Here is a 68,238-nt window from a genome sequence, read left to right as displayed (position 1 = left end):
CTGGGAGCAGCTGTGGCACTTCCAGGGCGGGTTCCTACTCGGAATTCTGTTCAGGACAGGCAGGGAGGAGGGAAGGGGCACTGTGGCTTCCCTGGCAGCGCCAGGCTGGGCTGGAGCCGTGTGGGAAGGTGAGTGCTCCTCTGGCTCCTGGTGCTGTTCCAGTCACTGCCTGCTCGCCTCAGCGTTGTTGATTAGCCACTTCTCCTTATTTATCCTGGCCATTACCCGGAGCCAGGATCATGTTCCAGTCTGAACAATGGATTTATCCTTTGCCAACCACTCCAAGAGTGAAAACAGCCTTTTGCTGTCAGTGCTCGTGTTCGCAGAGCTGGGTTTGTACCAAGGCCTGTTGGGATCTTCTGGTCATTCTGTTTTATGTGGGAAGGTCCCTGGGCTCCTGCTGGCCAGCCAAGGTTCCCAGGGAGAGGACACCTGGTGCTTTGTTGCCCCTCCGAGCTGGGAGCCTCTGCTCCTTCCAGCTCTTCCTGGGAAGGGTGAGCTCTTCCAGGCTGGCCTGAGGCAGGAATTGTTTGCTTCCTTGGTGCCCTTGGCCCCCATGGAGGCTGGGTGTGCAGGTGGTTGTGGTTCCTCAGGCAGGACTGTACCCCCTGGAGAAGCTGAGGAGTGGCTGAGCTCCCTCCTGGAAAAGGTGCTTTTACACATGGGAAATGATTGTTTGAGGAAGTTGTGGGGAGCAGTGATGAACTGGCCCTGTCAGGGTGACCCCGGTGGGAGGGAGTGCTGTGCCATTCCCGATGTTCCAGCTGTGCCGTTCCCAGTGTTCCAGCTGTGCCGTTCCCAGTGTTCCAGCTGTGCCATTCCCGATGTTCCAGCTGTGCCATTCCCAGTGTTCCAGCTGTGCCATTCCTAGTGTTCCAGCTGTGCCATTCCCAGTGTTCCAGCTGTGCCGTTCCCAGTGTTCCAGCTGTGCCGTTCCCGATGTTCCAGCTGTGCCGTTCCCGGTGTTCCAGCTGTGCTGTTCCCAGTGTTCCAGCTGTGCCATTCCCAGTGTCCCAGCTGTGCATCCTGCCCCACGTGCTGTGTTGCCTTTTTCCTTCCTTTGCCCCGCTGTCAGGGTGGTTTCCTGTGCCGCGGCTGCGGAGGGCTGGGTCCCTCCTCTCCCTGTTTTCCTGCTGCCCTTTCGAGCCTGGCCTGTGCCAGATGCGATCCCAGCGCTGCTCCATCCCGGGGCTGCTCCCTGCCCTGCTGCCTCGGGACAGAGAGGAGAGAGCAGAGTGATCCCTGTGGCGCTGCCCCAGCTCGGCCATGGCATCCGCACAGGTGAGTGCCCCCGTAAGTCCCGGTGTCCTCCTGGCTGTGTCCTGCACGCGCCGTGTCCGTGTGCCTCGGGGCGTGCTGGGAGCTGTGCCCTGCCCAGGGTCTGTGCTGGGGGGGCACACGGGTGACCGTGGGGCTGGCTCAGGGTGAGGGGGTTTGGCTGTCAGAGCTGCCGGCGGTTCTGGAGCTCTCTGCGAGGGACAAGGAGCTTATTGCAGGGGATAAGGAGCTAACGGCTCCCAAAGCCCATTAAGGCTCCATGGGGCTCCCTGTTACCTGCAATAGGCACGTGCTCACCGGGCTTTCCACACGCTCTAATGCCACACTGGGATTATGACAAAGCTTTGCCTTACTCCCTCCTGTTAATTATTAACTGGAATTAATGACATGAAGGGCGGAGAGATGCAGCGAGCACTGCAGAGGATGTTCCTCTGCCCCATCACCCCAAGGACCTGCTGGTGCCCCTGGAGCAAAGGCATCACCAGAGGCTGCAGCCCCAGCGTGGGTTCTGCTGCCTGTGTGGCCTTCCTGGGTGTCAGGGAGCTGTAATCGGCTTCTCTGGAGTAAAGCAGCTTTCTGCAGCTGCCCTGGGCCGTGAGCAGGGGCTGCCAGGAGCCATGTGTCCCCTTGAGGACGCTGCTGCTGGGTGGCACTATTCGGTTTCCATTCCTATGGCTTCACCAGCTGCTGGAGGTTCTGGGAGGCCTTGGCCGGGCAGCACCCACTGGCAATATGAGTGGGTGGGAGTCCCATGGGATCCAGTCCCTGTCCTTGGCAGGAGCAGCCAGGGCAGCAGGGCCAGGGAGCAGCTCTGGCTCAGCCGCTGCTCTCACCTGTAATTGGCACTGAGAGGTTGCTAAATGCAGCAGTGAAGGCTGCTGGCTAATTAGTTTATTCTCTAAAACAGCCTTTCAGGAGCAGCTCGGTGATCTGGGAAAGGCCAGGGCTGGACAGGGGTGTTATTACCTCGTTAGGCCAGCTAATGGAGCTGGGAAACACAAACCTGTGCACGCTCCGCTGTGGCACAGCAGCTGTGGCTCCGTGAGTCCCTGGTGTGGTACAGGCACCCCTAAACCTGGGAAACCTTCCCGGGAAACAGCGCCGAGCAGCTGCCCGGCGGGCACACCCGAGGACCGAGGGAAGTGGCTTTTCCAGAGGCCATGCGGGTGTGGGCTGGCTCGGGACACCCTCCCTGCGGAGCTGCGGGCGCGCTATCAGCCGGACGCTCCCGCTGCCACAATCGCTGCTTTTGTTTCTGAACTGGGTGGGGAGTGGAAACCCGGCGTCCCTTCCCGTATAAAACAACAGGGATTCGTTATCCAGGGCCCCAGTGCTCGGAATGGCACCGATGGAGCCCCACCCCTCTCCATCTCCTCTGATCTCTATGGAGCTCTCCGTGGAAACGGGATCGGCATCGTCCCCGCGGGTCCCACAGCCATGCTGGCCTTATCAGGGCTGGGGCTCCGAGCTGGCGCCAGAACAGCTGTGCCTCCCCGGCCCGAGAGGATGCCCCGATCCCTGTGCCCTCCCCGGCCCGAGAGGATGCCCCGATCCCTGTGCCCTCCCCGGCCCGAGAGGATGTCCCGATCCCTGTGCTCCCCCCCAAACTGAGAGGATGCCCCGATCTCTGTGCCCTCCCCGGCCCGAGAGGATGCCCCGATCCCTGTGCTCCCCGCAAACTGAGAGGATGTCCCGATCCCTGTGCCCTCCCCGGCCCGAGAGGATGCCCCGATCCCTGTGCTCCCCGCAAACTGAGAGGATGTCCCGATCCCTGTGCTTCCCCCAGACTGCGAGGATGTCCCGATCCCTGTGCTTCCCCCAGATTGAGAGGATGCCCCGATCCCTGTGCTCCCCCCAAACTGAGAGGATGTCCCGATCCCTGTGCTTCCCCCAGACTGCGAGGATGTCCCGATCCCTGTGCTTCCCCCAGATTGAGAGGATGTCCCGATCCCTGTGCTCCCCCCAAACTGAGAGGATGTCCCGATCCCTGTGCTCCCCCCAGACAGAAAGGATGCTCCGTGCTTTAGGGACGGGTTGGCCCTTCCCTTCCCAGGACCTGCGGTTCCGTACAGCAGCAGAGCAGGTTCCTGTGCCCGCTGACATCCGAGGGACAGCGGGACAGAGCAGGAGAGCTGCGCGGCAGCGACTGGGCTGTGCCGATGTTCCCCGTTCCTCCCCGGGTTGCTCAGTGCATGAGTGATGCCGGGAGCGAGGAATGCAGGGCTGGCCGAGCTCCTCCTGTCTCTGGCAGCCCCGACACGCCGGTCCTGCTGCCAGCCCAGCCCAGGGCAGGTATCGCCACCACACCCAGACCTGTGCGGGGAGCCCTGACCCCGACACCCCCAAGCCTGCGCTTGAACCCGGCCGCAGGTGGAGGTGATACTCCGAGGAGGAGGAGGAGGGATAATTACTGGCCCGGGCCATCCTTGCGTGCTTCGTGGTCCAGCGGCTCAGCAATTAGCGCCAGGGAGCGGCCGGGGAGGAGCTCCTTGTGATCCTTTGTCTCTCGGAGTTTCCCAGCAGAAGCTGTTCCCCGTGATTTGCTCTGAAGTGTCGCTGCCCCAGCTGAACCTGTGCGGCAGCTGCTGCCTCACCTGCCCGCAGGTCTGGGCAAAGAGAACGCTGGTCCCTCCATAAAGTCATCATCACAGCAGGCTCTGATTGTATCTTGCAAACAGATGCAGTCACACAGATCGATGATATATTTTTTCACCCATGGAGAATTAATGATAGAGAAAAATTAATTTTGATTAACAACTGGTGTGTCACCAAAAGGGATTTTTTTTTTTTTAATGAGGGGAAAAACAGTTATGCCAGAATAATCCCAAACTGGTGCCTCAGGCCGTCCTCTGAGGCGAGGGGATCAGTACTCCAGGAGCAGGGCAAACCGAGGCAGATGGAGGTGAGGGTTGGTGGAGCGGGCTGGTGCTGGAAGGAGAAGGTGCAGCAGGACAGAGAGCTGTCAGTGGTTGGCTTGTCACCTGTCACCTCTGCTCCACGCTCAGCTCCTGCATCCCCGAGCCCGGGGCGGTGCCAGAGGCTGCAGGAGTGCCGGGGGGCTGGATCTGGGGCGGGAGCACGGCAGGTCTGCCCGGCACAGCCGGCGGTGACACCGGTGACTGGAGTTTCGGTGGGTGACTGCAGAGTGTGGGCACCTTGTGTGCCACCCCAGCACCTCCTGCCCTGGTGTGTGGCAGCCGGGAGCTGTCCCCAGCAGAGCCTGTAACCAAAGCTGGGAGGTGCCCCGAGTGCTGTCTGGTATGTTCCTGTGGCCCGAGCGGGGAGCGGTGGGATGAGAGCCCTGCATCCATTGGCATGTTTCTACTTTTAACACGTTAAGGATCGTGTCTGTAACCTGCCCTAATTTTAGGCATTGGTCTCTGGCGCTGAATCCCGCAGGGAAAAATGAGTGCAGGTGTAAAATTAGCCGGATTATTCTGGGCTGGCAGTTACCAGTGCTCCAGCAGGGAAACATCCAGCTCAGCCGTGTGTGTGCTGCCTCCCAAGCAGCCCTGTTCCCACCTCAGGATCGGCCTGCAATCTTAATCTTGTTATCCACCTGGAGGTTTAGAGGGAAAGGACACCATTCCTGCATTTAGGAATTGATCTGTGTCAGGGGCAACCAACCCTTTCAGTCCCAGTGGTTTGGCTGGGAAGAGTCTGGGCAGCAGAGACTGAACAAGGAAAAATGGTGCATTTCTAGGCTCTGCCACAGCTGGAGAAGAGATTATGTGAAATAACTAACATGGAAATGTTAATCAGCATTAGCTGTAGCCCAAATTCCATCAGAGGAATGCTAAACAAAGAGAAGGAAAAGGCTGGGATTAGGGTGGCGTGGCAACAGGCTGTCCTCCCCAAAGTTTGGGTCTCATGCCCCAGGATTTGAGCTGTTATTTAAAATACAAGTCATCTTCTTCCCCTCCTCGGTGCACACACCAGAATGTCCAAGTGCAGAGCAGCTGGAACTGGCACATGGAGTGTGCAGCAGCCTGGAACGCTCCGCTGAGGACACAGCAAAGCAGCAGCTCCTTAGTGTGAGCACAAACGTCCCTGCCCAGGCTGCTCCTGGCACTGCACTGCCAGGGACCGGGGTCACGGAGAGGCGGTGACCGAGGGGGCTGCAGGGGACACGGCCAGCCTGGGCAGCTGAGGGGACTCTGGAAGGACATTCCTTGGGGTTTTGGTTTCTCATGCCTGGACATGATCTCTTGAGATTTTGGGGTTTTAACACTTCATGTTGCCTTGTGTTTGACTGTTCACTCCCTGGTTTCAGTACTTTTCCCTGCTTGCTTTGTCCTGGCCCTTTTTTACCAAGTTTTCAGACTTAATATTTCTGAAGTAACTCAGGTTCCTCCTGTTCTCCTCCTAAGGAACCAGGCTGGGAGAGCTTGGGGGGTTCAGCCTGGAGAAGAGAAGGCTCCAGGAAGAATTTAGAGCCCCTTCCAGTGCCTAAAGGGGCTCCAAGAGATCTGAGAGGGACTTTGAACAAAGGCCTGGAGGTACAGGACAAGGGGGAATGACTTCACACAGCTTTAAGATCCCTTCCAATCCAAACCAGTCGGGGATTCTGTGATCCTGTGTTCTCTCATTCAAGCTGGAAACACAGGAAGACGTGGAGCTGTGGAGTCTGACACAGGGGAAAGCCCTAGGGCAGAGTTCACCCCAGTCCAGCAGAACTGGAAAGGGTTTGGATTTAGCTGTGCCTCTTCCCCCACTTGCACGCTCCTGGAGGGCTGCCGGGCCCCGCAGGGGATGGAGAGGGAGTGAAGCTGTGCAGTCACACACGCTGTGATCTCTGCGCGCAGCTGATTGTTCAAGAGGCTCTTGTGACAGAGGCCACTCTGGAATGCATCCCAGGCTGGATGTGAGGTGGAATTTGAGCGTGGAAGCTGCCCTGTAGCAGGACAGAAGTTATTTTCTCCATGGAGCTTGCAGATTGCTCACTGCACTTGAGAGACTGAGCACACAAGTGTGTTCAAACAACAGAACCCAAGAGCGATGGGCACTGGCACTGCTTAGCAGGGCTGAGTCTCACCAGCTAAAAGAAGCCCTGAACTGAGGAGCAGGAGCTGCCCCCGCAGCCAGGGAAGCATTCCCAGGTGGGATGCCCCGCGGCAGGCGCCATCCCGGCGCGCTGGAGGGGCTGATGTCGGGGACAGCGTCTGGTGTCTGCTCCGGGCACTCGCCACACCAAAAGGGCACGGCACAGCACTCCCGGACAGGTTCCCAGGCTGTTTGGGTGCTCTGCCCACGGGTATTTTTTCCCTTCTCTTGAAATGACAAGACTTTGAGAAAAGCCATCCTTGAATAGCTCGGCAGGGAGCCGGCTCAGGTTTCCCAGCTGCCGAACCCACCCAGCAGGTATTTCGGGCAGCCTCGCGCCTTTGTCCAGCAAGCTGTGGGGTGCCGCTGGAATTAGGACACAGCGTGCCTGCCCCTTCTTCCAGGACTGCTCCAAGGGCTGAGGGCTCTGCTCCACCGCGAGATCAGCTCCCGGATTTGCACGCAGATTGCTGCCTAGCAGGAGCCGGAGCTCCTTTCCAGAATGAGCCCTATTCACAGGAAATTCAGCCCCCGTTTGCCAGCATCCAAGAGAGAGCAATACCAGCAGACACAGGATTTAATTCGAGTACCATGAACTCGGGGGTGCAGTAACTGCTGTGAGTGACAGTCGTGTGCCAGCCTCAGGTCACCCTGCTCTCCTGTGCCACCCCGGGGATTGTTCATGCCCCAGCCTCTCTCTGTTCTGTGAGCCCAGGCTGCTTTGGCTGCTGCAGGTTCAGCTGCTCCCTCGAGCAGGCAGGAGTTCAAACCCCGCTGGTTTCCCAGTGCTCAGAGCAGATGGAGAGCAGGGAAGGCACGGCCAAGATAATGGAGCTAATTTGCGAGGCTCGGGGAGCTGTGTGGGGTTTCTCTGGCTTCAGGAGACGCTGCTGGTTGGGATTACTGTGGGAGACGCTGGGGTTGCTATTATTGCACTGCAAATCCTGCGTGCCTGGATGGTTGCTAACCTGGGACGCTGCTTGCTTTGCTCCTCATCACCCTAAAAATGAATCCAGGATCGCTCCGGTGCTGACAGGAGTTCCCAAGAAGAGACAGAGGGTGAGGGAGCTACTGAAGGTCACGAGGCTCCAGTTTCACTGTTGATCCATTTGAGCTTAAACAAGGCTCCGAGCTGCTGATGGTCCAACCCCAGGCATCACACACACACAAGGATAAGAAGCTTAGGAAGAGCTTTGCCTTTGCTACTGACTCTAAAGCTTTGGAAAGTGCGCCGTGGTTGCCTGGGAGCGCAGCCGGCCAGCCCATCCGCGAGGATGGAGGATGTGCTGATGACAGCAGCTATTTGAGATGTTTTTCCCTGAGCTGGGCTGGCTCCCCACAGATAGAGCATTGTCTCCCTGAAGACCTGTCTGCAGCTCTGCCAGTGCTCTGATGGATTTGCACACTCTGTTGCCACAGAGGCCCGTTTTTCTCTCTCTTTTGCTGCAAATGAAACAGTAAAACTGCAGCATGGTCACTCCCTGGCCAGACTGCTCTGTGCAGGAAAGCATTCGGCTCTGGTTAGGTTCCTTTTGATCTTTACATTCCTTTGGCTTCTTATCACTTCTCTTTATGCCTGCTGTTTGTCTGTCCTCCCATTTACCACAGTCCGTGCTAAGGTTTATCTCCAGGATCAAACGAGTCCAGGGGAGATCAGGGTTTCTCCTGACATTGCTCTGTCCCCTGATGCAGCCCCAGGAGCCCTGGTCTGAGGTCCCTTTTGCCTCTGCTCCCCTTGCATAATCCCATGTGCTGATAAATCAGGGCAGCAGCAAACCCCACTTCTGTTTGAGGTGAGGGGAACCAGAACCTATTGGCAACAATATCCTGATGAGAACCTGAGAAGCTTTTGCTACGTCCCTTGCACCCACTTCTGTTTCTAATTCTACTTCCCACCCTCGGGCGTGACCAGAGCACCGTGACACAGTTCAGGCTGTGTGGGACACGCTGCCCTTGGTTCACTTGGGAACTCAGCTCCCTTACACTTGCTGGAATGTGCTGCTTAATGAACGCCATTTGTCACACAGATACTGCCACCGCAGTGAACACGGGCTTGCTGGCTGTCTCTCCGTGCCTCAGCACAACGATTCCACTTCTCTGAGAGTGAATTTGCTTTCTCTCAGCAGCTGAGGTGCTCAGCAAGGCTTGGAGCCCCAAGAAAAGACACCTTCACTGCACACCTTCCCCAGTGACATTCCGAAACTTTCTCCTGGCATCTGGAACAAGAGTTTACTGCGGTCCAGAAAATTAAATTCACCACTCCCCTGAAAGCACGTGTGAGTGGGAAAAAACTGAGGAGCTGTTTTCAGTCTTCATCCACAACCTGAACTTTACCCTCTTCTGCTGCCAAAACAGATTCCCTTCCTTTGGGGCGTTTTCTTCTTTCGGGATGTGTTATAATCCGTCACGAATCCGCAGGACAGTCTGTTCTGCTGGCTCTCTCGGCAGCAGGCAGCAGCCCTGGTTTCTACACCCACTTGTGACCTGACGTACAGCTTTGGAAAGGCGCTCCCCACCTGTTCCCGTTCCCAGCGCTGCCCTGTTGGCCGCGCACCGCGCTTCTCCAGGAGCTCCTGCCAGGCACGGCTTGTACACACGCTGGCTCTGGGCACGGCTCCGTGCGCAGGGCGAGCGCTCCCTGTGCCTGTCGGGCACTGCTCTGGAGCAGCTGCGAGGAGCGAGGGAGAGCAGCCAAGTTGGCACCGGGCACTCGCTCCTCGCACTCGGCTCCCGAGAGGTTGGCACACGCTTTGTTTTTCCCGAGCTCGGCCTCGGGCCAGGCGGGCTCAGAGCTCAGTGTGCAAACACTGCTGAGCGCAGGTTGCCGTCTAAACATGTGTCTAAACGCGTTTCCTTCCTCCTCCCTTTCTGGGAACCCAGGACAAGATGGGGGTGAAAGGAGTAAGAGGAAAGGAGGTTGTGGTGGTGTGGCGTCGGGCTCTTCTCCCAGGGAACAGCCCACAGGATAAGAGCAAACAGCCTCAGGTTGTGCCACCAGAGGTTTAGGTTGGATATTAAGAAAAATGTCTTCACTGAAAGGGTTATCAAGCTTTGGAAGAGGCTGCCCAGGGAAGTGGTGAGGTCCTTATCCCTGGAAGTGTTCAAAAAAACACTTGGATATGACCTTCAAGGACAAGTTTAGTGCTGAGCATGGTGGTGTTCCATGGCTGACAACTGGACTTGATGAACTTAGAGATCTTTTCCAGCCTTAACAATTCTAGAACTCCACGATTCTCTAGAGCTTGGACACTGGTTTTCTTTAGCAGTGCAGCTTTGTGCACACCTGGCTGGCACTCCTGGGGGTGGGCAGGAGCTGCCCTGGGGAAGGTGGGAGCCAGCCAGGCTCCAGAGGCCTGCCAGTGGCCGTGTGTGTGCTCCTGCCCACGTGGTCATTGCTGCTGCCAGGACATCCCTGGTGTGACCCTGGGACCCGTGTCCGAGGGACACTGTCGCCCTGCTCTTTTGAGTTTTAAAGTTCTTCTAAAAGTTTTCCATGCCTTCTGATGTTTACATATTTCTACTGAATTTTCTCACACTGTTCATGTAAATAATGATTGTTTTGCGTTCTTCTTTATGGGTGGAGAGGATTGATGGGCTGTTGGTTTGACCAGTGTGGTTGGAGAGGTGGCAATTTTATCCTCCAATCCACTGTCACTTTTGATATTCTATATATAGTGGAGTCAGAAAATAAAATCTCTTTAAGTTCTTTTCTTTCCCTTTTCACATCTAGCATCCGTGTGTGAGTTATTTCGTGTTGTAATGTGACAGGACACCAGTCAGACGTGTGTCCTGCTGGGGACACTACACCCAGAGGGGTGCAGACACCCCACAGCAACAAAGCCCTGCTCTATCCTTGCAGTGGAGACTGGGACTCTTCCCGGGCTCAAGAGCAAATGGTGATAAAATTATATTCTCCTCTCTGTGTGTGCCTGGCACGGGGATTCATTTATCCGCATGATTAAGGCAGCAAGTGATGCAGGGGGTGGCTGGGTAATTTAATGACCCAGGTGGAAATAGAAAGCCAGGAGCGTGTTTCCCTTTCAGTCGTGCTGGGGTTTGATTTTTATGTCCTGTTACAAATGGATTGATAAATGAACCCCCTGGAGAAGTGGAATATATTCACACTGATCTGCTTCTCTGTCGCACGAAACTGCTGAGAACCAGAGCTCGCTGAGCCTCTTTCTGGGGACAGATGTTGCCATGGCTTGTGCAGAGGGGGCTCCCCAGCTCCTGTGTGGCTGCAGGAAGGTGTCACTGGGCACAGATGGAGTCCTGGAGTCACGTCCCTATGGATATGGGCCTCACCCACTCTGACAGTCGGTACCACCTCATTTTGTGCAGTGTGTCACCACCTAGCTCTGTGCTTTTGTGACCGATTCCAAAGCTCTCTGGGTTCTGGCTGGGGTAAGACACTGGCACAAATGCTTTTCCACTGGAGCAGAAACACAGGCTCTGGCACTGCAACTCCGGAAATCCCACCGTGCTGCAGCAATTCCTTCCTCCAGTTTGGCTCCAATTAGCTGGTCTCGACTGCTGCATGTGCAGGCCAGCACCGCTTCTAAATTTCAGGGGGACTTGCCAGAGATTAATTAGATCCCAGGCCTGCAGAGGACCAGCCAGCACATTTCGTGTGCCATTAACTCGGCACTTATCAGGCAAACGTTGTCGGGATAAATCTCCCCTTTGTTGTGCTGCTGTAAGCGAAGGTTGTCACAAAGATGAGGCGTCTGAGCAGACGCAGGGTGATGGTTTGGGAGCTGCGTAAGCTGCTCGCCGAGCTCAGGTGCCAGCCCCGGTGACTGGGATGGCACTAAGTGTGTGCCAGCGCAGGCAGCCGTGCTCCAGGAGCCCTGTGGACACGGCTCCCCTGCTCATGGGCCTGCTGAGGCCCTGAGTCAGTGCACGGAGATGTGCAGCGTCAGCCACCGCTCCAAGGAAACCTGCGCTCTGCAGGGAGAAATCACAGACGGAGAAGTCATGGCGCTGGGGAGAGTGGGGAACACATCTCCAGCAGGAGCTGCAGATTTCTGTTTGGAAAGCGTGAGGTGACCTTATCTCACCAGCCTCAGGTTGTGCTCTGCTCTTGGTGCCCACGCACTGGGAACACAAACCACAGCGGGCTGGCTTGTCCTGGCTCGTCTCACTTCCAAGAGAGCTGGCAGAACGTCTGGCCAGACAATGAGGGACAGGAGCCAAGAACCAGGAATGGAGTGACGGCGAGAGCGAGACAAAATCAGGGACCAGAAACAAAAAAGAGGCTTGGAGCAACCTGGTCTGTAGAAGCTGTCCCTGCCCATGGCAGGGGCTGGAACTGGATGGCCTTTAAGGTCCCTTCCAACCCAAAGCACTCCAGAATTTTATGATTCCATGATAAATCATCTAGCTAATCATCTAGAGGGGATGGGACGTGCAGAGGGGTGATGTAGTGGGAGCTACATGCCAGGGATCTTAACAGCAGCAGCCTGAATTAATTTGAAGAGCAAAGTGACAAGTCTGGAGAAAAAGCCTGCAGAAGTGTCCAGAATGAGGGAATAGTCCTGGCAGTGTGGTCAGGGAAGGGCCAGACGTGGAATCTGCCCAGACTGCACTGGAACAGCCCGGCCTGGCCTGGGGACGGAGAGGTGAGGCTGGTTAGCTGGGCTCCCGGGGCTGCCACTCACACCGACAAGTCAGGCTCCAGAAATCCAACGTGAAACGTCTTGTTCTGGCGCTGACACATGGGGCTGGGAGATGGTGCTCAGATAGGGAACTTCCTGCTTTGACAGCAGGGGAAAACCGGGGAGTTCTGCCTCAGCTGCTCTGGCTGAAGGCTCTACCCTGCACAGAGCTGGCCAGCGAGACCCGCCGTGTGCCCGGGACACGCTTCCCTGGGATGGGCTCCAGCGGGACGCAGCTGGATCCCAAGGCTGGTGCCATCCTCTCAGTGCCAGCCTCTCAGTGCCAGCCTCTCAGTGCCATCACTGGCTGAGCCCAAGGCTGGTGCCATTCTCTCAGTGCCATTCTCTCAGTGCCATCCTCTCAGTGCCATTTTCTCAATGCCATCCTCTCAGTGCCATCCTCTCAGTGCCAGCCTCTCAGTGCCATCCTCTCAGTGTCATCCTCTCAGTGCCATCACTGGCTGAGCTCAAGGCTGGGTGCCATCCTCTCGGTGCCATCTTCTCAATGCCATCCTCTCAGTGCCATCCTCTCGGTGCCAGCCTCTCAATGCCATCACTGGCTGAGCCCAAGGCTGGTGCTATTCTCTCAGTGACATCTTCTCAGTGCCATACTCTCAGTGCAGCACTGGCTGAGCCCAAGGCTGGTGCCATCCTGTCAGTGCCAGCCTCTCAATGCCATCACTGGCTGAGCCCAAGGCTAGGTGCCATCCTCTCAGTGCCATCCTCTCAGTGCCGTCCTCTCAGTGCCATCCTCTCAGTGCCATGTTCTCAGTGCCATCTCTCAGTGCCATTCTCTCAGTGCCATCCTCTCAGTGCCATGCTCTCAGTGCCGTCCTCTCAATGCCATCCTCTCAGTGCCATCTCTCAGTGCCATCCTCTCAGTGCCATCCTCTCAGTGCCAGCCTCTCAATGCCAGCCTCTCAATACCTTGCTCTCACTGCCATCACTGGCTGAGCCCAAGGCTGGGTGCCATCCTCTCAGTGCCATCTCTCAGTGCCATCTCTCAGTGCCATGCTCTCACTGCCATCACTGGCTGAGCCCAAGGCTGGGTGCCATCCTCTCAGTGCCATCTCTCAGTGCCATCCTCTCAGTGCCATCTCTCAGTGCCATGCTCTCAGTGCCAGCCTCTCAGTGCTGAGCCCTCAGCAGAGCCACGGCTCCGCTGGCCGGGGCAGCGCGTGGATGTGTGTGATTGTCAGGGACAGGGAACGGCGCCGGAATCGGCCGAGCACTTGGAACTGCTCCGGGCAGCTTCTCGGCACTGACTCGAGAGCAAGGAGTTATTTTTAAGATTCTGCTCTCCCTCGTACTGGAATGACTCAGGAGGAGCTTCCTTTAAACAGCACAGATTTGGTGGGAAAGGGGAAAGCTGCTGGTGTTAGCTTGGCCCTGAGAATGTGACAGTATTTTTGTAAAGCTGAAACTTTTGGTGAGAGGCGTCCGGAGCTGTGGCTTCTGCTCCAGGACATGCTGGAGTTGTGCTGGTGAAAGGAGGGATGCTGCCTGAAACACGGCTCTTCAGGGAGAAAAACAGCACGAACCTTAAACGGCGTTGGGGCATACACAGTGCGTCTCCAGAGAGCCCAAATCTGGGATTAATCCGTGCTGGACGAGGGGGCAGCGTGCCCAGGGGAAGGTTTCCATTCCGGAGCTCGCTGGACTCCACTGTGCCCGCTGTGCACAAAATGAGTTCATATTTAACTGCACTGTCCTCTTTCCTTCTGAACAGGCCACCTATGGAGTAACCCAAGTGTTTGAGCAGGGTTTGGCCAGATTGATTAAAAGGCAGTGACATTTACCTCCAGCCTTGCTTACATTAGAGATCCATTGATCAAACCGCCCCCTTCCAGCTCTAATAAGCAAGGTCTTAAACCCAACCCATGGGCCGTAATTAAATAAATCTCAAATAAGACCTTCTGTCATCAGTGCAGTGCAATGGGGCTGCGAGGAAAATGGGCTGAGAAGGGGACAGAAAGCAAGACTTGGGACGAGCAGAACTGAACTCAAGCTCGGACATGCTCACGCCGAGGCTGGAGTTAATTGTGCTGTTTAAACCGCTGCCTATGCCCAGCTCGGGCCTCTGCTGCGTGACCTCCTCATTCCTTTGCGCTCACATGTCGCGTTCATTACTGCGGCCGTTTGCACGGCGGCCGTTGGCTCCTACCGCCCGCCGCAGGTGAGCGGGAGGGCTCCGAGCTCCCTTCTCGGCCACCGGCAGCTCTGTACTTGGAGGGACGGAGGCGGTGTCCCCCCGGCAGCACGTACACCCGTCCCGGCGCTTCTCCAGCCGCTTTTCCCGGTGCTTTTCCCGGCGTTTCTCCCGGGAGCCCCAGGAGCCGCGGCCGCGCCCTCTCTGTGGTGCCCCTGAGGGGCCGCCCCGGGCCAGAGCGCCGCCCCGCCCGCCGCGCGCCTGCCCCGCCCGCAGCGCGCCCCCTGCCGGCCGGGCGGCTCCCCTCCAACGCGAGGAAGTCCCTCCCCTCCGCGCCGCCCGCTGATTGGCCGCAGCGCCCGCGAGGGCGGGCGGCCATTGGCTGCGGCGCGGGTGGGCGGGGCAGGGCCGGCGCGTCCCGGCCGTGGCGGCGGCGGCGGGAGCGCGGCGGGGCCGGTGCGCGCCCCCCGCCCGCGGCCGCGCCATGAAGAGCCTCAAGTCCCGGCTGAAGAAGCACGAAGCGGTCATCGGGGGCAGCGCGGTGGGTGCCGGGGCACGGCCCGCCCGCCTGGCTGGGTGGGGGTGCGGCGGAGCACGGGGGATCCCGGCTCCCGGCGGGGCGAGGTCCCGTTTCCTGGGGTGGGGCAGAGCACGGCGGTCCCGGCGTTTGGAGGGGCGGAGAAGGGAGGGTCCGGCTCTGGGGGGGCGCAGAGCTGGGGGGTCCCGGAGCGCGGAGGGGCAGAGCGCGGAGGATTCCGGCTCCCCGGGGAACGGGGGCTTGGCTGGGAGCAGAGGGCGAGGGGAGCCCCGGTACCGCGGGGCACGGAGAGCCCGGGCTCCGCGGGAAGGCTCCGCGCTCGGGGGCTGGGCTGGAGGAGCGGGGCTGAGCGCTCCCCGAGCCGCCCCTGGCCTCTCGCTCCGGCTGTGCCCCGGCAGGTTCCCTGTGCCCGCCTGCCGGTTCCTGCCTCCAGCACGGATGAAACCCCCTTTTTTTTTTTTTTTTTTTTTTTTCCCCTCCCCGAGAAAATTCCCCTTTTTTTCCCCGGGAGCCGGTGCGGGGCTCGCTCGGTCGGTGCGCGGGGCACGGGCAGGAGCGGGTGCTGCGCTCGGAAGCGATGGGGAGAAATCGGAGCGCTCCCGGTGCAGGATTCGCTTGGAAAGTGGGCAGAGAGCTCCCCGAGGCTGCTGAGCACGCGGCTGTGATTGCTGGTCATCCCGTCTGGAATGCGGAGCTGGGGGAGGCAGGAGCTCTGCAAACGCACCTCTGTGACGGCGCAGTTGTCTGCGCCTTCTTGTCCGGCTCCCAAAATTTTAGGCTGGTTCTATCTGGCTTTAACTGGCTTTCCCGGTATTTATTTTCGCCTCATCCATCCCTGCGGATGACTTTTGTTGGAGGGAGGAGGTCTCTGTAACTGGAGAAAGCTGCGTTTGGAACTTTATCGTCTAAATAAATCATCTTTAATGGTGATGGTAAATGGTAAAAGCCGCCCCGGCAGCCCGTCCTGAGCGTGTCCCTGCGCTCCTCTGCTGAGCTCGCCGCTGGCTACGAGGAATAGCGGGGCAGGGAGGTGAAGGTGAGACGCCGGCTTTTATCAGCCCTCCTTTGAGATTCCCGGCTGTCTCTAAAATCCCGCTGCGCCTTTGCCTCGGCTCTGGAGGCGCTACCTGACAGCAGCAGCTCGCCGGGAGGAGCTGGAGCTGCTCTGAAGCGCTGCCGGAGCCCTGGCAGATGCCAGCTCCCATCCCCGGGATCCCCGGGGCTCAGCAGTGATTCACGAGGCTGTTATGAGGATTTGTCATGCGTGGGCTGGCACTGCTCTGTGCTCCTTAGCCGTCCTGTACTTTAGAGCTGTTTGTTATTCTCAAATTAGCCCAGTAATTGCGTTCAAACAGAGACTGGCAGCACCTGTGTTCGGCTTTGAATAGAGATTTTTCACTTCCAACAAACCTTCTCTTCAGAGGGGGCTTGAGCAGTCTTAATACCTTTGAGAGCTGAAGTTACTCTGAAATACACGAAGGGAAGTTGCTTTCAGCAAGATCCTGTGGAAACAGGGACTTTTGTCCGTAGTAAACTTATTTCCCCTGTCTGTTACATAGTTTGGTTGTGCGATCACTCCACCATCTCATCAAATAGCAACTTTTAATCCTCTCCGTGTGGGACAGGCCCGTCCCGGCGGGTGATGGGATGAAGCTGGTCTCTGTTCTGCTGGGAGGGAGGGGAAGTGGGTGGGAACCCTGCCAGCGGCAGCTTTGCAGATCCTGCCTGAAAGGAGCCTACAAGAGCTGCCTGTTCGGGAAACCTCATCCCGCTCCCCTCTCCCCACCCAGTGCTGGTTCCTGGGGGCTGGAGAGAAACCTAATCCAGCCTGCTTCTGGAAGTTTTCCTCCAGGTGAAGGTGGTAGTTACGTGCCTTCTGTTGGGGATGGCTTCGTTAGTGGTTTGTGATGGAGGGAAGCCACGAAAAGCAGCAGAAAGTAAAAGCCATGTCAGTTATTACCCATTCCACGGTTATCCAGGACCTGAAAGGGGAATCACCTGGTTTTGCCAACTCCAGCTGGCTGATGGCACTTGGAAAATCATCTGAGCAGCCTGCTCAGTGCTCTGCATAGCGAGACAAATGCCTGTCATTAGCAGGAGGGCAGGCTGGAAAGTTGGATGTGAGCTTCCGTGGGGCACGAAGGTCAGAGGAGCTGCCTCATCCACCAGCATTTACAGGAAAGGTCTTAATTCATGTTCCCAATCCCACTGGGACTGCAGCAGCTCCCACTGCCCGTGCCTTTGAGATTCCAGAATACATCCTGACGCTGCAAAAGTGTGTTTGGGACCTGGACTGGGATAAGGAAGTGTGTTCTTCCAGCAGAGCTGGAGGTTGTGTCTGTACCCGTGAGATGCTCACTGGTTGCTCTCTCTTGAGAAGCCTCCTGGGGAAGGGTTGGTTTGTTGTTCTGCAGAGCAAACCTCTTCTCTCTGCTCAGACCTTTGCAAATGGACTTTGAGTGGCGAGTCCTGACCGTGGTCTGCAGGGGAAAAGGCACCTGCTCATTGCTGTAACTCTGGGGGAGCAGCTGGGGAGGGCTCTGCTCCGGCTCAGCTGGGGTAAAACCTTGCTGTCCCTTGTGATGAGGCCTGGAATTTAGGGAAGGGGCACCTGGAGTTCCTGGGAAACACGGGGTTTCTGGCGGTGCTTAGAGCTGGAGCTGCAGCCCGAGGAGTGGGATCCCCACAGTTCAGGAGATGGGGATGGGCAGATACAAAAACATGTGAGAACTCCTACCAATCCTTTCTCCTCTGGGAAAAGTGGTGCTGGGTTTTGTTTAATTAAGAGAAACCAAACCTGCCATATAATTAGCGGAAACCATTGTGCAAGGAACAAAGGGCCACCTGAGCACTTGCCCTGGTATAATAAGCTGTGATTATTAAATGAATATCTGAACAAGCTCTGGAGTTGGTGACAGCTGAGCTTGTTCAAGGTTGTGTCAACACTTCTTTCCCTGTGGATGCTGCCCAGCTCTGTTAAAGCGGATGAGTTTTCCTCTGGGGAGGGAGGAGTGGAGCTTTGTGGGGTGACCCAATGCACCATTCACCATCTGCTTCTGCCCTGTCAGCAGCAGAGAGAGAGCAGGTACCACCTCCTGCTCTGGGCTGACCCCTTTTGTCGTGGGAATGGGGGATGCTGCTTGAATTTGCTAATTCATCAGCAGCACCTTCTTGTAGGGTGTGCAGCAGCCCAAATGTCGGCGGTGGATTTGTAGCCCCAGTGGGCTGTCAAATGCACATTGGTAACTGAAGGGGTGAAGTGAAAACCAGGCGTTTGATGACCTAATTTTAACCCTTTAAAGGTTCGAGGTCACTTACGGAAGAAGAACCTGGTGCTGCTGGGGGCACACGAGGGTTTGTACACGAACAAGACTTTTGTGGCACCGTGTCCTGACTGTGCCCTGTGCGAGGACACAGACCAGTCTGTCAGCCCGATCCCAGTGCTCTGACCCATCAGCTGAGTTTTTCCAGTGTTGCTGCTGCTGGCTGGAGCAGTTCTGTGCTGTCCCCCCTCCCTGGGGTGACTTTGCCATGGCATCCTCAGGCCCTGCAGCCAAGCACCCACAGCACTGTAATATTCCAATGCCATTCCTGGCCTGGTTGGGCTTGTTCCTTGGAGCAAGTTTGGTTCCAGGAAGCTTTATTCAGGCTCGTGCTAATGTATTTGTTCTTGGAAAAAAAAACCTCTGTGTGATTCATTTGCATTTAGTTAACTGGAATTAGAGCTTGTTTGTGTGATGTTTGGGGTGAAGCTGGAGAAACACAACGGGCAATTTGTGGTGCAGCCTGTTTACAGGTGCATTGTCATTTTCAGGCTCCGTAGAAAGGAGAGTTAATGTTTTATCACTCTGGAATGTAGCAATTAAATATATTTAAAAGAGTGGAGGTTCAGTGCAGGCCTGGGAGTTCAATATCCCGAGCTGATGTGCAGACATAATTACACAGATAAACTCTGTGCTTATCTATTTGGAATCCTTATGACCTTTTGTGTAGAAGCAACTTCTGGAGCACTTTGTCAGTATTTAAATATTAATATTAGCAAGCACATGCTTGAACATCTGAGGCTGATCCTGTTTGCATCACGACCACGGCTGGGATTTGTTGCTCCCTTCCCCGTGTGCTCGGGGCTGGTCCCTGTGTGCTGGATGCACCAGTCACGTCAGGTTTCATCACCCCTGATATTTCCTGATGCCTTAATGCATGGAAGTGCACAAATCAATGGGGCCTTGCCTGAGAGCTCAGAAATTCCAGCTAATGCTGTGCCTGGAGTCCTGGGAAGGCAGGAGCTGTGCTGCTCCCTCTGGCAGCTGGACTCTGACCCTGCTCCTGTCTCTCCCTGGTTAAAGGGGAAATGTTTCTCCTGGGCACCTGTGTGTGAAGCCAGGCTGCAGCAGGAGCTGGGCTTGCAGGGCTCCCCTTTCTCCAGGTGCTGCTGGCTGCAGGGGGGTGTGATGCTCTTGGTGTGTGTGAGTCTGGCCCCAGGTACCACGGAGTGTCCTCAGCAGAGTTTGGAATTGCACCTGCAGAGCCCCAGCAGCTCTGGTCACTTCTGCTGCTGTCCAGCCAGGCTGTGCCTCAAGGCTGGCAGGCTGTTTTACCCATAAAGCGCTCTGCAGTTTTGTGTTGGCCGTGTGATGTGAGAAAGTTGTTTCAGAGCAAAACTGGGACTGTTTGTAGTTCTTTGAGCCGGCTGTGCCTCCTGCAGGATCCTTTGGCACTCCCAGTGTAGCCTCTGAGCTCTCGGGGCTGGTGCTGGTGGATTTTCCCCGGGCACAGCCTGGAAGAGAGAAACTGGCACTGCTGCGAGGGACCTCTCGCTCCTCACAGTGGGAAATGTTGATTTTGAGAGGGTTTTTTTGACACGTAACAGAGCTAGAAGTCAGTTTGAATTTTCTTGATTCTTAATAAATTGATCTTGACGGGCTATGCTGGCTTGGGAGGGAACTACCTTCAGAACAGGGTAAAATCAGGAATGTTTGAGGAGATGTAGTTGCTGGCTTTAAGCTGTTTGCTAGGACACTGTTACCTGCATTAATGACAGGCTGCAGCTGCATTTAAACCCAGCAGGCACAGCACAGCTCTTCAGGTGAGGTTTTGACAGGAGTGTTTTCAGCACGATACCAAACCAGAGCAGGCCTAAGGGAGCTGCTGGTTTTTATCCCGTTTTGGGCTAGGCCTTGCCCACTTTGTGGCATTCAATGGCTTTTTTATTCTGGGGGATTTTTGGTGAATGAGGTGGTAACACAAAGTGCTGCCTGTGGGAAGGTGCTGGGTGAAACAAGAACGCTGTGTTCAGGCTGTGTCTGCTTTTCCCTTGCACAGACTAAACCCCACATGACACTCCAAAGCATTTACACGTGGAGGCAGACGTGTCCTGGGAAGTAAGATATGCTTGTAAAATACAGAATGCTCGCCCCAGTGGGGTTTAACCCAGTATGTGCAGTATTTTTTCAGACAGGTAAGCCAAATTCTTCAGGAGAGATGGGTTTAGTGAAGTGCCCTTGCACTGCAGGGGAAGCTGCACCTGGGGAACGTTTTCAAAACCCGGTTTTCTAATCGAACTTGCCCTTTCATTCTGTCTGTGCAGTTTTGAAAGGAATCGAAGCACTTCATTAGCGTTTGTGGCTTTGTGCCATTGAAAGGGCAGGGTGTGTCTGTCCACGCGTTGCTTCTGATGACAAATGTACTCTGCCCTCCGGAGAAAGAGCAGGGACTCCCAGCGTGAGCCTGGCCCTGGCTCTGAAAGAGGTGCTTTGGATTGGATTGTGGGAGGAAATTCCTCCCTGTGAGGGGGTGAGGCCCTGGCACAGGGAGCCCAGAGCAGCTGGGGCTGTCCCTGGATCCCTGGCAGTGCCCAAGGCCAGGCTGGGCAGGGCTTGGAGCCACCTGGGACAGTGGGAGGTGTCCCTGCCATGGCAGGGGTGGCACTGGCTGGGGTTTAAATCCCTTCCAAGTGCCCCTGGGGTTCTGTGAAGGGCCACTGAGAGTGTTTGAGCTGTGCTGTGCTGGTGCTGGCAGTGTCACCAGAGCTCTCTGCTCTCCTGTGTGCTTATGTCACCCGCTAATGGCATTACAGGGGCTGTGCCCCTGCTGGGCTTTGCTGGGGACAGGATCAGCCTGGCCCTGTGGTGGCAGGAGCTGGGCTCACTTTCACAGCTTTATCCCAGCTCGCTGTGAAGGGCTTAGGAGCTGCTTTGAGTTACAGCTGGTATTTCTGAGCTGGGTTAGGTGACCTTAGAGCCCGTCCAGTGCCACCCCTGCTATGGGCAGGGACACTTTCCACTGTCCCAGGTGCTCCCAGCCCTGTCCAGCCTGGCCTGGGATATTCCAGGGATCCAGGGGCATCCACAGCTGCTCTGGGCACCCTGTGCCAGGGCCTGCCCACCCTCAAAGGGAGGAATTTCCTCCAAACCAACCTAAAGCTCCTCTCTTCCTGTGGGAGGCCATTGCCCCTTGTCCTGTCCCTCCATGCTCTGAAGTTGTACAGTTTCTTAGCAGAGGGTGTGGAGGATTTTCCTGGGGAAATCAATCCTTTCAGCACAGGTTTGTCACTGGCTGAGGGCCGGGAGGGCACGTGGAGCAGGGGGTCTGTGTCCTGTCTGCAGGAACCAGGCTGCTGGCAACCAGGCTGCTTCTGATCCTAGCCCAGCACGGGGGTGGGCTGCTCCCTGTCCTTGGAGACACGGAGCCGGGCAGGAGTCCTGGCAGGCTGAGTTTGAACAGCTCTGTGTTAACACAGGACGGGCAATATCAGCCTTGCCCAGGTGTCTGTGGTGTGGAGGGTGATGCAGCACCTCCAGAGATCTGCACTGCTGGGGTCTGATGACGTTCCTGGTCTTAATTCTGGGGGGAAAAAAGTCTGAATTAGGCTGTGCACTTCGGGCACTCTGAAGAGCATGTTTGAGTCGGTGCTTTTGAGCTGCCTTGGAGGAGGTTTAATCCGTGGGGTTCGTAGCTGGGCCGTGTTTCCTGGAGCTCCTCGGTGCTGATGGAGCCGTGGGAGCTGCTCTGTGCCTGGCTGGGGCTGGGGAATGTGGTTCAGCAATCCTAAATCCTGTGCCAGGAGGATCTGCAGCACAGAGGGGCTGCAGGATGGGTGCAGCTCGGGAGACACGAGGAGTGTCTGCAGGCAGGTGAGGTGGAGACAAGGAAAACCTTCGGGGTGGATTCTCTGGAGAACACCTGGAAGCCACAGTCTTACCTACATTTCTCACCAGACTGATTTTGGTGGAGTGGGGCTTTTCTGCCACTGCCACTTGGGAGGTGTATTTATTCTCCCCCCACAAAAAAAAATATCCATTTTTAGCTTGAGGAGACAGACTTGGTTGTGGCCAGAAGACAGCACAGTCGCTGTGCTTTTTTGGAGTGGCTTTGGATGCTAATTGCAGAGAGGTCTTGGAACACTCTTTGGGGGATGTTGGTGCTGTGGGGCAAAGGCTGGTGCTCACACGGGGGACGAGGGGATAGTTCAGAACTTACTGGGGAGGAGAGAATTTACCCAAATCTGAGCGACTGATTTTAAAATTCTCTGCTGAGGAGATCCATTTATTAGGTTATCTGCAGCCTCTGCTGCGTGTCCTCCAGGGTGAGCGTAAGTGTTTTCCTGGCTCCAGACCAGGTTTCTCTCCTGCAGACAAAACAGTGCATTGCTTGTCCTGTTGACCTACTCCTCTAAATATGGCACTTGGGAGATCTCCACTTAAATTTAAAACTTGTGAAAGGGGATTCTCCATCTCCCTCCTGTTAATCATTGTGCTGTCTGTTTAATGTTTTCACAGCCTCTGTGACTCCTCTCGTTTCACATGTTGGGAGACAGACTGGCAGCAGCAGTAAGCTGAAACCAGGTTTTATTCAGAAAGGGTTTCAGTGCTGTAAAAGGAGAATTTTTTTTTTTTTTTTAAAGCGGAGGCACGTGTGTTTTCTAATTTAAAATGGGTTACATTTCTGTCAAAATAGGATCGTGCATTCCATCTGCTCGGCAGTTGTGGCTGTCTGAAGCCTGAGCCCGAGTCTGGTTACGGCTTTGTGGCGCGGCGGAGCGGGGAAGGAATTGCTGCCGGGAGTATTTCAGTCCTCGCGTGCTACGAGCGGTGCCGAGCCCTCCGTGTGGGTGCCCGGGGACCGTCAGGGGCGTGTTTGTCATTTTAAAGGAGTGAGTGTGCCTGTCTGCGGGGCTGGCGACGTGCCTGTCCCCTGAGCTCACTCGCACACCGTGACTCAGGGCACGGGCACGCCGGGAATGTATTAATGCCCATTGCTTTCTATCGCCTGCCTATCGAGCAGTGCCTTATCAGAAAATAGATCGGGCTGATGAGGCTGGCTGCGGGTTGTTTACCCCGGAGCATCATTCCCTGGGAGCGCTGTCCGGCGCTGACCGCTCCGGCCGGGCTCCGGCCAGAGTTATGAAGGATGAAGATGATGCTGAGGATGGGGAAAGCACCCTCGGGGAGCCGAGCTAAGTGAAGGATGGAGCAGGAGGAGCAGAGCAGCAGTTCCTCGCCGATGTGACGGAGCTGGTGGCTCCTGGCAGCCGAGCTCAGCATGATTTGTTGGTTCTCTTGTGCAGCCAAGGACGCAGTAGGTATCTCGGAGCTCTGGCTGGGCTTTCGTGTCCTGGCAGGAGTTTGCAGCTGCAAAAATGTGAAAGCTTGGATTGTGCAGGTGGGGTGTAGTACTTCTGTTTAATTAATGAGCGTTGGATCTCCTTAGCAACTCCTCCTGCGAGGAATCTCCCTTAAATGTGAAGTGCGTTTGTTAAATGTGTAATGATTTAATCCTGGAATGGTTTGGGTTGGAAGGGATCTTAAAGCTCGTCCCATTCCACAACCTGCCATGGGCAGGGACACCTGCCACTGTCCCAGGCTGCTCCAAGCCCTGTCCAGCCTGGCCTTGGGCACTGCCAGGGATCCAGGGGCAGCCACAGCTGTGCCAGGGCCTGCCCACCCTGGCAGGCAGAATTCCTTCCCAATCTCCCATCCATCCCTGCCCCCTGGCAGTGGGGATCATTCCCTGTGTCCTGTCCCTCCATCCCCTTTTAAACTTGGTACACCATGGGCCGTGGATACGAGTGACTGAAGTGTTGGTTTTTTTAAAGTAATGCTTCTGTTAATCAGAACTTTTATGAAGTGGGAGCGGGGAGTGGCTGGGGAGGATTTGGGAGGATTTTCTGTCCCTTTGGGTGAGTTGTGCTGGCTGCAGAGGTACAACCCAGCAATCCCACCCCAGTGTGAGCACCCAAGGCGAGATCTCTGTCCTGTAGGGATGGGAAGGCACCAGGAGAATTTAGGGGGCACAGAGCTTGATGCTGTGTGTGCACGGTCTCTAAGGTATTTCCATGAAAAGCTAAGCCTTGCACGAGGAGGTGGCTTTGCAGGGAGCCTGTCCAAGCTGGGGAGGGACGTGGCACTGGTGATGACTTCTCAGCCGGGCTGCCTTGGCTTTCAGGCTAATGGATGTGTTAATTGATTGATGAGTCAGTGCTGCACCTCAGCCCTGGTGCTAATTTCATTAGTGCTCTATTTTTATTGCTCCTGTCACTTCTGGCAGGGCTGGACTGGGTTAGCTGCTGCTAAGCCTTCATGATTACTCTAATCTTGTTTATTGTGGGAAAGCAGAGTAAAGATTATCACCCGGGCTGGAAGGGCCCTCTGGAGATCCTCCAGGCCAGCCCCTGCACAGGCAGGCTCACCTGGGGCAGGTGACACGGAGCGTGTCCGGGTGGGGTGGGGATGTCTCCAGAGAGGGAGAATCCAGCCCTCCCTGGGCAGCTGCTCCAGGGCTCTGCCCCTTCCGTGGAAAGAAGTTCTTCCTCGTGTTGAGGTGGAAATTCTTGTGTTTTAGTTTCTGGCCATTGCTTCTTGTCCTGGGTACCACTGAACAGTGTGGAATTGTCCTCTGACACCCCTTGGAGACATTTGTATGGATTGATGGGATCCCCTCTGTCTCCTCTGATCATGAGGGCAGCTCCCTTTTCCAAATCACTGCAGCTGCAGGTGGTGCCAGTGGATTTTTGGGGTTGTTCTTTTTTGTGTACCCTCTTTTACTTAAACAAACCCTGGGCTGGGGTTACCTGGTTTAATGTTCTTCATGTTGTGAGGAATTTCTGACCCACACTGAAAAGTAACTTCTTGCACCCACAGGCTGCTTGGGTCTCACTCTTACCAGCAAATTCTTCTGCTGTGCAGAGTTAGATTTGAATGTCATACTCCTGTTTTGATTAAAATACTCCTTTGGAAGCCTTGTTCTTCCCTTAAAAGCTCCTTGAATGAATATCCAGTCATCAGTGTCCAGCTTGGATGTGAGGTTTCTGTCACAGAGCAGTTTCCTGAAAAACCCCGAGCCATTCACAGGGATGGTTTTGGCAGGGAAGAGAACAAGCTCTGCATTTTGGGATGGGAGGCTTGGCCTGGGGCCTGAAAGTCTAAGTTTGAAGTAAACAAGAGAGGAGTGGGGGGTGAGGGCTGTCTGGGCTGAATGGTGGGGGTCTATTTATAACTGACTGGGGCTTTCTCTGCCCTCCGCAGTGCTTTGGGAACTGCAGGCAGTTCAAAACTGTCAGCTTTGAATTTCTTTCTTCTGCAGCTCAGTAGCTGTCCTTCCCTTGAATATCACACTTAACTGATTTATGACCCACTGAACAGCCTGGCACAGCCAGGAAAGGCCATGTCCTGGAGTGTATTTTTAATGCACGATTGTTTAAAATCGTTTGTTGTCGGAATATGAAATTGAGCGAAGGCAAACTGAGACAGAGTGAGGAAAACCAAAGAAATTTGATCCTGAAGGTCTCCTTTAGGACCAAAGTGGCCTAACCAGGCTGTGCCAGAGCTGTGCACGTTCAGTGCCAGCAGCAGTGTGACGGGGATGTTGCACAGGGGACTCCAGGCATCCTGGTGGTGCAGCACCGTTCGCAAAGCCAGGCGGGTTTTGTCGTGGCTCAGCCCCTGGTGCTCCATGAACTCACATCTCTGCTTCTGTCTCCCAGCTGAACCCAGACTGGAGCAAGTATGATGACAGGTTGATGAAGGCAGCTGAGAGGGGCGACGTGGACAAGGTTTCATCCATCCTGGCCAAGAAGGGGGTCAGTCCCACAAAGCTGGACGTGGAAGGGAGATCCGCGTAAGTGACTCCCCGAGCTCGGGCGTGGTGCTGGGAGGCTGCTGGAAATCATGCCCCTGCTGCTCCAGAAGCCTTTTTGAGTACAGAAATCCGTGTGATACCTCATCTAAACCTAGCTCCACTGAGCTGGAGCCCAGCTGGCTGGAAAGGGAAACTCCCAAACAGTCTTCACTTCCAAGTGATCAGTGTTCAAAGACTTGCTCTTGCCAGGTTTGAGTGTTAAAGAGAAACTGAAACCCCACTGGTATTTCACCTGGTTCACTCATCCAGGTAAACAATGATTGTTTCTCAGGAAATTTGCCTTGTTCCTTGAAGCAGTGTTTGCAGAACCCTTAACTCTGGATGCTGTCCAGAGCTGGCCCCGGTAACACTTCCCTTACACAGCTGCTGGCTTTGTCTTTCCTGGCCAATATTGCCATTTTTGTGTACATACCAGCTGTGCCTGAGCAAGGTCTTTTCTCTCTTTTTTCTTTTTTTTTTTGTTTTTTTTTAGATTCCATGTTGTAGCATCAAAGGGAAACCTGGATTGCTTGAACACCATCCTGGTGCACGGAGTTGATATCACAGCCACTGATGCTGCAGGTGGGTTTGCTCACCCTGAGCAGCCTGGCAATGCTCTCAGCTGGGTTTCATTCTGCAGTAAAGTTAAGCTGGACCACAGGATAGCTCTTCCTTCTTTCTGTAGCTGGCAAAAAGCAAATTATTTGTGTGACTTGTTGCTGGTCCTGAGGAAACTGGCCTGCCATGGAACTGATGAATGCAGCAGAACTTAAGGAATGTGGGTTTGTGCTGCTCTCCCTGTGTTTATAATGTGCTCCAGACTCCCTGGTGAGATCAGCATTTCTGAGTGAGAGCAGGATAAGTTTTAAATGAACTCGAGGTGAGGATTCAAATGGAACGTTGTGGGAGGCGTTTGTGTGCCCAGCTGAGCCTCAGGAGCTCAGAGTTCATCTGAACCTTCCAGATTTCCTTGCGTGGTAGCAGAGTTTGTGGAAGGCCTCGTGGAGGAGACAGTTAAAAACAGGTGCTAATTTTCAGGTTGTTACCTCAGAATTTAATAGGTTTAATACGAAGCTGAGAACGAGAAAATTTACAGAGATCACTTGGCCTCCTCCTCTTATGGGAGAGTTGATTGTTTTAAGTCCTTGTGTGGAGTCAGATGCAGTATTTTGAGATTAATTTCACAAATGAACTCTCATCCTTGATGGAAGATTCCCTGGAGCAGGAAAAGGCTGTGGCAGAGTGAGGTGTAGAGAGGAGATGTCAGCACAGATCTGCAGGGACTGGCACACAGGAGCTGTTGGATCTCAAATGCTGGGGATGTTCATCAGAAATTCACTGAGCCAAAAACCCCTGAGCTGCTCTTCTCTGTTTTCAGGCAGGAACGCCCTGCACCTGGCTGCAAAGTATGGCCATGCTTTGTGCTTGCAGAAGCTCTTGCAGGTACTGAAAACACAGCTTGTCTCCTACAGCTCTTACACTGAGGGGGAAAAGGTGGCTTTCCATACGCTGCTTCAGAAGTGGGATGTGTCATTTCTTTCTTAACTGATCAGATTGTTTTTTAAGAGTCATGGGGAAAAGAGCTTTTCATGTTAAATACCAGGCTGGGGCTGAAAGAGGGCTAAAATAAAGAAAATAAACTTCTTTTTTTTTTTTTTAATCTTTTCGTAGACTGGCAAGTCAAGTTGTAGTTTGTGGTTCTTGAAGAAAATGGGGCTGAGTGTCTTTTAAAGGCTGCTGTTCCCTGTCTGAATGCAGTTTGGGAACAGCAACACTGGCTGCTCCAGGGTGGTGTTTGCTTCAAAAGCTGGGCATTTATAGCCACAAACTCTCATTAGTGAAACAGTGTTGGAGGGTTGTCTTTGGTTTGTGTGATGTTTATTTTTTCTTCATTTATTCCTGGTCAGTGTATGCTCATTTGATTTTTTTTTTTTTTTTTTTGGGGTTTTTTTTTGGTGTTTTTTTTGGTTTTTTTTTTTTTTTTTTTTTTGTTTTTTTTTTTTTTTTTGTTTTTTTTTGTTTTTTTTTGTTATTTTGAATGGGTTCTTTTAAACTTTTAATTGATGCATGTCTCCATGCAGGTATAAAGGCTCATTATCTGTGAAAAGTCTAATGAATTGTGCAATTCCTGTGCATATTTTTTTTACTTAAATCACGTTTTATTGCTTTAATTTAAAGCTCAAACACCTGATGTTGTAAATGCAGTCTGGATTCTGGTTGATAACTGGAATTATTTATTTTAACAGTACAATTGTCCAACAGAGAACGTGGATCTCCAGGGAAGAACTGCTCTTCATGATGCAGGTGAGGGGGTTTGCTTTGCTGGTAACTGTTTGGAAATGAAGATTTAATTAATGGATTTACTTCCAGATGGGCTGAATTCTTCTCCTTTAATTTTGGTGGCTGTAGTAGGGAGTATTTTATATTGTCACGACATTTGTCCTCAATAATGAACTTTACAGTCTTGGGGAGCTTGGAGGTCTGAGGTGAAGCTGAGTAAAATCTGCAAGTATCAGTGTGGGAATCCAGGGCAGGGGGAAGATCCCCCTGTGTGCCCTGGGCTGCTCTGAGTGCCAGCAAAACACTGACTCTGACCCTCCTTCATGGAGAAGGTTCCAAAGCTTCAAAGTAAACCAGAGACCACAGAAGTGTGAGATAGATTGTAGGGATTGTAGAGAGCAGTGTAGTGTGTCACAGGGGTGAGGAATTTAGGTTTTGGGATTTTTAGTATGTTATAGATGGGTACAAGATGGAGGGTGCAGGGTGTTGTCTGGAGCTCCTTTCTTCTTTCTTCTTCCTCTTTCTTCTTGGGTTTGGGTGGTGTCTTGTAACTGGGCAGAAAAATCCACATTGAGGGTCTTAGGGGTCAGTTATTGGGTTAGAAAGGGAAATAATCCAGGTGTTACTTCTTAACTGGGTAGTTTAGTTTTTTATTAGACTTAAAGGCCTTGTCACACGAGGTTTTTGGCCACTTTTGGGCTGTTTTTCCTGCATGCAAGGCCTGGGTGCAGACAGTGCTGAAGTCATGATAAGATAACAATAAAACAAGAACCTGAAGACAGAAAAAGTGCTGTGCATCTGCTTTTCCTGACACAGAACTGCTCCAGGAGGGTCCCCCCTGCCAGGGGAGCCCTCGGGGGGCTGCCCAGCGTGGGGGGGCTGCAAGCTCACATATCAGGAGCAGAGTTTTGGGGCAGTGCTGAGGGAGGGTGAAGACCCTTTGCTCTGGGTTTTCTGCAGCCTCCTCCTGCTGCCCCAGCAGCGTTTGATTCTTTTGGGTGGTGTGAGAGCTGAGCCCTGCAGCCTTGTCAGGCTTCAGCTCAGCTCTGGGGGTTTTGGTGAAAAACACACACTAACACACACAAAAACAAACACACACACAAACACACACCCAGGGCTGTAACTGGGGCCTCCCCAGGCTGCTGTCACAGCACGAGGTCCCCTCCCTGCCCTGTGCCCCCTCTCCCCTGCCCTGTGCCCCCTCTCCCTGCCCTGTGCCCCCTCTCCCCTGCCCTGTGCCCCCTCTCCCTGCCCTGTGCCCCCTCTCCCCTGCCCCGTGCCCCCTCTCCCCTGCCCCGTGCCCCCTCTCCCCTGCCCCGTGCCCCCTCTCCCTGCCCCGTGCCACCTCTCCCCTGCCCCGTGCCACCTCTCCCCTGCCCTGTGCCACCTCTCCCCTGCCCCGTGCCACCTCTCCCTGCCCCGTGCCACCTCTCCCTGCCCCGTGCCACCTCTCCCTGCCCCGTGCCCCCTCTCCCTGCCCCGTGCCCCCTCTCCCTGCCCCGTGCCCCCTCTCCCTGCCCCGTGCCCCCTCTCCCTGCCCCGTGCCCCCTCTCCCTGCCCCGTGCCCCCTCTCCCTGCCCCGTGCCACCTCTCCCTGCCCCGTGCCACCTCTCCCTGCCCCGTGCCACCTCTCCCCTGCCCCGTGCCCCCTCTCCCTGCCCCGTGCCACCTCTCCCTGCCCTGTGCCACCTCTCCCTGCCCCGTGCCACCTCTCCCTGCTCTGTCCCCAGCCATGTCCGACTGCTCTGCCAGCATCCAGCTGCTCTGCGACCACGGCGCCGCCGTCAACTCCAAGGACGGGGTAAGGGGCTGCCTCCCCCTCCTCCTGCCCCTCCCTGCTGCACAGAGGGAGCTGCTGGCCCCCCCTGCCTCCCCCCCTGCCCTCACGCTGTCCCCCTGTCCCCCAGGACGGGAGGACACCGCTGGTGCTGGCCACCCAGATGTGCCGCCCCGCGCTCTGCCAGCTGCTCCTGGACAGGGGGGCCGATGTCAACGCCAGGGACAAGCAGAGCAGGTGAGGCCTGGGGGGGGCTCTGGGGGTCCTGCTGGCACGGGAGGGAGCGCTGCCCCTTGGCACAATGCCTGTGCTCGGGCTGGGGGAGCAGAACCTGGCAGCTGGCTCGGAAGCGGATCTGCCCGTTCAGCACCGCGGTGAAGCCTGGCCTTTTCTCCTGCTGGCATCCAGAATGTTCCCAGCCTTGTTCTTGCCAGCAGGGAACCCACACTGAAGGGTTTTTCTGTCCCAAGCAGCCTTTGGGGTCAATGTGCACAACGGGCCGTGGCAAAAGTGGTGCTCTGGCAAGAAGTCCTGAGTGCACTGGAGCTCCCGAGGGACCTCGAGCTGTTTCTTCCCGGGGCCAGGGGAGGGGGTTTTGTTTCTAGCTGCTGCTTGTGCCAGTTGTTTCTTGGAGAGTTCCTGAGGCTGCCGTGGGATGAAGCCTGGCTACCCCCATTGCACGTCCTGCAGCTGCTTGGGGAAGCTGTGCCAGGGCTCCCAGGCACCCCCCTCTCCAAACCTTGTCTGAACTCCTTGCCTGGAGTTTGTTGTGTCTGTTGAGACTCGGATCTGGTAGAGGAAGCCAAAGTCATGGGAGCTCCCCAAACACCGGGTGACTTTCAAAGGCAGCAAGTCTCTGCTGGTTCTGTGCAAATATTGTTATTATGGCGGGTTTGTTTGCTTTTTGACAAATATTTAAACATTGCCCGAGTGACTTTGGGAAGCTGTTTCCTCTGTGGACGGAGGGAGAGTGCCGTGGCTGAGCTTTCTGTGGTCAGAGACAGGGCTTGGCTCTGTGGGTGATGCTCTGTGGGATCCCCAGAGCCCTCAACCCCATCTCTCTCCCCATCCCAGGACTGCCCTCATGCTAGGCTGTGAATATGGCTGCAAGGATGCCGTGGAGGTGTTGCTCAGGAATGGTGCTGATGTTGGTTTGACTGATGGCCTTGGGCATGACTGTGCTTACTATGCCAGGATTGGGGACAATATTGACATTTTGGCTTTAATAAAAGCTGCCGTTGAGGACTCCAGCAGAGGTAGGAGGAACCTACAACACCTTCCTTTGGGTGGAATTGTGTCCCTGCTCCTGTGGCTCCAGGAGCTGTTTCGGAGGGCAGCCGTGGTCCTTTGACCACAGAGGACATGAGCTGCCAGCTTGGGAGGGGAAGGACAGTTCTTGGGGTTGTGTGGTTTTAGCAAAGCTTTTAAGAGGGTTGCAGGCTCTGGTGCCTCGAGGGCTTAACAGTATTGATCATGGGAGTTATTTACCCTTATTTCCATGTTTAACTGTGGTGAGGTATTTTTCTGAAATGCCCTCCCAGGGTGGAAGGGGGATGGAATTGGCCGAATGCGTCGCGTTGTTCCGTGAATCCGAAGGAAAAGCCTTTTGTAACTCCCTGGTTCTGTGGTGCTTTTTTAGGAAGAGACAGCGTCAAGAGAGGGCAGGCTGAGCAAAAGGTACTTGCTGAGGCCGTTTGTCACTGGGGTGTGCAGAGGGGATCCCGTGTGTGGGGCTGAGGTCAGGGGGGTGACCCCTGTCCCGGTGGGAGCCGGGGAGGCTGGGATGGTGCAGGGATCTCAAGGAATGCTCTCCTGCTGCTCTGACAGGGCACCAGCGTGTCCCAGCAGTGGGCCCGGGGCTGTGGAGCACACCAGGAGCTCCAGCTGTTCCAGAAGGAGCCCAGCACTCAGGTGGGTGGGGAGCATCCTGCGGGCTCCCACTGGGATCACGAGCCAAGCTGGGCTGCTGAAGTGGGCACTAATGATCCCCTGGGCACAGGTCACACGTTGCTGCTTGCTTAAAACCTAACTGCATGATGTGCACTGTGGCAATTATGCAGATGAGCTGTGAACTTCTTTCAGGAAAAAAACTGCACTTTTCTCAGCTAATAAATAGTTGGAAGTGTCCCTGTCTTAACCTTTCCTGCCTCTTAACCTTCTGCCTGTGCAGTAAAATCAGTCACAAATGAGGAAGATTTATTTTTTTTAACGTTCTCAGGAGATGTGTGTTTGTGTCGTACTAAAAATAATCTGTGTCATAATTGTTCTACTAAGCAGCATTAATTTTCCCATCTCATTCCCATGTCATTGCAGTTTTCAAAAGGCTAGGCAGGGCTCAGAGTCCTCAGTAAATCTGAAGATTTAACTCTGTTAAATCTGTTGGCTCAGAGTCTTTACCTTTCCCAAGGTGTGTGCAGTGTGGGGAGGTGTTCATTTTTGGTTTTAAGTGTCAGATTTCACTTTCAAGGACTTGGAGCTGGAAAACCAAGATCTGAAAGACCGGATGAGAGAGGTGCAGGAGGAGCAGAGGATGCTGCTGGACAGAATCAGTGGGCTGCAGCTGCAGCTCAGTGAGGTAAACCAAGGCTCGGGGTGCCTGCCTGGAAACCTGGGACAGCCCCCTGGTGCTGGCCCGTGGAGTTAGGATGTGGTGTCCACAGCTTTCCTGGGAATTACTGCAAGGTGTGTCACTCACTGCCTGCTGGAAAAGCCTGGGGTCTTGTAGTTAACTCTGGAATTGTCAGGAGGCTGATGCAGTGCCCTTCCCTGACACCCAGAAATTTGGGCAGCAGCATTGGTGGCTCTGCCCCCCCATGCAGCTGAGCCACGGGCTGCTCTGGAGTGCTGGGATTTGGAGGCTGAACTTCATCTCTCCATTAAATATAGGTGGTGTGTGGCAGGGCTTTGTCATCAGCTGATTTTCCAGCTGTTACTGGAAGTGGAAGCACAGAGGAAAAAAAAAAAAGAAATCTTCAGTTGGCAAGAAAACAAAGCCAAAGGTTTTCAACAGAAGTTTCTCACCCAAATTTGAAATGCTGATTTTTAAAAAAAATTCCCTCTGTTTGGAGGTCTAAGTGTGACTCGTAGAAAGAAAACATAAAGAGGATTTTTTTTGTTGTTTTTTTGCTTTGTGGAGGCTGTCTCTTTGCTGTATTTTTGTAGAGGTTCATTTATGCAGCTTCTCCTAAATGTAGCCCATGGATAGAAAGAATATTTCTTAGTGCAGTCACTGGCTTGTCTGAACTCCTGTTTTAAGCATTGCCTTTATAAAATAAACTTCTGAAGAGAAACTTCCCAAAATCAGCAGAATCTGAAAGCTGTACTCGGCTGCCTCAGGAGTGTCTGAGCTGGAAAACAGGAGATATTCCAGTCCCAGAGACATTGCTCTGCCAGACATCCTGGCTAGAGAAATAGGAACCAGAGCAATAAAGCTGGATGGAAATTGGAAGGGGAGCATTGGAAGCTGGGGTGGATTTGATGAACTGTGTGTGAGCCCCTTGAACATCATTGAGAAAATGATTTGGGGGGGATTTTTTTTTTTTTTTGTCGTCATTTTTGCAGGAGCAAATGTTTGCAGATGATCTTGAGAATGAGGTAGGATGTGTCACCTGTAACAGCACTGGGGAGTAGGGGAAGCAGCTCTCTCTTTTATTTCCTCTGCAGTTTTAAGTACGTTACTTAAAAGCTACCTAAAAATGCCAAACGAAGCATCTGCTGCTCTGGTTCAGTTAATGCAGCTCCACAGCATTTCTGTTACTGCAAATAATTACCATTCCCAAGGCTGCTTTGAAGCACACTTAGCATATGAAGCACACTGATAATATTAAGCATCTCTGTAGTGACTTCCAGTAATGCAAGACTAACCAACATGAATTACTTAAACAGTGGCAGGTTATGTTGGTGCATATTCTTGACTCATTCTTCAAGACTCCTCCTGTAGAGGAGCAGTCTTGAAGGACAATTCCAGAAGCAAAAATTAGGGATTCTTTCGGTGCTGATCTTGGTTGAAGTTCTGTCTAAACTCTTCAAAAAGTTCCTTGAGGTCTTACAAACCTGTCCATTCTTGTGGCTTTGGCTATTTGGCTCTCCTTCTCTTTCAGAAAGATGAGCTGAAGAAAATCCTGACTACCAAGGAAAAGCAGCAGGAAGAAAGTTTAAGGACTATTGAAGCTCTCAAAGCTAAACTCAAGTATTATGAAGTATGTTGAGTGAATTGAAATGGGATGTAGCTATTGATATTTACAGTAGGAAGTACTTCAGCATTTTAAATTGCTGGAACTGCTGAATGGTTATCTCATTGCAAAAGCTTTCCCTGCCCCTTCACTCCTAGCTTAACACAGAGCAGAAATTTGCAATGATTTTTCAGCTTACTTTTGTTTCTTGCCCTTTGGTTTTAGGGTGACTCTGCGGGGTCTGGAGGGAACTTTGGAAGCAGTAAGTACAGTCAGTTGTTAAGGCTGTGCTGGTGGGGTGTTGGAATACAGGGATTAAAGGGGCTTTTTGGCCATCTCTTCCTGTTGCTGGTCTGCAATGCAGCCAGGCCTCGTGCCCAGCCCTGTGAGCTGAGCTGTGCTTGTGGGAGCTGCCAGGGCACCAGGGATCCATCTCCCAGGAGTGCCTGGCCTTGGCAGATGTGCCTGGGGGCTCTGCTGTGTGCTCTGCTCAGCTGAACAGCGAGCTGAGCAGGAGCCAGTGGAGCAGCCCTTCCCATCCTCGCGGGCTGAGGGGCTGCAGCTGTGTCAGAGCTGGAGCACAGCACCTGAGCTCCCACCTGGCTGAGGAGCCAGTTCCCAGGAGCTGGAGCCTCCTGCCTCCAGCCCAGCCTCGCACTGGTGTAACACAAGGGCTCTTGACAGGTGAAATGGCATTTTGAGAGTTTGGCTGCCTGGCAGGAGGAGTCACGGATGGGGAGTGCAGGGGATGCTTTCCCTGCCGGGCAAGCTGCCAGCTCTGGCCCTTGTGCAGGACCAGAACCCAGCCTGGCAAAACCACCTCTCTCCTCCTCCTTAGGAGGACCTTGGCCAGCCTTCCTGTGGGCATTGATTAAGTAGAAGTTGTTTTAATGACAAGCACTTAAACACCAGCCTTCAGCCTAGTGTGACCCCAGTGACCAGAATAAAGCTGGGCAGGAAAATCAGTGTTCTTGTGATTGTGTTCCTGTTTTTAAGCAGAGCCTAAACACTGTTTGCTTTGAAAATGCAGGAAAAGAAGATTTATTACTTAAACAAGGCCAAGCGTTTGCAGCAGAATCCCAGGTAATAAATATTTTACCACTGGAAGGAACTCTGAGATAGTCGTGCTGGGAAAGCTAAACGTGCTTATAAAAGTGTGTTTATTGAGCATTGCTTCTGAGCACACGGTTCTGGGGAATTCTTGCTTTTCCGTGTTTATTTTTTACTGCGGGTGCCCTCTAGAGTCCTGTCTGCGACAGGGCTGTAAATGCTGGGAGCTGCTGGCTCTGTCCTGAGCTCTCCTAAACGTGTTTTCCACAGTCACTCTGGAAACTCGGGATTCATCTCCATCCTGTTTTTCTAATTTAATAATATATTATAGTATAATTGTAACATAATTATAATGATAGAATTATATTACATATAATATAATATAATATAATATAATATAATATAATATAATATAATATAATATAATATAATATAATATAATATAATATAATATAATATAATATAATATAATATAAGTAAATAATATAAAATATTATATTTTTATATATAAAATAATATGTAATTAATAAAATAATATTAATATGATAATATAATAAAATATTATAATAAAATAATATTAATATGATAATATGATTATTTAATTTTCCTGCCTGCTATATAAGAGTTCCCTGGCAATTCTGTTTGATAGCTATCAACCTTTAAAAGCAACAATTTGGGTATAAACAAGGTCCAGCAGAGCCTTGGGGGTGCAATGAGATGGTCTTTTAGGTCCCTTCCAGCACAGACCCTTCTAGAATTCCACGTGACTGCACTCCTCAGTCTTCTCAGCAAGAAGGGCCTGTTAGCCATGGCATTCTCTGCTCTGATTCCTTATAAAATTATTTTCACACACTTGAGGGATGGGAGCAATAGCTTAATAAATTAAATTTGTCCTAGCAGATGAGTGATTAAATATGGATGCAGAACAAGGGAAGTGGAATTAATGCATTATACCTGCCCCTCTAGGTTTAGATGGGATACTGGGAAGGAATTGTTCCCTGGGGAGGAGCTGGAATGGAATTCCCAGAGAAGCTGTGGCTGCCCCTGGAAATGTCCAAGGCTGGGTTGGATGGGGCTTGGAGCAGCCTGGGACAGTGGAGGTGTCCCTGCCATGGCAGGGGTGGCACTGGAGGGGCTTTGAGGTCCCTTCCAACCCAAACCATTCCATGACTGGGAAGCAGTAATGCAGAGCTATATTTGAGATTTTTTGCTGTTAAAAGCTGAAATACCTGTTCTCTAGTAGGGGCAAGAATCACTTACTGTAAAAAAAAAAAAACAAAAAAAACCCACAAAAAAAAATCAAGAGAAATGTCTTGTACTAGGGATGCTCAGATCAACTGGATTTTAGGCAGTTCCCATATTAAGTAATGGCAGCTCCTGTGGCAGGCACATCCTTCTCTCTCTCTCAGGATTTTTTCATAGAGGAGCACAGAAAGAAGAAAGAGAAAACAATTTCTATTCCTGCTCCTCGTTTTTCCCATGTGGAATGTGTTTGGAGAATTGTTTCCCTGGGGTGATTGCTTGGTTGGGTTCTGGTGAGGATTGTTTGGGGCTGGTGGCCAATCCAATCCAATCCAATCCAACCCAATCCAACCCAATCCAATCCAACCCACCTGTGGCTGGGCTCTCAGAGAGGGGCACCAGTTGTGAGTGAGTTAGAGATGGGAGTTAGAAAAGTAGGTTTGTAGTGTTAGTATCTCCTTTAAATAGTAAATTAATGTGTTATAGCATAGTTCTAATAAAGAAATCATTCAGCCTCCTGAGCTGGAGTCACACATCAGCATTTCCCCCCACTTGTTCACCTGCATTTACAATAAGTTCCCATATTAAGGTAATGGCAGTTCCCATATGAAATCATGGCAGTTCCCATATTAAGGTAATGGCAGTTCCCATATTAAGGTAATGGCAGTTCCCATATGAAATCATGGCAGTTCCCATATGAAATCATGGCAGTTCCCATATTAAATCATAAGCAATAAACACGTGCACGTGACCTCTCAGAGTTGTGAACTCGTATTTTTTTGTGCCATTTTCCCTCCAGTCCAGGTCTATGCTGAGGCCCCTGGAGCTCTCCCTGCCGAGCCAGGCTCCCAGCTCCGAGAAGGAGACTTTGAAGAAAGAGCTGGAGAGCCTGAGGAGCTGCTTTGGTGCAGCCAAGGAGGAGATCAGCAAGCTGCAGAGGGAGCTGGCCCTGAAGGGCTCGGAGTGCAGAGCTCTGGCCTCGGAGTGCGAGCGGAGCAAGGCAGAGTCCGACAGCCAGGTCAGGCAGCTGGAGGACGCCCTGAGGGACGTGCAGAAGAGGATGTTCGACTCCGAGGGCAAAGTGAAGCAGATGCAGAGCCACTTCCTCGCCCTCAAGGAGCACCTGGCCAGCGAGGTGGCCTCGGGGAGCGCCAAGGCGACGGAGGAGCTCAAGGAGCAGCTCCGGGAGATGAAAGCCAAGTACGAGGGAGCCTCTGCTGAGGTGGGGAAACTGAGGAACCAGATCAAGCAGAACGAATTGCTGGTGGCGGAGTTCCAGAGGGACGAGGGCAGGCTGGTGGAGGAAAACAAAAGGTTGCAGAAGGAGCTTGCGAAGGTGGAGGTGGAGCGAGATAAAAGGGGCAGGGATGTCACGGAGTTGGAAGGGCAGCTCAGAGAGACGGCGGCCAAATTGGCGCAGTCTGTGAGCGCAGAGCAGTTTGAGAGCATGAAGGGTTTGCTGTCAGACGAGGTGAATGAGAAAGCAAGGAGGCTGGCAGAGGTGGAGGGGGAGCGGGAGAGGCTGCAGGCAGAGGTTGTGCTGTTGCAGAGGGAGTCTGAGAGTCAGAGAGCTCAGCTGGCACGGCATGTGAAGGCAGAAGAGCACGAGCAAATGAGGAGCGGGTTTGAGCAGAGGGAAGAGGAGCTGGGGAAGGCGATTTCTGAGCTATCACACAAGAATGAGACTCTGCAGAAGGAACTTGAAAGATTGCAGGCTGATAACAAGGTGCTGAAGCAGCAAGTCCAAATGCTAAAAACTGAAATTAAAAACCAGAATGTGCCTTTAAAAATTCATGAGGAGTTGAAGAAAGCAAACGATCTGGCTGTGGGTGACCTGACAAAAAAGCTTTTTGAAATAACAAAGAAGTACAATGAAAGCAAAGCAGAAGCTGAAAAGTTGCTGGCAGAGAAGAACAACTTAAATGAGAATATCAGCCACTTGCAAGCTGCGTACCTGTCTCCAGAGCAGCACAAGAAAGAGGTGGAAGCTTTAAAATCGAATGGGATTGAGCTTGAAAAGCAGCTTGCTGAGCTTCAGAAGAAATATGATGAGGAGCGAGCAAAAGTGGGCAAACTGGTGACTGAGATCACTGGCCTGAGGGAGACCCTGAGGGATCAGTACGTGCTGGCCACCACGCACGAGGAGGTCAAAACTGTCCTGAACAGCACCCTGGAAAAAACCAACGGGGAGCTGTCAGATCTGAAGGGCAAAATTGGAGAGATAAAGCAAGAGTTCCTGAGGGTAAACGAAGAAAACGGAGCTTTAAAAAACAAGGTGAAACTCTTACAGAACCAATTGCAGACGGAGTATATCAGCTTAAAAGATCACGAAGCCACGGTAAATACTTTAAATAAAAGCGTGCGAGAGCTGCAGGAGAGCAACGCTGCCGTTAGGGCTGAGCACCAGAGGGGGCGAGATGAAATCTCACAGCTGCATGCAGAAATCGAAGCCCAGAAGAAGGAACTGGACACAATTCAGGAGTGCATCAAGTCGAAATACGCCCCGGTGGCCTCCTCCGAGGACAGAGAGCAGAGCTTGGAAGCCACCGTGGAGGAGCTGAGGGCGCAGCTGCAGGAGCAGGAGCAGAGATGCCGGGGAAGCGAGGAGGAGGCGCGGAGGTGCAGAGAGGAGAGCGAGAGGCTCCGCAGCGGGCTCCTCTCCGTCCAGAACGACCTGCAGCAGAACTACGTCCTGGCGGAGAGATCCCGCCGGCTGGAGAGGCTGTGTGCCAGCAGCATGGAGGGGCTGGGCCGGCAGCTGAGGGCTCTGCTGAGGAAGCACACGGGGCAGGAGGGGCAGCAGGACGGCGCCGCGGCTCCGCAGCTCCCGGCGGAGCACCTGGAGGCGCTGAGGGAGGCCCTGGGGCGCGCCGTGGAGGAGCTGCAGGAGGCCCTGAGCAGGAAGGAGGAGCGTCACCGCGAGGAAACGCTGCGAGTCGGGGAGCTGCAGCGGGAGCTGGCTGAGCTGAAGGGGTCCTCGGTGCCTCTGGTGGAACACGCCCGGCTGAAGGAAGGGCTGGAGGGAGAAATCGCGGCCGTCAAGCGCAGCCTGAAGGAGAAGGAGGCGGAAAGCCAAGGCAAGAGCGAGGAGGTGCTGAGGCTGCGGGCAGAGCTGCAGCTGAGCCAGCAGGCCCTGGCAGAGCTGCAGAGCCAGGAGGTGGTGGCCATGGCGGAGTACAGCTCCATGAAGGGTGCCCTGGAGGCCCAGGTGAGCAGCATGGCTGGCCACTTGGCCAGCATGAGCCAGAAGTACGAGCAGGCCTGTGAGGAGGCCCTGCAGGCCAGGAGGAGCGAGCTGTCCCTCAAGGACGAGAAGGAGCTGCTCCAGCTGAGGAGCTGCAGCATCGAGCAGGAGATCAAGGACCAGAAGGAAAGGTGTGACAAGTCGCTGACAACCATTATTGACCTGCAGAAGAGGATCCAGGAGTCTGCAAAGCAGGTGGAAGCCAAGGACAACAAGGTGAGATCTGGGCTTCGTGCTCCTGATGCTCTCAGCTCAGCATTCAGGCACTGGGCTGCAGCTCCTGAGGTGCTCCAGCACCGCTTTGTGCTGAGCATTAGGAGCCCAGGGCTGGCCCAAAGCAGCTGAAGTCCTGATTTTGCATCATGCAACGTTCTTCCAGTCCCTTATGTGTTCTGGACATGGTGTAGTGTTTAAATTCTGTAAAAGCTTCAGACTTCTGGGGATATCAGCTCCTGCTTCCTCTGGAGCTGTGTTTGTTGGGCATCTCTGACCTGACTTCTGAAGGTTTACTGTTCCTCCTAGAAGTTAGACCTGGAATATCCTCAGATTTTCAGTCCCTTATGTCACTGCTGACCTGCAGGGTCTGTTCCTGACACCCCCCAGTGCCAGGGAGCACAGTGGGAACCAGCATGTCAAGAAAGCAAAGTCCTCTCTTAAGCAAGCTGGGGCAAAGACCCTTCAGTGCTTGCTGGGCTTCATCAGACTCAAAAGAATGTTAAAGAGCAGTTTGCAGTGAGACATCCTTAAATGGTGTTTTCTGTGTTTTTTTTTTAAAAGATAACAGAGCTGCTGAACGACGTGGAGCGGTTGAAGCAGGCTCTCAACGGCTTGTCCCAGCTGACATACACCACTGGGATCCCCTCCAAGAGGCACAACCAGCAGGTGGAACTGCTCCAGAGCCAAGTGAAAACACTCCAGCAGCAGCTGGCTGTAAGTGCTCACACAAGGTGTTGCCTGACGTGCAGTAGCATTGCCTAATTCCCTGTACAAACAGGGACATGTGGATGTGCCCGCTGGAGCCGGGGGTGGGACTGCAGCCTCACGCTTCACAGCACCCTGGCCATGCTTTGCTTGGGCTTTTCCCCCTCAGTTCTGCTTCTCTGTCAGTTTTTTTCTGCTTTCCTCTTCAGTCTGAATTACAACACCTGACAGCTTTTCCAGATAAAAAGGATGTAAGCCAAGTGGGAGAACCTGTGCTTATGGGATACTCTGCTATAATCCTGCCAAGACCATTCCTGAAGGCTCAGCTTTAGTTGTTTCTTAGAACCATGTATTTTTTCCTCACCTTGGCAGGGTGGGGTGGTAATTTCTTCATGGCTTGCAGTTGTGTTCCTCTGCCTGCAAGCCCGGGCTGTGCTGTTTGCCATGAAGCACTGACAGAGCAGGGGATTTTGTGCACACTTCTGTGGCTTCAGTAAAGCTGTGTCTGAGCAAAGCAAGTTCTGCTCCTGCTCAGATTCACAAACACATCTACCAGAGTATCTGCAGGGCTGATTCTTACGAGGCAACGTGTTCTAAACTGGGTGATTTTAACCAAATAGCTGATGCTGGTGATGAAGCCAGTGTGCAGGGCTGTCGCTGTTGCATTGAGGATGGTGAAGGAAGTGACATGACTCTTGTTTTTGGAAGGTGAAAGCTGAGTTTATTAGCCTCACATTCTTTTTGTAGCTAGTTCTGAGAAGGTTGGACCTGACTGATCTTCAGCTAATACTCCTTACACTATTGGTTCATTAGGAACAACACTAACCTTGTAAACATCTTACAATTAATAACAAGTTCAAAATACTAGCTGTGGGATTGCTTTAATTCTTTTTCTCAGTTTTCTCTGAACTTCCCAGAGGAATGCCTGGGAAAGTTTATCTGACTTCCTTTCTGACCAGACTCCCAACCACCACAACGGGCCAGGAGCTGGGCTCTGATGGTCAGGAAATTCTGTGACCTCAGCTCCTGGCTGGCTCTGGCAGCCTCCCAGCGAAAGAGCAATCCCTTTTTTTATTTTTTTTTTTTTCCTTGATTAGTGGAAGGGATGAAACTTAGACCTGGAAACCCAGCTTTGCTTGGTGTGGCAGGTGCAGAGGGCTGGCAGGGCAGGGGTTGGAGGCGTGGGGAGCTCACCTGGTGTCCCCGTGGTGTCTCTGGCAGGACGCCGCGCGGCAGCACCAGGAGGTGGTGGCAGTGTACAGGACACACCTGCTCAGCGCTGTCCAGGTGAGGCCTCAGGGTGGCTGGGGGGGTGCTCAGAGGGGTTCCCAGCGTTTGTGACGGGTGTTTGCTCCTCCAGGGTCACATGGATGAGGACGTGCAGGCTGCCCTGCTGCAGATCATCCGCATGAGGCAGGGCCTGGTGTGCTGACGGGTCTGGGGCCGTGCTCGTGGCACCGAGAACCTCCAGGGGCTTCGTGCTGCCCTCAAATCAGTGATGGTGGCAGAGCTGCAGCTACAGCCTCCCAACCCCAAACAACTCCCAAAGCTGAAGCATTTTCTCCTCATCAAACACTACACCAGGGCTATGGCGTTTCAGGCCTGGCACTTCTTTCATGAGGTGGATAAAAAGTGCAGAACGTCTTTTAAAACTGTCAAAATGATGACATGGAGGTAAAATTATTTTAATGTCTGATTGACCACTTATTAAAGCAGGGCCTACACCCAGAAGCTCCAGTTGATCCTTGAACTTGAACTCTCATGGGATGGTTAAAAATAAACTGTGCAGAGCAGTGTGGCTGAGTGTTGTAGCTGTTGGATGTCCCTTAATGATTAAGAGAAAGTGGCTCATTTGTCACACTGCCTGAGCAGGGTGGGCTGTGACACACACACACAGGAAGGTGTTTTGCTGTCTCTTGTAACTTGGCTGGCCAAGTTACAGCCTTTATTTAATATATAAGCTTAAGATTTAGTGCCTTTGCTTCTACAAGACTTTAAAAAAAAAAAAAAAATCAGGTTTTCCATTTGAACACTAACACTCCCTGCCCTCCCTCCCTCCAGAGTGTTCCTGAATGCTTCAATCCTGACTCCTGCAGGCTGGGGAGTGGGGCTGGAGTGGCCTGGTTTGGGGAGCAGCAGCTGGATCCCAGTGCCCTGCTCCTGCTGCTGCACAATTCCACTCCTCGTCAGGGTGGGGCTGAGCAGCTCAGTGAGGCACTTCAGGGTCTGGGTTTTCACACACCAGCTCGTGGAAGTGTGAGCTGTAAATGATGTGCTTTGATCTTATTTGTGGGGGAAGATGTCAGGAGTGAGGATTAATGGAAGGAGAATTTTTAATTGCTGGAATCTCCCCGTGAAACAAGGCTTCATTTTTTACTGAAGGATGGTTTCCATAAGGAAGTTTCATGAAAAAAAAAAACCAAAAAACCCATGAAATTTGTTACTGTTCAAGGGAAGTCTTTGAAAAACGAGCCTGTTAAGGAATGGAGCTGTTTAAATTGAGCACCAGTGAGTGCTGACCTCAGTCTGCTTTTTAAAAGCCTTTGCTGATAACCACCGAGGGGGAATGGGGCATCCTGATGCAGAAAAGCCAAACTTCCTCTCCATATTCCTGAAAAATGAGGGCTGGAGTCAGAGTTCCCTGCTTTGTCTTGTTTGGGCTCCCCCAGCTGCCCCTCCAGGCCTTGGGCTCCTTTTCTTTACAGTAGAATTGTGTTTATCTCCTTTTTTTTTTTTTTTTTTTCCTCCCTTTTTGGGCAGAGTCTTGTAGGATTGAAGAGGCCACGTGGAGGCTCCAGACAGTGTTGGATGTGCAGGGCAGTTTTTATATAGAAATACCCTTAATATATTTACTAAATACGTGTCTGTAGTAAAACAGATCTGCTGCTGCTTTCCTTTAGTTTCTTACAGAAAACATCTCAGAGTAAAGAGTTACTTTTTAGCCAAATTCTTTTATGATTGCATTACTTGAAGCTTATTGGAGAGGATTTGTTTTGTTGTACTAACTGGCCTATTTTGATACTGTGTTTCCTTATCCAGGGAGTTCCAGGTATGTTTTTCTAAATCTCTCCCATATTACAGCATCAATAAAATGGTTTCTTCTTTTTTTTTTTTTTTTGTTGTTGTTGTATTGTAGTGGTCAATTCTTTTTAAGGTACAGAAACACCAGTGTGGTTTTGAGCTTTAATAGGGTGTGGATTGTGTAAATCCTGGGAGAACGGGGGTGTCTCCAGGCTGGTGGAATGAACCAGTCCAACCAGGACTGTTCCCTCCCTGGGGAAGGTTCCACATCCATGGCCAGGAGTGGGAGGAGGAAATGGGAGGTCACCAGAATGTCAGATGCCACCAGAGCAGGGTCCCCTGGGGCAGCAGCACCACATTAAGGAGGTAATGGAGCCTGGAGCTGGTGCTGGCACGGGGTTCTCTTGTGTAACAGCTCTCTGGCAAGGGCAATTTTCCTTTTTTCTCTCGAGGAGCTGGCTTGGCCATGGCTGGGAGTGCTGGGAGGTTGGAGTTTACTGCCTTTGTCATCTCGTGCCTGCGTTGCTCTGCCAGCTCAGAAAATTGCCTTTTAATAGGGAGGCCATACACGTAATTGTCACAGCCATTAGGTCAGATGGATTTTACAGGAAGAGAAAAAGATGTTGAGCGTTTAAGGGCCATTAAATTGTGCAGGTTTTCATTGGTGGGCTGCAGCCTCCGAGGCAGCACGACGCTGGGAGGGATATTTATTTCACATTTGCAGAGCAGGGGAAGGGAATACGTTGCAAAGGAAAATAGGACACGAAAATGGGCTGGTTTTCCACTTGCTGAACAGCTAGTTTTATTTCCTAATAAGTAGTTTTACACTTCATTAAGTGATGGGGGTTTTGCTTATATACTTTTAAGAATACAGTGGAGAAGATTTAAAAATTCTCAGCAGGGCATCAAGTTACAGTTTTATAATGTAATGAGGAATTTCTAAGGAGGATCAGGGCTGGGATAAGAATTGGTGTGAGTTCAGAGACACTTCTGGTTGCCCTGGTCTCACCGTACAACTTGCTGGAGTTTGGGGTTTGGAAGGTTTTGACTTCTGTCCCAGTGGATAAACAAGTGAGAAGTGCTGCAGGATCTCGGACCCTGCTGGGAGGAGGGACAGAAGCTGGGCATTCAGGAGTGATTTCTCCTGCTGGTGTGGGGAAGAGCTGCAGCCCAGCCCAGGCAGCACCTCTGGGTGCTGGGGGAGCAGTGGGGGACTGGAGGCCCTGGCAGGGGATTGCAGGGAAGGGTTTGGCTGCAGAGTTGAAGTGCAGCAGGTCCTGCAGGGCCTTCAGGAGCTGATTTCACAGGAGCCAGGAGTTCCAGGGGTGATATCCACCCTCCTTGCCTGGAGGGGAATGACCCCATCTCTCCCCTCCTGAGCTGCAGCTCCGTGGAGCTGTCAAATTCCCAAAAAGCCTGGATAAAAGGCAGCTCTGTGTGTGTGGGTCTCAGCTCATCAGGCTGGCACCCTCGAGCTGCTGGAGGATTTGGAGGTGCTGTGCTGACTCCTCCACACCGACACCGCGTGGGAGGGTGCACTGGGACCTCGGCTGTTCCTGTGTGGTCCTGACAAGAAACCCCAGGAATCCCGTGCCCCTGCTCCTGGCTCTCCTCCAACCCCGGGCTGTGATGTCTCTCACATCCCACTCCTGCTGGAAGGTGGAGAAGGAGAGAAGTGAGTGGGCTCTGGAGCAGGGACTCGCTGGGAGGAGAGGGAGCTCCTTGGCAAGCAGCAGAGCCTTGCAGGAGGGTGTGGGGAGGCAGGGCCTGAGGAAAGGCTGGCAGCATTCTCCTGGGGCTTCAGCTTCACCTGGAGAGAGGGCAGGATACAAAAATGCAATCATCTGGGCAGCTTTGAAGAGTTCTGGCAGTCTGCTTTGTTTTCTTTTTCCTCTCCTGAAGAGGATGCAGGGAGGGGGCTCTGGAGATGCCCTGGGAGTGCACCCACAGGGAAATAAATCCACACCCACAGGGGAATCCACACCCAGCGTGGGGTGCCACTGCCAGAGGGCAGGGTTAGATGGGATGGTGGGAAGGAACAAAACCTTCCCCAGTCACCTTTGGAGCATCTCCAGTGCAATGGATGGGGATCCAGGGCCACATTTGGAGGTAAATTACACGGAACAAATAAAGCAATCTGTTCCTAAGGCACTCCTGTGCCTTTGAAAAGCCCGGCCCTCACTGACTGCTGGGGGTTTTAGGGGTATTTTTATCCATTCTAATCCAGTTGTTGCCTTTCTTTTTTTAAGGTCAACCGAACAAACCCCACCCAGCACTGGGGGCTGCTTGGGAGAGCCTGTGCTCAATCCCTGGGGAAATCCTCCTTGGATTCCAAATCCTCCTTGGAAAAGGCTCTGGTGCCCCCAGATTTGAGCTCTGCTGGCAGCTGGAGCGGGGCCCTGGCCCAGAGCAAGCAAGGAAAAGTCACTTTGGAGCCACTTTGGGCAGTTGTCCCCTGCTCCAGTCACCACCCAACCTGGCCTGGGGCACTGCCAGGGATCCAGGGACAGCCCCAGCTGCTCTGGGAATTCCATCCCAGCCCCTCCCCACCCTCCCAGGGAACAATTCCCAATCTCCCATCCATCCCTGCCCTCTGGCAGTGGGAGCCATTCCCTGTGTCCTGTCCCTCCATCCCTTGTCCCCAGTCCCTCTCCAGCTCTCCTGGAGCCCCTTCAGGCCCTGCAAGGGGCTCTGAGCTCTCCCTGGAGCTTCTCCTCTCCAGGCTGAACTTCTCCTGTTTGTCCCGGTGTGCCTTGTCCTGTTCCTGCCTCCTGGGCTTGGGCAGAGCCCCCAGCCAGGGCTGTGTTTTGGGGCCGTGTTCCTGCTGTGTTTTGGGTTTTGGGGCCACGTTCCCGCTGTGTGTTTGGGGCCGTGTTCAAGTGTGTTTGGGGCCGTGTTCCAGGTATTTCTGGCTCTGGTTTGGGATCACTGACACCGTTCCCCTGTGCCATGGGATCACCTGGGTTCAAACCCCTCTGCCTCCAGCGGGATCCTGCTGGTGCCTTTCTGGGAGCAGCTGGAAGGGGCAGTGCCCGTGGGGGCAGAGGAGGTCCCTGCTTGGCTGGAGCAGGCTGAGGACAGAGGTGAGGACAGAGGTCACTGCCCTGGCACGGAGCCTGCCAGGGCAAAGTTGATGTGCCAGCCCCCAGGAATGTGTTTGACCTGGCTCAGGGAGTTTGATCAGCACTTCTGGGCTCCACTTCCAGCACTTCCATCCTGGATCAGACACCTCAGACAGCAGGAAGGTGATGAAACACTGCAATGGGGGCTCCAGGCTCGTCCCTCTCTGGCTCTCGTGTCACCAACTGGTTTGATTTCTGCTCTCAGCCCTCTGAGGTGACATTTCTCTGTGGGTTGGGGTATTCAGGTGTCCGTTGTCTCCAGTTCCTTTTTTGAGGCCGAGAGGGGCCCAGGGGGCAGGAGGGCTCTGTGGTCTTCTAGGAAAGATCAAAACCAGAGGGGGCTAGACCTGGCCTAGCAAAGCTGCTCTTCCAGCAGTGCCTGTGTGGGGAGGAGGATGTGGCTCATCCCAGCTCCTGTCAGACCCCCTGGAAGCTGCAGCTCCCGAGTGGTGCTTCCAGAGGCACTGAATTGCCACGTTCTCCCCGGCTCCTGCCCGCAGGCTCTGCCAGAGCTGCTCTGTGCCCTGCGGCTCCAGCTCTCCCAGCTGCTTTCCCCGAGTGCCAGAGCTCCAGAGCTCCCTGTGCAGCGAGTCAGGACCCGCTGCAGGGCAGGGCAGGGCAGGGAGCGCCGGGCTCGGCTCTGCCCCCAAAACACTCCCCAGGAATGTGCTTATCTGCTGTGTTCCCAGCCCGGGCAGCAGCCTCGTGTTCCTGATGCAATCGAGCTGCCCAGGAGAGGTTACAAACCCACTCTGGGATTTTCCTTGGGCTACAGGAAGGTGTCACCTTACCTGGATGCCTCCGGGGGCAAAGTGTGGAGCACTGAGTGCCAGGACACGGGAATGGCTTCCCAGTGCCAGAGGGCAGGGCTGGATGGGATACTGGGAATCAGGAATTGTTCCCTGGGTGCCCAGAGCAGCTGCGGCTGCCCCTGGATCCCCTTGGCAGTGCCCAAGGCCAGGCTGGATGCAGCTTGGAGCAGCCTGATCTCTCTGTGCCTTCCTGCTGTCCAATCTAAACCTCCTCCCCTCCAGCTTGAGGCCATCCCCTCGTCCTGCACCTCGTGCACGTGTAATGCCTCAAAGTGGGCACGGAAGGGATTTCATTTCAAAACCTCTCCTCAGCCCTCAGAACACCTGGGCTCTGGAATCTGCCCTGGAACGCGGGAGCAGCAGCTGGTTCTGAGCTCCCTGCCAGCGCCGCCAGGCAGCAACCGCGTCGGGCTGCTCAGCAAGCCACAGAAAAGCATCTTTTACCCCGGCCCTGCCTCCCCCCGGCCGTGGTTTGTCGGATCCCTCGGCAGCTCTGCCGTGCCGGGTTCAGCCCTGATTGGAAACACCACCGCGGCTCCATTACAAGCTCCGCGGCTTCCCCTGCACTTAACATTCCCTACAAATTGTTTGCTCAACTCTGGCATCTCGCCTCGGAGGAATTGTTGTCATTTGAAGGTTTAAGTCAGCTCTTTGAGCCCTCACCACTGTAAATAAGAGGCTCTTTGGAGGAGAGCTGCTCCACTTTTTTTCCCAGCCTCCCCCAGGGATGGAAGTGCTGGAATCCCTGTCACGCTCGTGTTAAAGAAACCCCAAACCCTGCCCTGGGAAAACTCATTTATAGAAACCAGCGAAATGAGCCGCTGTTTTTAGCCACATGTTCCTCATTTTGCTTTTATTGCTTGAACATGTCTGCACTGGAGCAGTGCCCCGGGAGGCTGGGGGTGCCAGCTGCACACCTGGCTCGGGCCGGGCAGAACCAAGGCTGCCCTTTCATCTCCAGCTCTCTGCTCTGATTGGAACCACGGCTTGGCCGCAGATCAGACACAAGGAGCTGAAAACCATCCTGCAGGAAGCCTTGTGAGGCTGGGGGGGGGGGGTTAGGGGTGGGTTTTTTGGTTTTTTTTTTTCCCTTTTTGGAGCTGTTGTATCGAGTTTACGTCCTGGCAGAGGCAGGAAACCATCGTGTGCAATGTGGCAACCAGAGCTCGCAGGCGGCCCGGCCAAGGGCTGTAAATTATGGCTTTAATTTCTTGGTTTATGGGCTCTTGTTGACTGCAGATCAATAGGAAAAAGGTGCACGGAGCCACCTCTTTTAATTAAAATGCTGCTGGGACCGGGCTGCAGCGAGGGAGGGGAGCAGCGAGAGGAGGTGGTGCCGGGAGCAGCTGCTGGTTCCCGGTGCAGGGTTTGTGTTCCTCCCTTGGCTGCTCCTGGTTTCCAAAGGCCAATTCCTCGAGGAGAATCACCCTCAGAGACTCATGGAACACCCTGAGCTGGAAGGGATCGCTGATCCAACCCCTGGCCCTGCACAGACACCCCAAAATCCCACCCCGTGCCTCGGGGCGTTGTCCAAGCGCTCCTGGAGCTCTGGCAGCCTCGGGATCGTGCCCAGTTCCCGGAGCTGGGCTGTGTTTGCCTCCTCACATCCCGAGCCAGCTCACCTTGTTTCCCAGAGAACAGAACCCTGTTTTAAAACAGCTCCAACTCCGCTTCACCCCAAAACTCGGGCTGCTTTCCCCGGGGCAGGATTCTGCCCCGAGCAGGTGCAGCAATGTTTTTCTTTTGGAAGAATTTCCAGAGCACATGTCCCCATCTGTGCCAGAGGCTCTTTTCCTGCTCATCGGCCTCTGACACGGCCCTAATCAAAGGCAGATATTAAAGCCAAGCCCAGTTTATGTCCCGTCATTCCTGGGAGAACGACCCATCGCGTGAGAGTGTTTGAAGTCTTAGTTAACCTTTAATCATTTGAGGCTGAGTCTGGCTTTGATTTTGCTGCGGGGGTGGGGGGGGGAAGAAAAAGGATATTTTGCAAATTCTTCAGGAAGGAAACATGCCAATGCTGAGGCTTCTCTCATCGTGCTGGGAATGCTGTGTTTGGAATCTCCTCGGTGATAAAGTCTGTGGAATGAAGGCTTTTTCCATTTCCTTGCCTGTTCTGTCCGAGGCACCCGGCACCAGTGCTGCTGAAGAGAATTCCTGCCTCCACGGGTGTGAGGTGGAGACCCTGGCTGAGAGGGATGGCTCCGGGCGAGCCTCAGGTCCGGGCTCTCCTCAGAGCCAAGCTCTGCTGAGCAGATACCTGAGGAACCACTTCCAGGTGTTCAGAGCAGCAGAACGAGGATCATCCAATCCCCAGCACGTTCCACAATAAATCTGGAGCCAAAAGCTCCTCAGCAGCTCCCTGCTTGTTTGTTTTCCCCCATGGGAGGTGCTGGCTGGCTGACAGGGGCTGGGAGAGCGCCAGCTCCGGTGCCAGGGAGCCAGGGCAAGAATTCCCTGCTCCCACCCGGAGCGTGGAATGGGAGCTGGCTGTGAACAATCCCACAGAGGGCTTGGATCAGTGCCTGCAGCTGGGAAGTCCTTGGGCTGCTCCTGCAAGGTGGGCTGGGAGCCGTGTGCCCTCCTCAGCCCAGCACCTCCTCCCAAAATCCCAGCCCCGCAGCACTCCCGACCTCCCCGACCCTTCAGCCCCGTGCTGGCAGCTCCTTTTCACCACAATTCCTTTCCCCACAGCTCTCCCAGCTGTTTCCTCCTCCAAAGAAAGAGAAATAAACTCCCTGAGCTCTGGCCAGGACCTTGAGCACTGCTGGAAGTGCTGCCAGCAGGGGCTGCGACAGGCGAGGGGGGGCAGTGAGGGGAAGGTGCTTCCCACCTGCTTCAGCCAGCCCTGGGAGCTCATCCCTTGTTCCTGGCAGAGGCTGAGCCCTTCACCTGCACCTGCAGGTGAGGCTGTGGGGCTGGGGACAGCAGGAGCGTGGGATGTGCTCAGGGCCGGGCGCTGCCCGGAGCCCTGACCCAGGATGTGCAGCTGGGGGCTCAGAGTGGGCATGTTCTCCCTGAAATCCATCCTTCCCTTTTCCTTCCCTCCCCTCGGCTTGCTCACCTGCAGTTTGGACGTGGGCGCTGGGAGAACCAGGGCTGCATTTGGGGCCGGGGCTCTGTCCGTTCCCTCCTGGCGTGGACTGAAGCTTGCAGAGGTCTCCCAGCCGTGCCCCGGGCAGTGTCCCGGGCAGGCTTTGCTGTGACCATTCCTGCTGGGAGCCGTGTGGGCTCACATCCCCCTCCTGGGCGGCTCCTGCACCTCCCCTTCCCTCGGCAGCGTTCAGAGCCTTTATTCGCTCCCTGCTGGCGGAGCTGCAGGGGCTCTCTTGCCTCTCCCTCACAAAGGGTTTTTCTCTTGGGAAGCGGAGAGGGAGATTTCTGCCGGGCTGCAGCCGGGGTCTGGGCTGGTCCCCAAAACCAAGGTTCGGGTTGGTCCCCAGGGCTCTCTGGGGCTCGGGGTCTGTGCCCGTGAGCCCAGCTGGGAGGATAAACGGGGGGAACTGTGGAACGTGGGCTGGGATGGGGATTTGGGCTGGCTCAGGCTGAGGGAGAGCTCTGTGCCGACACCCCCGAGCACCCGCTGCCCCTTCCAGGGATCCGGCTTGGCTTCGTTTTTCCCTGGGGGAGCCCTGGGGGCTCGCACTGACTGCAGGCACCATTCCCGGGGAAGGCTGGGCTGGGAGGGCTCAGCCGAGCGGGAATTCTGCGCTGGAAGATCCTTCTGCTCCCCTCCATGCTCCGGGAGGGAACAGCGCTGCGCCTGCAGGTGGTGCCAGAGACGGGCACAAAGCTCGGCACGGCTGCAGAGCCGGGAAATGAGGGGAAAATGGGGAGGAAATCTGTCCCGAGGGTGTTCCAGGGGGTTCAGCCCAGATCCCTTTTCCGTCCTGTCTCTGTAGCTCGGACCGGGGACGCCGGTGCTTCTGTGTCCTGGCTGTTCCGTGAGCGTCTCCCCTGGCCGGGAACATCCTTGCAGACACTCCCATTCACCTCTCCGTGCTCCACACGGGCTAGAAGCCCCCAAGGACAGCGGGAGGCTGTGGCATTGTCCTTTCCCGGAGCCGGCCGGGCTCTCGGGGAGCAGCAGTGCCGCGGTTCACGGCCGGCCGGGCTGGGCTGCTCATCTCCCCGTCCCCAGAGGTGTCACACCGGCTCTCTGTGCTCCTGTTACAAGCACTTGCAGCTGCTTGCAGCTGGGGTCAGCTCCAATTTCTGATAAAAGCAGCCCCTGCTGCCTCCAGCCCGAGCCTGTGCCCAGCTGAGCCGGGGCGCTGGTGCCCGCACGGGCACAGCCTCTGGGGAGGCGCTAATTGGCATCTTTAATTGGGATTGCTGGGCTGAACCTCGCTCTTCTCTACCTTCTCTTCTTTATCTCCTGCCACGGGAGCAGCAGATCTCCCCGGGGATTGCCTGGTTTGGCACTGGGGGAACTGGTCCAGGCCGGGAGCCCCGGGGACCCCTGAGTGCCAGGGGAGCCCCCCGAGCCGCGGTGCTGCCAGGTGTGGGGGGCAGGAGGCAGGGCTGGCTCTGCCCTGCAGCAGCTCTGGATGGGATTTATCCCCCGTGGCTGACCCAGCTGGTTCCCAAACGGGGCAGCTCGCGGGGATGGCATTCCCCTTTTCAAGTTCGGGCTCTGCTTCTCGGGAGGTGAGAACTTTACAGAGGAGGGTAATGAGCACATGTGGCTGAGCCACTGCTGGGAGCCCATCTGGGCCTGCCCTGCTCCTCGGGAACAGCTGGGGAGCAAAGGCAGCAGAGGGAGCTGCCCCAGCAGAAGTGGAACAGCTTGACCCCTTTTCCCCCCTGGCAGGGCTGTTACCTTTTAGGATCAAAGCTTTTCACATTTGGTCGCTGTTCTTGAAGAAGCTCAAGTGTTTCCACTGCAGCCCTGAGTGATTCTGGCTCCGCTCCTGCCACCCAGCCCCGCTCTGCTCTGTGAGCAGCTCCTTGAAACTGGAGTTTACAAAAATAAAACCCAGATTAAAGCCAGTGCAGCTGCCCTGAGGTTTAAATCGATGCTGGTATGATGTGCTGCCAAAGAGAGAATTACTCAGGAGTGTGGATTAGAGCTGTTTGTCTCCAGGAAGACCTGGTCTTCAAAGCCAGGGAATTTTCCCAGCTCTAGCTGATGCATCTTCAGACACAAGGCTCTGGTGCCCTGCTCCGTGGGCACCAGCCTGTCAGCGATCTCGTTTTTATCTCAGCTGCTTCATCTCCTTTCTTCTTCTTCATCTCTTTCTTCCTGTCTGCTTTGGTATTCTCCCATGCTCCTGCTTTGGCTGGAATTTGCTGGCCAGGGCTGCCCTCCGGCCCTCCCGGTGCTGCCTCTCACCAGCTGTAAAAACTTCAAGGCTTTCAAAAATATTTTTCTTCCTGTTGGGAGAGAGGTTCCATTTTTTTTTTTTTTTTTTTTTTTTTTTGTCGTGTTTGCTCGTTCTAAACGGCCCAGCTCTGCTGAGGGTCCATCCACAGGGGAAGCTTTGGAGAGGGCAGGTTGGGGCTGGGGTCTGTGCCACGTCCCAGGGCAGCAGGGATCCTGTGCCGTGGGGAAGGGTGAGGAGCAAAGGGCTCAGGGCAAGGCTGGGGCTCAGCAAAGCGCCTGGGGCCGAGCTCTGCCCTGCCAGGGCTGCAGCAAAGGGGGGCTGGTGCCTCTGGCAGCCGTGAGCAGCCCTGGGGTGCCCGTTCCAGGGTTCCATGGTGCTGCTGCTGTCCCTGAGCTGCACTCCCGGCAGCACGGAGCCTGCTGCCCTCGGCCCTGGGTTCAGAGTGGCCAGGGAGCCCTCAGGCAGGAGGGAGGCACAGCTGGGAGCTGCCAGAAGTGATGAGAGAGGGACTCTGCCCGGGGCCGCCTGTCCCTGCCACGCTGTGAGCCTGGGCCAAGGGCACAGCCAGGGATGCCCCAGGTCTGCAGGGGGTGCCCGCTCTTGTCTGGCTCCTGGAGCCAGCCCTGAGCCCCGTGGGGAGGCCTGGGGTCCTGCTCCGGCTCTCTCAGCCCGCTGTGGAGCCCCGCTGGGCCCCATCCGAAGGAAACTCCGCATTTCTGGCGGCGGGGAGGGGAGGGCTGAGGGTGGCATCTCCACCCTGAGCGAGTCCTGCTCCTTCCCAGCTCCCAGCCCAAAGCCTGCCTGTCTCAGGGCATTGTTTGTCCTCCAGGGACTCTGAAATCCCAGCCAAACCTCCCCAGCTGGGATTGCTGCCTGTGCAGCGAGCTAAGCCGTGCCTGGGTGGGCTTAGGCCGAGCTTTGGCCGTGGCTCAGCAGTGCTGCCCCTCGGGGGGCTCTCAGAACAAGGGGGGGACAATAAACCCGGGGGGCTCTGAGAGAGCTGGGGCCGTGTGGGGTGGGATTTAAGGGGAGGGAGGGAAGAGGGGAAGGTGCTGGGGAGCACCGAGTGCTTCTGCAGGGCTGATGGAGGCCGCCAGGGATGGTTTGATGGATTCAGGCTTTATTTATTAATGTTCCATTTCTGGCTTGTTTGTCCATCTCCTTAACAAGGTCACGGCTGTAAAACAAAAATAGCATCCACGAGGGATCTCAGCCTTCCTTGTTAAACCTCCTGAAAAGAAACACGGGCTGGATCTTTAAAAATAAAAATCCAGCTTGGCACGGGAGAAGGGTGAGCCATCAGATTCCCCTCTGCAGAGCAAATTTCTTCCAAAAAATGAGGACCTGCTTCCTTATGTGTCAAGACCCCAGGATGGTTTAATTTCGGTGTCAGTGCTAATTGATTGGAAGCAACAATTTTGCCAGACAAAGCTGTAAATTAGTTTCAAATGGGGGAACCGGGCCACCCACTGCCCAACTATCGAATTGCAGTAACAACATAAAACATGGAGCAAACCATAACCCAGGGAAGGAAAACCCAAGTGAAACCAGATTTCCACTCATTGCCTTTCCCCGGCAAAGTGGAACCAGATGGTTTGTGGCTTTGATAATAAGTGAGGCTGATTCTTTCAGACGCAGCTTAGGCTGAGGATCGCACAAAGGGATGGGCCGAGAGGCAAACCCTCCCAGGCAGGAGTTCTGCCTCCGGAGACCACCGGCGTGTAAACCCCTCCCAAGCAAAACATTACCCAAATTGGCTTCCTAATTGCAGCCGAGCCTCTCTCGCTGGGACGGCCCCTCTCATCGCCTCCCGCGGAATTCCAGCGCCGCTCCCACAGCTTTCAGCCGCAGATGCAAATCCCTCCCGGTTCTCCCGCAAATCCCTCCCGGTTCTCCCGCAAATCCCTCCCGGTTCTCCCGCGGGGCCGGGCCCGCCCTGCCCGGAGCGGGGTCGGGGTCTGGGTCTGGGTCTGGGTCTGGGTCTGGGGGAGGTGAGGGATGCTCCCCAGAGCCAGCCAGGGTCATCCCTGGGATCTCAGGTTGGAAAATCCCTCACAGACCATCAGGCCCAAGCCGTGCCCCATCCCCACCTTGTGCCCAGCCCAGAGCCCTGAGTGCCACCTCCAGCCCTTCCCTGGACACCTCCAAACCTCCCTGGGCAGCCCCTGCCAAAGCCTGAGCACCCTTTCCGTGGGGAAATTGCTCCTGGTGCCCAGCCTGAGGCGAGAGGGTCTGTGGGGTGAACGTGCTGAGAGCTCTGAGGTTGCTGAGCAGTTCTGAGGTTGCCCTCAGCTCGTGGTGGGGCTGGAGCTGGCTCAGATCTGCCCCGAGTGGGAGCTCTGCTGCCTCGGGGCCATGTCCCGTGCTGGGTGCTGGCCCTGGCTCTGTGTGAGCAGCCCTGGGCACATGATGGGCTCAGGGCCCTCGGCCACCGAGCTCCAGCCCAAATTCGTGCTCTGGCTTTGCTGCCCAGGGAGCTTTTTCCATCTCCTGTCCGTGTCACCTCCAGGGCTGGCTGGAAACAACCTGCAGGTGCTTCCAGAGGCCAGGTGGAGTTGAGCATCAGCCCGTCCAAACCTGTGTTTGATCTGGGTCTTGATGTTCAGGAGGTGAAGTCTGTTCTGGGTCTGGGTCTCTCGTGGCTTCGTGTTCCTCATGCAGCAGAAGGAAGGAACCCTTTGTGGGGAGACCCTCGTGCCAAAGACAGCCCTGCCTGTGCTGGGTCTGTACCTATGGCTGGACTGGGTGATGTGAGAGGTATTTTCACAGCCTAACCACTCTGTGACTCCATTTCCTGCCCTGGCAGGGACAGCCCAAACGCTGCAGGCCTGTGAGGAAAGTCCCCACAGGGACGTGGAACCCCAGGCCTGATCCAAGCTCCCAGCACTTCCATGTGTTCCACCCAATGCCCTGCTCCTGGGGAGCACACGGGGGTGCTGGGGACACAGGAACTCGGGGCTCTGCGTGGAAAAGCTGGTGGAAATTCCTTCTGACTTCCACGGAGGCCGGTTCTGGGCACAGAAGGGTTCATCCCTGCAGGGAAAGCTCCTGGCTCTGGGCTGAGGTCTCCTCATGGCCACAGCAGCTCTGGAGTGTGGAGGGGGGCTGAGGGAAAAGTTTTCTGCCTTTCTCCCTTTTAGGAAGTGAAATATTACTTTTTTTCCAAGCCAGGGCTTCCCGCAGCCGCCCTGGGAATTGCCTTGGCAGGGGAGCTCCCCCTGGCTGGGAGAGGCAGGTCGGTGGGGAAGCGCGAACAAGGCTCTGAAAAACCATCAACAAATAATTGCAATTTCCTCTCGGCCTTGTGGTGGGGCGGGCTCGGAGCTGCGAAACCGCGGGAGCGGCGGAGCCCAGCCCCAGGGCCGGCGGAGCTCGGGCCGATCCCCGCCGGGTGCCGCAGCCGCGGGTGCGGCTCCCAGCCCCGGCAGGAGCGGGCGGTGGGTGCTGCTCACCCCGCGGCGGCTGCTGCTCACCCCGGCCGTGTCCGCGCTGCTCGGGGACGGCTCTTCCCTCCGTGCGGCCCCGCAGTGATCAGCGAGGTGCTCCCGCCCCGATCTGCCGGGCCCTGGCCGGGCTGGAGCGCGCCCGGGGATGGACTCGCTGCTGCCGGGCTCTGCCCTGGCTCTGCTCCTGCGCGAGCTCTGCTTGGGGACAAGCAGGACACGGCTTCAGTGGCTTTGTGAGCCCTGAGGGAGCTTGGCCTGCCAGCCGCGCCGGGGCAAGTTTGGGGGACATCCCCTCACTGAAAGGAAGGAAGGAAGATCGGAACAGGCTGCCCAGGGCAGTGCTGGAGTCCCCATCCCCGTGGGGATTTAACAGCCCTGTGGATGTCACACTTGGGGACGTGGATTAGTGGCGGCCTTGGCAGTGCTGGGGGAACGGCTGGGTTTGACCTTAGCGGGGTTTCCGAGCTAAATGATTCTCAAAAGGAGCTGGGCTGTCCAGGTGAAGCCTCCCGGCCTCTCCCCAGAGCTTTGTCCCCCACAGGGGACAGCTCAGGGTCCCCCGCATCCCACCTGGATGGCGTCCTGGGAACAGGCAGGGACGAGCGCTGCGTGCCCCGGGCAGCGGAGCCGCTCCCCTGCTCCTGCGGCTGAGGGCTTGTGAAACACGGCGTGACACCGCCGCGGAGACGCGCAGGAAATTCCCACCAGGAGCGGAGAACACCCCGCGGTCCTTGAACTTGCGAGGACTCGCAGCTCTCATTATGCATGCGGCATCTTCCCCCCTGGGTGCCGGTGGAATTACAATGCCGGGGTTCTCCCGGGCTAATCGCTGTTTTGAACAACAAGATTGATTGCTTTCTCCTTTAATTATTTGCAGATCGCTGAGACTTTGCAGAGTGCTCTAGGTGACATAAACCGCAGTTTAGTGTGTTGGCATTTGCCCATCTCGGGGATTTTTGCAGCTCAGCCACCAGCCGGGCTGTGGGAAAGGAGGAGTGCAAACATCCCTGTCCTCTGATGACCCGCCTGGCACACAGGCATTAATTCTGCCTTAATGGGGCGCTCTGGGGAGCAGACGGGGTGTCTCGTCCCCGTCCCCATCCCTTTCTGATTAACCTGCTTCAATTGAAGCACTTAACACTTTCTGACTGCTAATTTGCAGCTCAAAACCGTCGGCGGCGAACCCGGGCGGTGCCAAATCCGTGTGACAGCGACAACCCGGGCCGGGGCTGCTCCAGGGGCGGCTGCCCGGGGGCGGCTCCTGCAGCACGGCGTGCCCGGCCGGCCGCGGGGGGGTCACGGAGCTGCTCCGGCTCCGCTGACCTGGAAACGCTCGCCTTGGAGCCGGGCGGTGCCCGGGAGCGCCGCGGTGCGCGGTGCAAACCTCCGCGATCTCTGCCTTCTCCAAAGGTCACAAAATCCGCAGCGACTTCCAGAGCTCGGGCTGCTGCAGGGCTGGGGGAGATCTCCTGCTTGTCGGCTCGCATTGGGGGAGAGCAGAGCCGAGCTGTTGGCTGTTGTCACACCGAAATAGCTCTTCCCGTTCGGGGAGGCCTTGTGCAGCTGACCGAGTCCCCGCCAGCATCTCCCATCCGGAGGGGCCTGGGCTGTCCTCAGCCCCCGTCACACCTGTCCCAGGCCAGGTAGGAGGATGCCGAGAGCCACCTTGGGCACCGGACTGAGGACTTTTTGTGCTGAGGAGACAAACGAGCTGTAGAGAAATGCACGTCTGCTCCATAATTCCAATTAAAGCACAGCTTGGTGCTGATTAGATCTAGAAGTAACATCAAGAAAAGGAAAAAAATGTAAATAAGCAGTATTATTTCCCCCCCACCCCCACCCCCATCCTTTCGACAGATGGAGCCGCGCTGATTAGCTTATCTGATCTCTTGTGAGAGAACAAATTGTTGGTGGGAAGCGCTTTGTGGGTTCTGACTCCGCTCGGGCGATGACGCCGGGTTTGTTCCCGCATGCTGAGCCGCTTCCTCCTGCCCCGCGGGCAGCTGGGGCAGCCTGGCCCCTGTCCCCACTGTCCTGTCCCTTTGTCCACCATCCCCATCCCGGTCCTGTCCCCGTCCCCGTCCCCATCCCGGCCCTGTCCCCATCCCCATCCCCATCCCTGTCCTGTCCCCATCCCTGTCCTGTCTCCATCCCTTTCCTGTCCCCCTGACCACCATCCCCATCCCCATCCCTGTCCTGTCCCCATCCCGGTCCTGTCCCCATCCCCATCCCCATCCCCATCCCCATCCCCATCCCCATCCCCATCCCCATCCCTGTCCTGTCCCCATCCCGGTCCTGTCCCTGTCCCCATCCCCATCCCCATCCCCATCCCTGTCCTGTCCCCATTCTCATCCTGTCCCCACCCCTGTTCTGTCCCCATCCCCGTCCTATCCCCATCCTGTCCCCACACTGTCCTGTCCCCCTGACTACCATCCCCATTCCCATCCTGTCCCTGTCGCCATCCTGTCCCCATCCCTGTCCTGTCCCCATCCCTGTCCTGTCCCCATCCCTGTCCTGTCCCCCCCCGGTGACAGCCACCACTGGGGTGCCAGGCTGCCTCTGTCTGCTTTCGGGAATAAGGTTTTATTTTAAATGAAATCACTTCCTCGGAGTAATTACATCGGCTAATTAGGGACCTAATTGGCTAATTAGAGCGAAGTGACAGCTTCTCCCCTGCACGGAGAAGGAACACGGTGTGACTGCAGAGCTCCCGGCTGCCAGCACCCGCGGTGCCGGGGACAGGGGGTGACAGGGCCAGCTCTGCCCTTCCTCAGCCCTCCGCAGGGGCTGCCCTGCCAGCACGGGCAATGTGGGAACGGGCCGTGGCTTGGATCCGTGCTGGAAGTCTCGTGGGAAGCAGGAGATCGGTGCCAACAACCTCCAAAGGCTCCTGGGGGCAGCGCCTGCGGCACGGCGCGGGGCTGGGGCTGGAGCCCAGGGAGCCGTGGAATGGTTCAGGTGGGAAGGGACCTCAAAACCCATCCAGTGCCACCCCTGCCATGGCAGGGACACTCGCCCTGTCCCAGGCTGCTCCAAGCCCCATCCAACCTGGCCTTGGACACTTCCAGGGGTGGTGAATCCACAAAACCTCATCCTCCCTTTCCTCTGGGCTTGGCTCTGCTGGGGTGTCTTGTTGGGAGAAAGGTTTGGGAGGGATCAGAGGGAAAGGATGGGTTTTACTTTCCCCATCTCTTTGTTTGCTGCAGACAAAGGGAGCTGAGAGTGCTGCCCGGGTCTGCGGTTGGGTTTGGCTCCTCTCCTCACCTCTTGGATGTGGTTTGTGTGTCGAGGGCCCGGGCTGGGAGCTGAGCCCTGGATGCTGTTCCCTGCTCTGGCACTGCTTTGGGGTGGCCTCGAGCAAATTTCTCCTCAACCCTGGGCTGCTTTTCCTCTTCTCTGCCAGCCTTGCCTTATAAGTGACCTCCTTGGAGCAAAACCACGTCTGTGTATCCATAACAGGCCTGGATCCCGCTGGGAGCCACGTAGGCTCCGTCCCAGAACGACTTGGGCATCTAAATCCGGCCCTGCCATTCCTGTGAGCACCCAGATGGGAAATGCAAGTCCCTGCCCACGTGGGATCTCACCCTCCACGTGTTCAGCAGCTGGACTCTGCCTCCACCTCTGTCGGGGTGCAGGGCTGGGTGTCCCTCAGCTGCCAGCTCCAGATCCACGGGGGCCAGAGCAGCCTCTGGAGCAGCTCCCAGGAGAGCTGAAGGTCCCTTCTTACCAAACAGAGGCTGGGACACAGCCCTGGAGCAGCTGGAGCCTGGATGTGCCACCCTGAGCGGGGATGGACCCCCAGGGGTCGTTGGGCCAGCCGGGCGTGCCTCAGTGTCCTGCCTGGAGAGGTTTCCCTTTGCAGTGACCCCGCACGGGACGGTCACACTGTGGGGTACAACCCCACGGGTTTCTCACCGTGGAGCTCTACACAAACCAAAATCTGGCCCAGCAGGAGCCAGAGGTGTTCCCAAAGCCCATCCTCCAGCCCTCTCCCTTCCCACAGGCACCCCCAGCTCTGTGTCCCTGCCAGGGGTGGCTGGGCTGGGGGCAGGTGGCACTGGGGTCACAGCCCTGGCTCTGCCCCTTCCCAAAGCCCCACCAAAGGGGGCTGCAGTGGCTGAACTCCAGGTGAAAACTCTGCACAGCACCATTCCTCCCGTCTTCCCCCGCAGTGAAACCCCCTGGCTGAGCTGCCTCTCAGATCCAGCCTGAGCTGGGAGCTGCGCCCAAAACCGAGGGGCTCTGGGAGCCTTTGAACGTTTCACCAGGTTGGAACACAGAGCTGCTCTTCTGGAAAGTGCTCGTTGCAGTTTAAACTGCAGCGCTGGGTGCTCCACGGGCTCCACAACCTTCCCTTGGCTTTCCAAAGGTGCCAGGAGGTGCCACGGAGCGAGGCCACGGCTTCCCGGGGGACAGCCCCACCTGCTCCGCCGTGTTTGTGCAGCTGGGAGGAAAAGGCCTCGTGGCACTTAAGGACAAAGTGGCTTCAAAGTGGTTTTGTAGCGCAGAAAAGAATATTTCATGTGCAGAGAGAAGAAAGCAGGCAGGGAAAGGATGTTAAATTCCTCCAGTCGATTGCTCAGGGAATTTTTGCTGGACTCAGATTTTACCAGAGGGAAAATCCTGCTGTGGTGGTGACGCTGAGTGCCAAGGAAATGAGCCAAAAGGCTCCCAGGGTGACGAGGGTGACAAGTGGCACAGCGGGGACTGCGGGAGGGGAGGGGCTCTCCAGGCAGGGCACCTGGAGCTCAGGTGATGCCTCAATCCCTGCAGAGCCCTGGGGACATGGGGACAATCCCAGCCCCCCATCTGAGCTTTCCTTGTGGGATGAATCCGCCCAGGAACCAGCATCTCCCTGTCAGGTCTTCTTTAAGTGAAAAAAATCCCTTAAAACAGGTTGTTCCCAGAATTTGGGTTTCCTGGGGCATTTGTTCAGCAAACCTGGGAGGAGCCAGCTCTGAACAAGCCTTTCTTGTCTCTCTTGCTTGAAATAGAATTTTGGTTTCTGAAGTAAAACAACAAGAAAAAAAAAATCCGTTTCAAATCAACGTTTTGACTTGAAATGTCATTTTGTTTTTAATTGAAGAACCAGAATGAAATGACATTTTAAGTCAAAATGTTAATGTTTTGTTTAGACGTCTCCCATGGGAAAATTTAAATGTTTCAGCAGAGCTGACATTTGCCTGTGGAAGGTCCCCAAAACCGGGGGGTTTCTCCAAGCAGGGGTGAGAAGGGTTTCCAGGGTGGTGTGTGGAGAGGCTCTGCAGGTGACGTGGGGTGGGGAGGGACATCCCTGGGGGCGTTGGTGGCCAGACCCCCTCCAGCTGCTCCAGCTGCTCCATGGTGGAGCTGAGCCACTGAGCTGCTGCGTCTCCAAATCCTCTGGCATGGGAAACAAGGGGCTCTGCTAATTCCGGGTGTTTCACACGCCCTGGCTGGGATGGGGAGCTCCTGCCTCTCCTGCAGGCCAAGCGCTCCTGCCTGGGGATCCCTGGCTCCATCTCAGGGAAACGCTCGGGTGAGCAGAGCAGGTGGGTGGGTGAGCTTCGGTGCAGGGCAGCTGGGCAGGACAGGGCAGCTGTGCAGCTCAGAGCAGCAGCACAGAGCAGCAGTGCAGCTCAGAGCAGCAGTGCAGCACAGGGCAGCAGTGCAGCTCAGAGCAGCAGTGCAGGGCAGAGCAGCAGTGCAGCTCAGAGCAGCAGTGCAGCACAGGGCAGCAGTGCAGTTCAGAGCAGCAGTGCAGCACAGGGCAGCAGTGCAGGGCAGAGCAGCAGTGCAGGACAGAGCAGCAGTGCAGGACAGGGCAGCAGTGCAGCACAGGGCAGCAGTGCAGCTCAGAGCAGCAGTGCAGCACAAGGCAGCAGTGCAGCACAGGGCAGCAGTGCAGCTCAGAGCAGCAGTGCAGGGCAGAGCAGCAGTGCAGCTCAGAGCAGCAGTGCAGCACAAGGCAGCAGTGCAGCACAAGGCAGCAGTGCAGCACAAGGCAGCAGTGCAGCACAGGGCAGCAGTGCAGCACAAGGCAGCAGTGCAGCACAGGGCAGCAGTGCAGCACAGGGCAGCAGTGCAGCACAAGGCAGCAGTGCAGCACAGGGCAGCAGTGCAGGACAGAGCAGCAGTGCAGCACAGGGCAGCAGTGCAGGACAGGGCAGCAGTGCAGCACAGGGCAGCAGTGCAGCTCAGAGCAGCAGTGCAGCACAAGGCAGCAGTGCAGCACAGGGCAGCAGTGCAGCTCAGAGCAGCAGTGCAGCACAGGGCAGCAGTGCAGGGCAGAGCAGCAGTGCAGCACAGGGCAGCAGTGCAGGGCAGAGCAGCAGTGCAGCACAGGGCAGCAGTGCAGCACAGGGCAGCAGTGCAGCTCAGAGCAGCAGTGCAGCGCAGGCTGTCCCTCCAGCCGGGCTCTGTGGCCGTTCCAGGCCGGGAGCAGCAGCAGGATTTCTCTCCCGTGCGAGGCTCCCTCACCCCCCCCGCGCTCCCCTTTGCTCCAGGGGCCGCGGCTGAGGCTGAGCGGCTGTGACGGGCAGGAGCAGGTCCTGGCAGGACGATGAGATGGGGCTGACACCTCCCGGCAGCGCGGGGCCGGGGCCATCCCCCCCTGCTCGGGGTCCCGGCGGCGCTGGGGGGGCTCCGGCCCTTGCCCACCTCCCTCTCCGTGCGGCAGGGCAGAGCAGGAGCAGAGATCCGTGCCCGCTCCTCGGTGTCCCTGCCCCGAGGGGTCCTGCTGGGTCCCCACCCGCTCCTCTGCTGCTGGACGGAGGCGGCTCCAAGCCGGGCAGCAGTGAGGGCCAGCAGCTGAAAAGGGGAGGCTGAAAAGAGATTTTGGCAAAGTAAATCCTCTCAGCGAGCTGGAAGTGTCCGAGGGCAGGAGGGGGCAGAAATGGGGAAGGGGGTGTGCTCGGGGATCCGGAGCTGCCCCTGTGGGACCGGGCTGCTCCAGGCATGGCTGGGGGGCAGCGAAGGGCAAGAGTGAGACAGGAGCAGTGCCCACGTCCAGCAGCGCTTGCTGGTCCCTCCCTCAGTGCCAGATCCCACTCCCCCAGGCCTGACAGCTTTGTGCAGGTGAGGGGCCCCGTGGGAGCCAGCCAAGGGCCCCCCAGGAGAGCAGGGATGTGTGAGAGCGACATTCCCTTCAAACAACCACCCCTGCGTGGGGCCGGCCCGGCGCCTCCAGCTGGGCACCCGCTGCTCCGTTCTCTCTGCCAAGTGAAGCCAAAGGGGTCCTTGCCCAAAACAGAGCCAAAGGGGCCCTTGCCCAAAGCAGAGCCAAAGGGGCCCTTGCCCAAAACAGAGCCAAAGGGGCCCTTGCCCAAAGCAGAGCCAAAGGGGCCCTTGCCCAAAACAGAGCCAAAGGGGCCCTTGCCCAAAGCAGAGCCAAAGGGGCCCTTGCCCAAAATAGAGCCAAAGGGGCCCTTGCCCAAAGCAGAGCCAAAGGGGCCCTTGCCCAAAATAGAGCCAAAGGGGTCCTTGCCCAAAGCAGAGCCAAAGGGGCCCTTGCCCAAAATAGAGCCAAAGGGGCCCTTGCCCAAAATAGAGCCAAAGGGGTCCTTGCCCAAAATAGAGCCAAAGGGGCCCTTGCCCAAAGCAGAGCCAAAGGGGCCCTTGCCCAAAATAGAGCCAAAGGGGTCCTTGCCCAAAGCAGAGCCAAAGGGGCCCTTGCCCAAAATAGAGCCAAAGGGGCCCTTGCCCAAAATAGAGCCAAAGGGGCCCTTGCCCAAAATAGAGCCAAAGGGGCCCTTTCCCTGCTTTTCTCTCCAGCTGAACTGGGGGAATTGCTGGGACACCAAGTGCTGTCTCCAGCAGTGCAGCAGCAGGTGACAGCTCTGTCCAGCCCCCTGGGAGTGCCCAGTCCTGCCTGGCCCGGGTGGCTCTGGCTGCTCCACGCCCAGCACAGGGGAGCAGCTCCTGGGAGCCAGGAGGGAGCTGAGCCTCTCGCAGGAAATTCGAACACATCCGTTCTCCTTCCAGACAGCTCGGCTGGGGGTTAACACCGGCTCTGCTCCTCTCCCCTGGACCCCAGAGAAAATCCTTTCAGAAGGCTTTGGTGTGTGCTGTGTGCTGGCAAACTGGGATGGGGTGGGGTGGGATGGGATGGGATGGGATGGGATGGGATGGGATGGGATGGGATGGGATGGGATGGGATGGGATGGGAGCTTGGAACCTCCCTGCCTCCTCCTGGCTGCAACCTGGCACGGGGAGCAGAGAGACACGGGCCCAAGGCATGGCTGCAGGGCCTGACTTCTGCACAGCCCACACCTGCAGCCTCTCACGGAGCCCCAGTTTGGAGCTGATGCCAGCACAGACCCCCCCATCCCACCTGTGCTCCCCAGCCTTGCCCTGGCTGCTCCCGTGCTGCGTTTGGGGCTTTGCTGCTCCCCGGGAGTGGCAGCGCCGTGGCTCTCTGCCTTCCCCAGGACTCGGGTGTGCCGTGTCCCTTCCTGGTGGTGCGGTGCCACAAAGATCCCTGCGGGAATGCAGAGCTCCGCAGGAGATCCCTGCAGGTGCAATCCCAACCCGAGGAGCACCCGCCCGCCGGGGCCGCAGGGCCGCACTGGGGCCACCCTGTTTGGTTTGGAGGTGTCTGCAAACACCCAAATTATCCGTGATTATTGCTGGAAACCAGCCAGCAGCCTCTCCCGGGTTAAGCAGCGCCGTGTGCCCGGGCTGCCCGGGGAGCCAGGGGTGGTCCCCGCTGCCGGCGGCTCCGGAGCCCCGCCGGGGCCACCGCGGGGAGGCTTTGGCCACTCTCCCGTGGGTAGCCAGGCTGAGCTCCGCCTGTGGCTGCCCTCCAGGGTTTCCCCCTTGCCAGCCCCTGCCGGAGCGGGAGGGCAGCGGGGTGTGCGGGTCAGAGGTGGGTGTCACCAGAGGGCACAAGGAAAAACGAACGCACCACACGATGAAGAGACTGATTTATTTCCTCTGACTCCGATCATTTATAGTTCTCCAAAGGTGCCAGTGGGTTGGAGGGTGAACGTGCCACCTCTCCAACGACACTGGACAAACCACCTGTACATCAAATTTCTCCGCCTCTATGAAGGAATGCAAAACAATAGGCTGTTTACAGAAAGTTGTGTGGGAAAGTTTCCTACAAGAATGTAAACTCAGAAGGCTTTAGAAAACCTTTAAAAATCAGGGCGACAGGTAGTGATTCTGGGGGGGGCAGGCAGCCCCCGATTCCAGCGGCGTGCCCGGGCTGGGCTGTGCCAGCACGGCGCTCGGCCCCTGCCCGGAGCGCCCCGCGGAGCGTCCTGCCCTGCCCGGCACCATTCCCAGCTCCAGCTGGACATCCCGAGCTTCCCACTGCCCCGAGAAACCACGGACCCGTCTGTGCTCGGCTTTAATTGCTGCTTTTCTGGAACACTTCAAAGAATGTTTCTAACCGCAGTATGCGGCACGTATTATTAGATTTGTTTTTGGAATATAATGATAAACTGTTGCCATTATGGAGGTAGACGTAATTATCTGAAATCTATTTTAATCTATTCTGCCTTTTAAATATTCTATGTTCCCTTTTAATAAGAGGTAGCATCCAGCCTTTGATGTTGCAGCGGAGGTGTAGAAAGCTCTCCTCTCCTTGCTGCAAATGTTAATTGAATAGCCTCCCTTTCTCTTCATTAGCCGCATTAGCTTGCATTAACACCTTTTAATATCTCTTTAAAATCTTGTTCAATTTACTTTCTTTAATCTTTTCCTTTCCCAGAGTGTTGCATCACTTTGATCCTCATCTTCTCCTTTTCTTTGATGACAACTTGGAGTTTAATTTGTATTTGAATTGAAATGGAAATTTCCTAATTCCCCAGAATTCAGCAGGCATTTTACAAGGGTTTGGCATCTGCATTAGCACTGGGGGCTGCCCGTGCTGGGGAGGGGATGGGGGAGGGATCCTGGGGCCCTCTGGATTCTCAGCTCCCCTCCTGTGCCCGCTGCTGGCAGAGCCCTCCAGGAGCCCAGACAGGCTGATGGGGGCTTCTGCAGCGCCTGCTTCTGGGCCTGATCCCAGATCCCGGGTGTTCCTGCTTGTGCCAAGGGCTCAGCAGCACGTGGGGAGCTCCAGAGGTGCAGGAACAATCCCTGCATCCCTCCCTGCCAGCCGGGCAGCGCTCACGGGAGCCCCGGCGCTGCTGGGAATCAGTCCTGCCATGGGATGGGATCCTTAAATCCCATGGCAGGGATTGCCTCCCCCTGCCCCGGGCTGCTCCAGGTCCCGTCCAGCCTGGCCTTGGGCACTGCAGGGATCCAGGGCAGCCACAGCTGTGCCAGGGCCTGCCCATGGCCTCCTCTGGACTCTCTGACCATGGACTGTGAGGATTAAAATGTAAGAAATCAGCTCTCCTTTGAAAGAAATACTAATTTTTTTTTTTTTTTTAAAGGTCTTTATTCCTGATGCTCTTCCTCAGAGCACTTGGTATTTGTCAAAAGCACCTTGGTGTGGATTTGAACAATAACACCACAGATGAATCACTGTTTTTTTTTCTGAGTGCTTTGAATGGCACTCGGCGAGCCCAAAAGAAGAGGCTGTTGATTGATACATTATTCCCAGGCTTGAATTCTTGATTTCTGTAAATCCTTTGCTCCCCTGCGGAGCAGTGCCTGGGATATGGGGCAGCCCATTCCTGCTGGGCCCACGGCTTGCATTTGCAGAATGCAGAATCAGTGAGGGGCAGAGAGGCCCCTGCTAGCCCCCAGCACCAGCGTGGCTTCTGCAGTGTCCAGGGGACCCTTCCCCGTGTCCCCCATCCCTGGGCCTGCCCTTGGGTGTCATCCCTCAGCTGTGACAGAGCTCAGCTCGGGGCTGGACGTGCTCCAGCCCCTCCCAGCAGCTCATCCCGGCCCCCCCAGCCCCCCCAGCCCTGTCCCCTGCTCCCGAGGGGCTCCACACGCCCTCGGTGCCCGGGCAGGGCTGAGGGGGGGCCGTGGTGAGCGCCCTCGGCAGCTCCACAGGGATCCGGGAATTTGGGATGAGGCCGATGTTGTCCCTCCTAAGGCTCTCAAAGAATCCCTGATCCCTGTCTCCAGTGTGGGAATGGATGGATCTCCAGCTCCAGGGAGCTGTTCCAGAGCAGGGAATGTGCTGGGAATGTTTGGATCTCCAGCTCCAGGGAGGTGTTCCAGAGCAGGGAATGTGCTGGGAATGGATGGATCTCCAGGATTCAGGGAGCTGTTCCAGAGCAGGGAATGTGCTGGGAATGTTTGGATCTCCAGCTCCAGGGAGGTGTTCCAGAGCAGGGAATGTGCTGGGAATGGATGGATGGATCTCCAGGATTCAGGGAGCTGTTCCAGAGCAGGGAATGTGCTGGGAATGTTTGGATCTCCAGCTCCAGGGAGCTGTTCCAGAGCAGGGAATGTGCTGGGAATGGATGGATGGATCTCCAGGATTCAGGGAGCTGTTCCAGAGCAGGGAATGTGCTGGGAATGGATGGATGGATCTCCAGGATTCAGGGAGCTGTTCCAGGGGAGGGAATGTGCTGGGAATGTTTGGATCTCCAGCTCCAGGGAGCTGTTCCAGGGGAGGGATTGTGCTGTGCTGCTTTGTCAGGCGACTGTGCTCTCACCTCCACAGCCCTGCCTGCACAGAGGGGAATTCACGGCGTGCTTTGCATCTTTTCCCTTTTAAATGCCTGCAAAGGAAGCTCTGATTTTTGAAGCGTTGCTCTTTCCCTTCTCTTCCTTTTCAGGGAAGAGGAGCTCTGCTGGGAGGCTGGTGCTTCGCGGATGCTCCTGGGGAAACGGGAGCTTTGTCACTTCCCCGCCGCTGCCTCTCCTCCCGCGCCTCTGATCCTCCATTTAAACCAGAGGCAGCAGCTCAAAGCACCTCCCAGGCTGGCAGGGAAGAGCTGTGTAAGATGGAAGGATACAGGGAATGTCTTCAAGGGATCACAGCTGGCCAGGGAGAAGAATAAACTCCCCGGGCGGGGAGGTGCCTTGATGCGGGGTTACGGAGCACGACCTTCCCCCAGGCTCCCTGGCAGAGCAGGAGCACGTGCTGGATGGGATCGGGAAGGAGCGGGACAAAGAGAGTCCGAGAGGCAGAGCTGGCAGAGTTCCGTGTC

The 68,238-nt window shown here is 55.5% G+C and overlaps 1 protein-coding gene across 4 annotated transcripts; it reads left to right on the top strand.

Annotated features, from left to right (window-relative positions):
- The first annotated feature begins 14,585 nt into the window (after window positions 1–14,585).
- UACA (uveal autoantigen with coiled-coil domains and ankyrin repeats) lies at window positions 14,586–43,574 on the top strand. 4 transcript variants are annotated; one of them, XM_053988053.1, is made up of 19 exons: window positions 14,586–14,668; window positions 25,647–25,780; window positions 26,274–26,362; window positions 27,159–27,223; window positions 28,027–28,084; window positions 29,791–29,861; window positions 29,968–30,074; window positions 30,912–31,093; window positions 31,477–31,514; window positions 31,665–31,748; window positions 32,305–32,412; window positions 33,399–33,431; window positions 33,938–34,036; window positions 34,235–34,271; window positions 35,040–35,092; window positions 37,101–39,761; window positions 40,323–40,475; window positions 41,688–41,753; window positions 41,827–43,574. In XM_053988053.1, the coding sequence occupies exons 1-19, from the start codon at window positions 14,612–14,614 to the stop codon at window positions 41,896–41,898; spliced, it is 4,167 nt and encodes a 1,388-aa protein (XP_053844028.1). In that variant the 5' UTR covers window positions 14,586–14,611; the 3' UTR covers window positions 41,899–43,574. The 4 variants fall into 4 exon arrangements, with proteins under 4 accessions (XP_053844028.1, XP_053844029.1, XP_053844030.1 ...); XM_053988054.1 differs by lacking the exon at window positions 33,399–33,431; XM_053988055.1 differs by lacking the exon at window positions 33,938–34,036.
- The last annotated feature ends 24,664 nt before the right edge of the window (window positions 43,575–68,238 follow it).

Source organism: Vidua macroura, chromosome 12 (assembly GCF_024509145.1).
Source record: "Vidua macroura isolate BioBank_ID:100142 chromosome 12, ASM2450914v1, whole genome shotgun sequence".
Taxonomy (NCBI): Eukaryota; Metazoa; Chordata; class Aves; order Passeriformes; family Viduidae; genus Vidua; species Vidua macroura.
Note: the sequence above shows the minus strand (reverse complement) of the source record. Positions and strands in the feature narration are given on the sequence as shown.

Coding starts and splice junctions, on each gene's coding strand:
- UACA (XM_053988053.1), top strand. CDS start 14,612: ATGAAGAGCCTCAAGTCCCGGCTGAAGAAGCACGAAGCGGTCATCGGG. Junction 34,272..35,039: donor TGGAGGGAACTTTGGAAGCA/GTAAGTACAGTC, acceptor TTGAAAATGCAG/GAAAAGAAGATTTATTACTT. Junction 35,093..37,100: donor CGTTTGCAGCAGAATCCCAG/GTAATAAATATT, acceptor TTTTCCCTCCAG/TCCAGGTCTATGCTGAGGCC.